This window comes from Medicago truncatula, chromosome 2, assembly GCF_003473485.1.
Source record: "Medicago truncatula cultivar Jemalong A17 chromosome 2, MtrunA17r5.0-ANR, whole genome shotgun sequence".
Taxonomy (NCBI): domain Eukaryota; kingdom Viridiplantae; phylum Streptophyta; class Magnoliopsida; order Fabales; family Fabaceae; genus Medicago; species Medicago truncatula.
Window position 1 is genome coordinate 20,364,190 of NC_053043.1, and position 71,428 is coordinate 20,435,617.

The following is a 71,428-nucleotide window of genomic DNA, read 5'->3' on the forward strand; positions in this document are numbered from 1 at the left end:
AGACCCACCATGCTAATTTGATTCCTTATCGTGATTATGCGAGACGTTTGCTGACATATTTTACAAAGGTTGAGCTGCACCATATTCCTCGTGATGAGAACCAAATGGCTGATGCTCTTGCTACTCTATCCTCCATGTTTCGAGTAAACCATTGGAATGATGTGCCAATAATTAAAGTGCAACGCCTTGAAAGACCTTCGCATGTGTTTGCTATTGGGGATGTGATCGATCAGGCTGGTGAAAATGTGGTTGGCTATAGACCCTGGTACTACGACATCAAACAGTTCTTGCTAAGCCGTGAGTATCCGCCGGGTGCTTCCAAACAAGACAAGAAGACCTTGAGAAGATTGGCCGGCAGATTCCTGTTAGATGGAGATATTCTGTACAAGAGAAACTATGACATGGTATTGTTAAGATGTGTTGATGAACACGAAGCAGAGCAGTTAATGCATGATGTACATGACGGTACCTTCGGGACCCATGCTACAGGGCATACTATGTCAAGGAAGTTGTTACGAGCAGGTTACTACTGGATGGCCATGGAGCATGATTGCTACCAGTACGCCAGAAAATGCCACAAATGTCAAATCTATGCTGATAAGATTCATGTGCCTCCGCACGCTCTCAATGTTATGTCATCCCCATGGCCGTTCTCAATGTGGGGCATCGACATGATTGGAAGAATTGAACCGAAGGCTTCAAATGGTCATCGTTTCATCTTAGTGGCAATTGACTACTTCACCAAGTGGGTTGAAGCAGCATCTTATACCAATGTGACCAAGCAAGTGGTAGCTAAGTTCATCAAGAACAACATCATCTGTCGATATGGTGTTCCCAGCAAGATTATTACCGACAATGGTACCAACCTGAACAACAATGTGGTGCAAGCTCTTTGTGAAGAATTCAAAATTGAGCATCATAACTCTTCTCCCTACAGACCTCAGATGAATGGTGTAGTTGAGGCCGCCAACAAGAATATCAAGAGAATTGTCCAGAAGATGGTAACCACTTACAAGGACTGGCATGAGATGTTACCCTATGCTCTGCATGGTTACCGTACTACAGTGCGCAGTTCAACCGGGGCAACCCCTTTCTCTCTTGTATATGGTATGGAAGCAGTTCTTCCTTTGGAAGTGGAGATCCCATCCCTCCGTGTGATCATGGAAGCAAAGTTATCTGAGGCTGAATGGTGCCAAAGCCGGTATGATCAGTTGAATTTGATTGAGGAAAAACGTATGGATGCCATGGCTCGCGGACAGTCATATCAAGCAAGAATGAAGACTGCTTTTGACAAGAAAGTCCATCCTCGAGAATTCAAGGTAGGGGAACTTGTATTGAAAAGGAGGATAAGCCAGCAACCCGACCCAAGGGGCAAGTGGACGCCTAACTATGAAGGTCCTTATGTTGTCAAGAAGGCCTTCTCCGGTGGTGCTTTAATCCTTACACGCATGGATGGTGTAGAACTTCCAAATCCAGTGAATGCCGATATAGTCAAGAAATACTTTGCCTAGAAATGTGAAAAGAACAGCGTGGTAGGTCGAAAACCCGAAAGGGCGGCCTAGGCAAAAATGCGCTTCCCGGTGGATCGAAAACCCGAAAGGGCGGTCCAGGCAAAAATAAGGGACAAAAAAAAACAAATATGAAAAGCTCGCTGAGATTGTACGCAACTCAAGCAAGAATGAGCGTCTCGATGAGCCAAAAACCCGGAAGGGCGGTTCATGCAAAAATGAGATTGAAACAAAAGGCAAGTAACTATATCTGGCCAACCACCGTTCCCCTTGAGGCATCTGCAGCTGTTAATGACCATCTTCATCTGAAGCTTCTGTACTTGTGAATTCAAAGTTTTTGGGAAATGTAATGATTGCTGTGTTCAATGTACCACCAACCAATAAAATTACCATTTTCCAAGCTTTGTGAATCCGTGGAGTCACGCCTTTGGCTGACCACCACTCTTATACATCAATTTGAGCTTGCGCTTTTGTTTAAAACTCTACTTTTCTTCTACTTTCAAAGCTATATACAAATCATTTTCCTTCTATTTTGATAATGACAATGCCTGAAACAAACATTTTTGAAAATCGAAAACTTTTTGTCTATTTTGAAAAGCAAACCTGAGCAACAGGGTACATTCAAATGAACATGCATGAGCGAGAGTATGTCGATGTCTATTTCAATATATGTTAAAAGCAGGTTCTCCTCCAAGATAATCTGTGGTCAATGGCAAGAATGAAAAAACAGAATGAAAATGCATGAAATTGAATGAGCTCGCTAAGTTGAAAACCCGGAAGGGCGGCTTAGGCAAAAATGAGCACCCCGCTGGATTGACAACCCGAAAGGGCAGTTCAGGCAAAAATGGGGCATTGAAAAGAATCTATTTCCCCGGTGGATCGAAAACTCGAAAGGGCGATCCAGGCAAAAATGGGATGCAAAAAATGATGAATGAGAATTGAGAAAATAACATGCAAAAAGCATTGACCACAGATGCGATGTTTACAACTTACCCAGTACTGAAATGCCCAGCACAACGGCGTTTTCCCCAGTGGAGCCTCTCAAGATTCTATCCCCAGCAAGTTGTTTAGCTACCTGCCCTCAGCCGTGGTTCCGATACGTCTCCCAACGACGTCATCTCCAAAGAGGATTTCCAAGAATGTGTAATATAGCACGAGCCACTACGTGCCCAATACTCTGATGTCTTGTCTTCCCTGTGAAGTCGTGCCTACAAAATGCCAACAGTCATGCATTACAAGCATTCATACATGCATAATCATGCATATTACGTACCCATGCATATTAATGAATCTGTTATATCATCCATGCATATTGCATTTCCAATGTCAACGTCAGTCTCAATTCAATACTCATGTCAGGTTCTCTGTCAAAACCTTGTGAGCCAGTAATATTAGTCAATTTCTACCTTTCAATTCAAGTCGACGTCAAGTCAACCTCAATCTATATTTTGTCAAACAAACTAATCCCCAGTGAATATGTTTCTGTTCAGTCGAGTGGCTAGTTCAAGTCCAAGAATAGCTTGTACCTATCAATTTGCTTATGTTATCGGTCGAGTGCCCAGCTCAATCCAAGAGCAGCTCGTACCTGTCAATATGTTTCCGTTTGGTCAAGTGACTAGCTCAATCCAAGAGCAGCTTGTACCTGTCTATCTCTTTCTGTCCGGTGGAGTAACCAGTTCGCATCCAAGAACAAGCTCGCACCTGTCTATTTGCCTTGCTTTCAGTCGAGTAACCAGTTCGAATCCGTAAGAACAACTCGTACCTGCCAATTTTACATGTTTTCAGTCGAGTCACCAGTTCGAATCCGTAAGAACAACTCGTACTTGCCAATTTTCTTTTTTTCCCAGTCGGGTCACCAGTTCGAATCCGTAAGAACAACTCGTACCTGCCAATTTTACATGTTTTCAGTCGAGTCACCAGTTCGAATCCGTAAGAACAACTCGTACTTGCCAATTTTCTTTTTTTCCCAGTCGGGTCACCAGTTCGAATCCATAAGAACAACTCATGTTTGTCCAGTAACCTCTATCCCCTGTGAAGTGACCAGTTCGAATCCATAAGAACAACTCGCAGTTGTCTGTTTGTTTCATTCCCGGTCAAGTGGCTAGTTCGAATCCAAGAACAGCTTGTACCTGTCCAACTTGTTTCTAGTTTCCCGTTACTCTGCTATTCACTATCTTTGTCAATGTCTACCAATCCCGCAATGGATACGACATATTTTGTTAATTCCAATCTCCATGAGGTCTTGCATTCATAATCCAAATGATGCATAGCATGCATATTATTTGAAAATGGGTAGGCGTATTTTTACGTCCAAACACAGTGCAAATGCTAATATTTAAGTATCTTCGTCCTGTCAAGCCAAAGACTCCGTCTCTTGACTCTCCAGACAAAGAAACTTAAATAGGGGCAGCTGTTATACCCTGTTTTTGGACCTAAAAATACTGGGCCCAATTTCATCTCAAACTTTGTCAATTATCAAGTTTCAACTGTACAATTCATTTTGTCTCTACCTCGCAGTATTTTCAATCACAATTTTACCTATGTTTTTCTTGCATAAAACCTTTCAAAATGTCTTTACTTGTCTTGTAAGTCATTCAAAAGTGTCTCTGAATCATTACATTGCTTTTCTACAGTTTATTTCAAAATTTGCAAAAAGTCATGCAGAAGGGTATTTTGGTCATTTCCTGCAGTGGGACCCATTTTCATCCTTGTGACTGTCTCTGAGTCTTTTCAAATTCATTTTTAACATTTCATCAGTAAACCCTGTTTAAATTCATTTCAAACTTGCGTCCGAGTCAGTGTCAAGTCTGTTTGAGTCAGTTTAGGTCATTTTTAGCCCTAGGGGCATTTTGGTCATTTCACACAAAAATTTGGCATAGAGAGGTTACTTTGAAGTACCTCATTTAAGCCATTGGTTCGTTTTAGTCCGTTTTGTCAATTTTATTTTTGTTTCGCTTTACGTTTGGTCAGATTACCAATTTTATCCCAATTTTATTTTTTTTTATTATTATTTTATTTTTTGCATTTTGGTCCCCAAAGAAGTCCAAATTTGCTTTTTAATCCAGAACTTTTTTTATTTCGCATTTCAGTCCTTTTGGTCATTTGCAGTTTAGTCCTTGAGTTTTTGTTTTTGCAGAAAAGTCCAATGCCACATGGCAGCTCCTCATTGGTCCAAAACTACACATGGCAGTCTATAAATAGCTTTATTCTGCACAGATCCAGGGGGGTGACACATCACAAACAGATTTTTTCTTCTCTCTCTATTCAGTTACAAATCAAAACAGAAAATCATCAAGAACACACACATAAACCCTAACCGAAAATCATCACAGATTCATCAAATTCATCCCTTTTTTTGGTGATTCTCAGAGATTCTTTGCGAATCTTCATCATCGAATCGCCTCTGCTCCACAATTCAAGTGCGAATCCGCCACCGGAAGCGGCGAATTCAAGCACGATCACAGAGAGAGGGGAAGAAGAAAAATCAACAAAGCAACAAATTCGTACCAAAATCCAGCAACAAATTCGTACCAAAAAGCAACAAATCCGTACCAAAAAGCCACAAAACCGAATCCGAACCAAATCCGTACCAAGAATCACAAAAATCCACAAATCCGCGCCAAGAACATCACCAAACAACAAGCACAAATTCGGTCAAAGAGCCACGTGAAAGAGAAGAGAAGGAAGGAAGGAATATTCCGGATTCGGAAGAAAGCAAAGCTCTCTCCCTTGCTCTACAACACACCACAAATAGGTAACAATTCCTCTTCCTCTTTCTTCCTCTTTAAAATTCAAATTTCCGAATCTTTGAAGTTAGATCTACTCCGATTGGGACTTTTTCTCAAAAAACTAAGTTTGGATTCATGAATAGCACGAAAAAGGATATCTAAAAATGTAAAAATTTTCAAAATCGGAGGAGTTTGCTCAACTCCGGCGGCGGCGCCGCCACCCTTGGGTGGCCGGCCACCACGCCGGAGGAACAAACTCCGCCGGAGAAGATGAAGATCATCTCCTGTTTTTCCAGAATCCGGCGCGGTGAGGAAGAGAGAAGTGAGAGCTTCTCTCACTAGAATGAGAGAAGAGAGAGAAGGAGAAGAAGAATTATAAAAAAAACCGGTTTCCCCCCCTTATAAAGCCAGTGAACCGGACCGGTTCAGGACCGGTCCAACCCCCCTTGGTTCCTGGCCGTTTGATCTAGGGTTTCAGGACCCTGGATCAATCGTGTGGTTCCTGTGCAATCTGAGTTTTGGTGTTGGGCTTTGGGTTTGGGCTTAATGTTCTGCACATTTCTTGCTTTTTTCTTGCTGTTCACACCCCTATTTTTTGCTACCTGCACCTATGTCTTGATTAAAATTGTGGTAAAATTCCTAGAAAAATTCATACATGTTTCTTGATATTTTCTTAGTGTTTTTATGACATTTTTGCACATTAAGGATCTATGAAATTTTGGTATAATTAATTCATAGCATTTTAATTCTCTTTGAATTATTTGTTATGGATTCTTCTTCACACATTTGTCCTTGATGTGAGAATATGTAATAAAAGCTACTTGATGTGTTAATATGAGAGATTTGTGCCTATAATTTCATGTTGATTTGCTGTTTTGATTTGGTTCATAAGTTCTTAATTTTATGAACAGTATATGCATATTTTGAAAGATATAAAATGCCAAGTTTATTTTAGAAAATATGGCATGAAACCATGCTTGCATGCTTCCAATAATTCCATGCTATAACTTGAGATAAAGAAAACGCTTTCAAAATTTGTTAAAGCATGAGAATTAGAGGCCAAGAATGCTTTAGGTTTCATACCTAAGTTTTTAGGGTTTAATGTCATTTTGTTAACTTTTTGTGCCATCTTGCATGCTTTTATTTCTTAGTACTTGTTATGTTTTTTCTTTTCACTAACTATTTCATCTCATGTGACATACATTTCGTAGCATTCCACCACCTCCTTCACTTTCTTTAGCTTAGCATTTATTTTTTGCAAGTTTTAATTCATTTGGCAATGTAATTTGTTATCATTGGTTTGTAGCTTGGCAAAGGGGCCATAGAATGTATTTAGGTAATTTTTGTAATATGGACTATGGACACTATGACGCACCGACACGCACACACTCACCTTAGATGTATGCATAGGATTGTATGGTTAAATAAGCGTTTAGGTTTTAAACACTTAGAGAAAATCCTTTTTTTAAAAGAAAAAACAATTGAACTTCACTTCAAAAATTTTCATAATAAATATGAAGTCAACACTTCATTTTTTCCTTTCTTTTTTCTTAAGAAAAATTCAATTCATCTTAATCATTTAGACTTTCTTTTCAATCACTAATCAAACCTCACCTTTTGCTAAATCTAATGCCCTTGAGGCCTCTCATCTCTATTCTTCAAAATCTCTTTTCAAACTTAAAATCAACCAATAAAAACAAAAACCATCTTTGAGCAAGAACTACGCCGGTTTTGATCCCGTAAAACGGTACGTAGGCAATGAGTCAAAACTCATCCAAGCCGAAATAAAAATCAAATTCTACTTCTTCTCGCCCCCATTCTTAACTAATCACATTTTCCTTTTTTACAAATAAGCAATAAAACTAAAGCGTAGAAATAAACTTAGGAGAGCGGTTCTTATGGAATACCATAATCGCTCCGGGTGCCTAACACCTTCCCGTAGCGAAAACGACCCCCGAATTCGGAAACTCAAGGGTTTTTCTCCTTTTACCCTTCCCAAGAAAAAAGAGAGATATCAACGGTCGAAAGGTACAAGTCCAATTAATGGCTTGGCACCCAAAAACCATGATAACAATTATAGATGTTATTTTATATGGATACGGGAAGAAAAAATAAAAAATAAATTTTTTTTTTCTGATGGGTTGGCACGGCCGTGCCACCACAGGCACGGGCCGTGCCAACTTTCTGGAAAAAGAGGGAAGATTTTTTTTTTTTTTTTTGGGTGTGTTTCTGGTCAATGGCTTCAAATCTTTTTCACTTTTTCGCATCATATTTGGACGAATACCTACAAAACAAATTAAAACAACAAAACAAACAAAATAAAAGCAATAAAACTCATGGGTTGCCTCCCACGAAGCTCTCTTTTAGAGTCATTAGCTTGACGATTAGAAGGTTTCTCTACCCAATACCCAATCTTTCCCAAAGGGATAGTGGCATCAACCTGAGATTCTCTCCCAAATCACACATAGCTTTTTCAATGGTTTCACTCTCAATCACACAAGGGGTGGAAAAACTCTCAATCACTATGAAGTTAGGCTTAGCAAGCCTTTGTGGGACATGGATTTTGAGTTTATAAGGTGGTGAAACTATTGGCTTATCACTCTCTCCTATGACTTTCTCACCTTGTTGCTTTTCACTCTCTATCTCACCCTCAATTGTCTTAGTTTTCATAATGGTGTCCTCTAACTGCTTACCGTCCCTAAGTTGAATAGCATTTATAAGGCCTTTGGGGTTGGCTTTAGTTTGACTTGGAAAGACTTCGGGGGTTTGAGAGGAAGTAGCTACTTTTTGGGCTACTTGAGAGATTTAAGTTTCTAGCATTCTAGTGTGAGTAGCAATGGAGTCCACTTTAGATGTAAGCTTGACAAGAGAGTCATTCAAAAATCCAGTTTGATTTTTAAGTTCTTGAAATTGCTTGGATTGCTCCATAGCATGTTTTTCTAGTAAAATTTCCAAGCTGGATTTCTGAGGGACTCTTTGGTTGTTTGCATAAACGGGTGGTGTTGTTTGTTGTCCAAAGGTATAAGAATTTTGCTCGGGACTTTTAGCAACACTACCTAGTTGGCATTCAACACCAGTATGGTAAAGTATTCCACAAAATTTGCAAGGTGGTGAAACAAGAGCAGGTGTGACGACACTTACAGTTAATTTATCAAATTTTTGAAGAAGTGTGTCCACAGATAGATGATCAAGGGTAGAAACCTGGTACATACCTGCCTCTTTTTTAGAGGGTGGAGGAGTACCTTCAGTGATAACTCTCTCACTTGTCCACTGATAGTGGTTTTGTGCCATGTTCTCGATCAAATCATATGCTCCTGTGTAAGTTTTATTCATCAAAGCTCCACCTGCAGCTGCATCAACATAAATTTTTGTGGTACACAAGAGACCATTATAAAAAGTGTGTATAATAAGCCAATTCTCAAAACCATGATGGGGGCAAAGCCTAAGCATTTCTTTGAAACGCTCCCACGCATCGTAAAGAGATTCACCATCTTTTTGAGTGAATTGTGTGATTTGACTCCTCAATTGAGCAGTTTTACTATGGGGAAAGAATTGGGAAAGAAATGCCTTCCTCATTTGGTTCCATGAAGTGATAGAACCAATTTGCAATGAATGAAACCAAGCACTAGCTCTATCCCTCAAAGAGAAAGGAAAGAGGTGCAGCCTTACGGCCTCTTGGTTTGCCTTCAAAGTTCCACTGAGTCTTAGAAAAATTGAAACATGAAAATTCGGATCCTCAGTGGGTGATCCGAAAAATTGATTTTGCTGCACCAGGTAAATAAGTGCAGACTTTATTTCAAATTTAATATCCTCAACCGTTGGGTACACAATAGCATCGTACGGCTTATCTGAAGATGTGATTGCATATTCTTTGATAGCACGTTTCTCAGCCATATCGTTATTACTGTGTGTTTCTTTGAGCCATCCCTGAAATCAAAGCGGTTAAAGATAGAAAATAAAAAATAATAAAAAATAAAAAAAAAATAAAATAAGGAGAAAGGGAGAGAGAGATTTTATATATATATATATATATATATATATATATATATATATATTTATTTATTTATTTATTTTTTATATTTTTCTTTATAGAGAGAGAGATAAATATATAAAAAATAAAAAAGATAAGAAAAAGAAATAAAATATATATTATATATATATATATATTTTATTTAAATAATTTTTTTTTTTAGACTAAACACTATTGAAAAGTTAATCAAATTACAATAACTCCCCGGCAGCGGCGCCAAAAACTTGATGGGATAAAACCGCAAGTGCACGGTCTTACCGAAGTAGTAAAAAGATGAGTATCGTTCTGACAGGGAGTTATGAATTCAATTAACTTTAGATAATGATTAGACTAAAGATTTAGAAGGTACAAAGGTTTGTATTTTTAATTAAAATAAAATAATAAAAGAAAAGATAAAAGCCTTGGAATTATTGGTTCATCCTAATGACAAGTCCTTCACAAACCAAACTATTAAACTTATAACCTTATGTTAGACCTAATTTCTCAAGACAGTTTCTCTTTTGTTCCTCTAGCAACCAAGCCTATTTCGCTGACTTGATTCCTATTAGATTTTGGTTCCTCTAACAACGAAGCCTATTTCGCTGACTTGATCATTATTAGTTCCCTTGAAGATCGAAACTATATGTCTCAAAGATTGTAAAGACTATTTCGCTGCCTTTACAATCTTTGTCTAAATTCACTTGTTCGAATATCAAAGCTCCACTTTCGTTTTATGAATTGATATTTGAGATGATGGATAAACAATTATCAAACCCTCCACTTTCGTTTCCACAGTTTGATAATGGTTGATCCATGTTAAATCGGTGAATTTAGATAAGGAATTAGGGTTACAGAAGATTAAGGTTTAAACCTTGGTTTGATTAGGATTATGTCATTGGACTTATCCAACAATCCCAAGACAAGAGAAGTCTACTCACTGACGTTCATTGTAGACAAGGAGAAGAAGAGAGAAAACATAAAAGTAAATAACAAGAAAGTAAAATGAACTTTTATTAGAAAGACAATTGTCACATATTGCATTCCAAGAAAAGATGAATATTTGTGATGGATAGCTACTCTATTTATAGCATTTGTTTGACTTAAAATCTAAGCTATTACATTCGGGCTAAAAATAGAGTAGCTTAAAATCTAAGCAAAAGTGACTCTGGAGGGTGGCACGGCCGTGCCAAGGCTAGCACGGGCCGTGCCAGGCTTCTGACTTGGGGGAGATATATTTTTGTCTCTCAATCTTAATATTTTTGCATCCAATCGGCTCCAAGTCCCTTTCTTTTGCTCCAAGACTCAATCCATCCAATATTCATTCCTGAAATATAAAATATGCAATTGTAGTAATATAATTCAAAAAGGAAATATTATAAATATAAATATAACTAAAATCTAAATAAAACAATACTAAATATTATGGATAAAGTAGATATAATAATGACTCATCAAATAAAACAATACTAAGTGATGAATTTGAGGAGGATGATATAGATGATGAATTTCAAGAGGATGGCCTAGATGATGAAATTCAAGAGGATGACATTGGTGATGAATTTGAAGTGGACGATTTGACTGATGAATTACAAGATAAACTTGAATGATCTAGTTGGATGGCGTTTTATTTTGGATTGTAGTTAAGCCACTAAACTTGTCCGAACTATAGTTTTGTTATTTTGCTAGGCTTATACTTCGAAGCATTAAACTTATCAAGTAATGTTTCACATTTTGATTACTATTATGTCTTGAATTAATGTTTGAACTATTTTATTATAGGCTTAATTACACTTTTCCCCTCTATCTTTTGTTAATTGTGCGATTTTGCACCCCTCTTTTTTTTTGAGCGATTTTGCACCCTATCTTTTGCCAACTGTGTTTTGTTCAAAATCATCGTTAAAAGAGGGGAAATGGGGCAAAAGATGGGGTGCAAAATCGCGCAAAAAATATAAGTGAGGGTGCAAAATCGCACAATTAGCAAAAAGATAAGGGACAAAAGTGCAATTGAACACAAAGATGGGGTGCAAAATCAGAAAGGGGACAAAAAGATGGGGTGCAAAATCCCTCAAAAAAAAAGAGGGGGTGCAAAATCGCACAATTGGCAAAAGATAGGGGGGAAAAGTGCAATTAAGCCTTTATTATATTACATCTTTTGTGGTTGTATTGCTAAATTCGATCTTGTTTGAGTTATAATTGACAATTTTAATATTGCCTTTAAGCTATAGTTACATTTCTAAAATAATTGGAAAATTCTAAAATTTTATAAGGACACTCTAAAAATGTTGCCTGTAAGCTGTGGGGAAGTTTTTTTGTTTTCTTAAAGATTCAAATTTAAGGCAATGATTATTAATTGAAGCAACCTATGGGAACATTTAAAAACGTCCCCTCAGAATTCCCAAAAAATCGTCTCCTATTCCTAAGACTTAGGCGACGTTTTCAAAAACTGTGCCCAAAGAACATGAAAAAACGTCCCCATAGACTATAAGCGACGCTCGTATAGGAGACGCCTAGAAAACATCCCTTATACCTTTAGGGGACGTTTTTCATAATTCTGACAACATTTTTTTTATTTTTGTTAAAAAGGATAAATTGTGTAGTGTGAATATGAAATGGTGAAAGGTGAACCAATATTTATAGAGAAAAATTGAGCAATACAATTGTTGATGCAGATCTTAATTTAGAACTTTTTTTCACACGTATTTATAAGACATTTATAGACATTAAAGGGTGATTGTTTAATTTGTGGAAATACACATACAAAATGAAATAAGTATTAGGTTCAATAGAGAGTATAGGATGCCACTTTTGTATTGGCGTTCATTCGGTATCAATTGTAATAAATTTCAAGGTCAAATATGTGTTAATGTGCGACAATGATTTACCAATAACCAATAATCAAACTACAATTAGATGATGAGGTGTACATTTGTATTAGTGATGCTTAAGTGTGTAATACATTAAATAAAGTTTTACATAAAAGAGTGCCAAGTGTACTCTTCAAAAAAATTAAGGCAAATGTTTATAATAGAGAAGAGATGTGTCGAAGTCAATACTCAGGATTCTATTACAGTCAACCTTTATCAATGGATTTAATTGTTTTAAATGTATTAAACTATTTTTTTGTCTTTTTCATTTGTCATTCAAAACCTAGACTTTTTCTCTCTTATTAATTATCATGACTCTGAAAACATAGTCAACATCTATCACTTAATTTAATTGTCTTAAATGCATTAAATTGTTTTTTGTATGTTTCATTTATCATTCAAAAATGAATTTAATTGTCCATATTTATAATACTCCATCTGTTTCAAAATGAATGTCAATGCATCATTAGAAGAAATGAAATAACTATTTTACTAAATTAAGTTAAAGCAATGTTTTAGAAATAGTGCCCCTAATATTAATTGGAGAGTACAATTAGTAAGAAATAATTAGCAGTACATTGAAAACTAAATGACTGTCATTTCGAAACAATATCTTTTTATAAAAGCGACATTCATTTCGAAAGAGAGGGAGTAATATTTTTTTCCTTTCCAAGTTCTTTTACAAAATTGAATGTAGACTTTTGTCTCTTTTAAATTTTATGATTTATATAACACTCAACCTCTGTCAATGTATTAATTGTCTTAAATGCAATAACCACGTGTACAACAAAAGTTAAGAAGTGGGTCATATCCTTGAAAGTAACATCTTTCACTTTGTAGTATATATACATGTTCAAGTATTGAATTTCCTTCAAAAAGTATTACATGTCCTTGAAAGTAACATTTAAAATTTCATGGATTTAATTATCTTACTCGTTCTCAGTTTGTGCATAACATGTTGCAAAGTTGAGGCAAGAAGCAAAATTTTACTAGATGAAACAAATAATTTTACTCTATCATATAGCATCGAGGTATTTTTTATTATTCATCGTCCGTTTTTAGTTTGATTTATACATGATGTAGTTGATTGTAATTTTGGTTAACGAATTCAGGATTTTGTGGCCGATAAATTTGATTGTGTTGATATCTACAAGCAACCTGCTCTACAACATCCTTTACTGAAAAAGCACAAAATTCAGGTATAATAGTTGAACAATTTATAATATTAATTATCTTACTTTATTGCGTTGTAAAGACTAGTTGTTATTTCACGAAAATGAAGGGAATGATATATAATGATAACTAACATATAATTCAAGATTTGTAACCTTAAATTTTCATTCAAAATATATTGCCTTATTTGTTTGTAAAGAATTTCAACTTCAAGTATAATTCATTTTAGTTAATTTTTATTTTATTCCCTCTTCATTGCAACATATGTAGCTTTTCCCAACTTTTGCAAAGAACATTGTGCGAAATAGACCATCATATGGTAAAACAGCGGATGATTGTCCATTGGGAAAAGTGCCTATCTACAACAGCAGAGGAGGACATCAGATTATTACTAATTCATCTTCAAAATTACAAATTGATGATTTTCAAAGGCATTCTAAAAGTAACCCTGGCTATCATGTAAGTGGATATTTTTAATCAATATATTTTACATGAAATATTATAACAGTTTGTATTTATCAATATTAGGAAAAAATGACCAACTAAAATTATGCCGCACCAAGACAGAACATAAAACAAGGTCGCATTCTGATGAAGGAATCACAAAAACAAAAATATATTTAAAAACCATTTATTGAAAACCAACTAGCGATATATGATTTAAAACCTCATCCTTGCCCCATTTTATGGTGAGCCAGAGGGTTAGTGTCTTTTTCCATAAAATATTAATTAAAAAATTCACAAAAAACTAGGGTTACAGGAAGAAAGAACTAGGAAGAAAGAACTAGGGTTACAGGAGAGAAAGGTGGTTAGGTGTATGTTCAAGATAGATAGAAAAATATGAAATTTTAGATTTAAGACATAGTGTGTGTGACAAATCACTTTAACATTTTAAAATTGTATAAAATATGAAATATTGTATGTTTTTGTCTTTTCTAGACTGTTACCCTTGATACAATCCAGAATACAATATTTCATGGAGCATACGCCGGCATAACTGGGTATGATCTATCCGTTCAAGCAAAGCAATACAGCATGTCTTACATTTGGGTTGAAAGTGGATCAGGAACACAACTAAATAGCATAAAAGTTGGAGTTGGGGTTAGTTAGTTTTTATTATGTTTTCTCGATATTTTCCTCTCATGACATTGCATTCATTTAGAGAGATAATGATAGAAAAAACATAGTCATTCTTTTATAATATACTACTCACATACTCTCTTTTTTATGTAAAAGGTTTTCCCAAGCTTATATCATGACAACCAACTACTACTAACTAGTCGATGGACGGTAAGAATATAAATTTAACGCATTTAATAATATATAAGACCATCTAGAGTGGTGAGTGCTTCACCTATTTAGAATCATATTAAATAGGAACTCTATTATAGACCAAATAAATATGGTGCTTGTACATAAGAGTGGTTACGGGAGCACCCCCTCTATCTTCCTTTCTTTATGCTCCCTAAATAAATTGTATTAAAATAAATATTTTTTGTTGAAATTTCATGATTTAACGTTATTGGTAGGACTAGTTTTATCATTTTTTCTAAGATGTTAGGTTGGAGGGATTGGACATTCGTTCAATATTAATATTAGTAAATGCTAAAATTGATGATGTGTATGTATAGGACCAACATAAACATCAATGTGGATGGTCTAATGTGATAGAAAAAAAAAATACATATTTTTATTGTGCTCAAGCTCAATTTGGTATAAACATGCAGGCAGATGGTTTTAAACAAACTGGCTGTTACAATGATAATTGTCCGGGTTTTGTGCAAGTCAATAGTAACAAAGATTATTCTCTTGGAATTGTCATATCGCCCACCAATTCAATTGGACCAACTGAAAAGGTTGCTCTTTTTCTCAAAATCAAACAGATAAATTTGTAATTATTGTAAATACATACAAATATATTATATATTATTATATATTTTTCCAAACTATTACATCAAATTTAAAGTGTTTATAAAATTATTTTTTTTGACAATATTATCTTTAAATCTTGTATAATGTAAGTAATTGAAAAGAATGATAATTAAATATAGGATCTTAATCATTTATAACTCTTTCTAAAGAACTTATTATGAGTGAATGTTTTTGTTTTTTTTAATTAGTCTTAATATGATTGGTTAATATCTTCTCCTAGTATTTCTCTTACCTTTTTAAATATATGTAGGATCGATCTACAGGTCATTGGTGGTTACTTATGGATCCTAAATCAATACAAGTTGGATATTGGCCAAGAGAGTTATTCAATCACTTAGGTATGGGAGCATCAAAGATTCGATTTGGAGGTCAAACTTATGCTCCACCTAATACGAATAGTCCCCCAATGGGTAGTGGAAGATTGCCTAAAGAAAAATTTGAAAACTCGGGTTTTATGGGACAACTTAGGATTATTGATTCACAATATAATGAAGCTGACGTAAAACCTGAAAACATGAAGCCATATAGAGATACTAATTCAAATTGTTATGACGTGATATACAATGGTTTTGAAGGACGTCTTCATAGGCAAGCTTTTCTTTATGGTGGGCCAGGTGGACGAAATTGTGGTATATGATTGTATTGACAACTATATTTAATAAAACTATGATTCGTCCTTGATATATATTGTTATACCCTTGGCCAAAAACAACATAATTAACATAAAATTTGTGGAAAAGAAAAACTTTATGCTTATAATTAATAAAACCACATTTCGCAAAGGTTTACAAAATCATAAAATTTGACAAATTATCTTTTCTTGAAAACTAATTTATTTAAATTAGTTTTTTAATCGAGTATTGATTGTTAAATTTAGCAACTATATTAAATCTTCGTCAAGTAATAAAATTTATAAGTTCATCTCCACGGAGATTATGAAATTGCAAACTAACTACTACACTTTTTTTTGTTGATAAAGCTATAAATGGATTAAAAGAAACCATAAGCTGACTAAAACTCTTACAACAATTACTCCATAGAAACCCTAGTAAAAGGTAAACCTAAAGAATCCCTAACGAGAGAAAGGTTGAAATAAAATATGGAGGGTACTCCCACCATTGAAAGGATCAAGGGGCAAGACCTTGACCATTCCTGGCCAAAGTATCAACGACCATGTTCCCCTCTCTAAGTAAATGAGTGAAAATACATCTAATTTGCCTACAAAAGTGCATACAGTTGTGCCATCTTGTATTCATCCTCAAAGGAACACCTTCTTGCTTGCTGAAAGCTTTCACAACATTAAGTGAATCAGTTTCAATCCAAATATCTCTAAGGTCCAGATCATCAACTTTTCCCATGGCAAACAAGCACCAAATTCAGTTTCTAAAGAAGATTCAATGCCAATATTTTGAGCCAAAGCTCCTATAAAGAAAGATGGAGAAGCTCTAAAGATAACACCATTGGAACCACAAAGAGGATTGCCAAAGAGACATCCTAGATGGAGAGATCTTTCTAGCCTTTATAGGTATGCCAAAGAGTCTAGCAACCTTGAAGTCTTGCATGCCATTAGATCCCTTAACAATATCAAGAACAAAGATGCTATGAAAAATAGTGATCATGGAAGAATGCTTGTTGGAGAAGTATCTTTTATTTATTTCAATCTAGATGCTCCAGATGACATCAACAATAGAAGAATTCATCACATATCTGTCCAGTTTACTAGTAGTAGATGCCACATTGTGTTTTTTGCGTATTTGTTCGCAAACGTTATTTTCGTTGGACTTTTGGGTAGAATAAATAATTATGATTATTATGTTATTTTTACCAGAGCTGTTGATTTGAATATGATTGATTGTTGATTGTTGTTTTATGTATAATTGAATTTAAATAAAATATACAAAAGTTGTTGTGTCACAAGTTGACCATGTTGAGGTGTAAGTCATATTTAAGTATGCACTGTTGTGTAGTAGATGTTGTTGTCCATGTTGTAGTTTTTGTAGATGAGTTGTATGTTGATATACACAAAGTTGAGTCAGTTGCATACTCATAAATTGTTGAGGGCTTATGCCCTGTGAATGCCTTGTCGTTCAAACTGTTGAGTGCTTATGCCCTATGAATGCTTAATCATTCAAACTGTTGAGGGCTCATGTCCTGTGAATGCTCGTTCATTCAAACGCGTTAAAATGGTACCACTTGCATGTGCATTGTCACATTTGTCGTTGAGTCGTTGCATAGTCGTTGTTGTTGGTTGAGTTGTTGTCGTTGTTGTTGGTTGAATTTGTAGATGTTGTTAAAGTTAATAAAGTAAGAAACATGACTGTAGAAATATCTGTTGTTTATTAGATTGTTAAATACAGTTGATGAATTATATACCTATTATTATTGTTTGTGAATCTCACCCCTTCTGCTTGGAAATGTTGCCATTCGTATAGGTAACTTGCAGGTGATCCAGAATAGTAGCTGTTATTTGCTGTTGTGAGTAGACTTTCCTCACATGTGTCTTAGGTGCTCTGATACGTAACGGGATGGGAAATATTGTCGTTATATTCATCATTCCTTATGTATCATTATGAACCTGTTGGTGTTAGATTAAACCTTTAAAGATAATTATGTTGAGGCCATGTGCCAGACTTATTGGAACTTGTTTAATGTTGAGAATAATTCCGCTGCGATGATTTGATATGTTTTACCAAAGCTATTATGTAGTAAATAGTATTTTATTCTATTTATGGATTTTTGAAAAGCAGTGTGACATTCCGTTTGTTGATTAACTCTGATTCTATTTAATATTTACGTTGTTGGGTTAACCGGGTGTTACAAAGAGGAGGTAGGTGCAAACTTGCACTATGAACAAGAAGCCGGTGGAAACTATAATGATGAACGGCGGACATGGATGCAAAACTCTTTTAAATTGTGAGCTTTCTTCTTCCTCTACTCTTCCTCTTCCTCTTCCTCTTCTTCTTCGTCGTCTTCTTCTTCTTCTTCAACCACAAGTGCACTTTTCCACAAGTATTGTCCTTTTTTTTGTTGCAACAATAACAAATATGTATCCCATATATTTTTTATGTATCGATTATGAGTATGCGATATATACACTAATTTTTTTATATTTAATAGTAAAAATATTTGTCTCACTTTTTTATATATCATGAGGTGAATTCTAGGGTAAGGGTTCAATTAAGTCCCTTATCGGGGGGCCACTTTAAAGATTAATTAAGATCAAGTAGATCAATGTATCTCACACATCTTACTATGCACTTCATGCATCACATCACTACATTCCTTTCCATTTTTATTTTCCCTCTCTCCTCTTCCGTCTTCCCCATCTTTGCCTCAAACATCGTATAGCCATTACCCATAATAGATCAAAGTAAGACGTCAAAATAATAAAACAAAGACATGGCATATATAGTGTAACCAAAACTCCAAGAGTGACCTTCGAAAGAACATCATATGTTGAGGATAGACTTTCTCTCTAAATCAACATAGAGAACATAAATCTAGGTGAAGATTTAGGGTGTGTTTGGTTACGAAGAGAAATTGTGAAAAGAGAAGTAGGTAAGAGAGAGTTTGAAAAGAGAGAAAAAGGTGAGAGATTGAGTAGATTTGATGTAATGTTTGGTAGAAGAGAAAGATACGAGAGATAGAAGAGAGAGAATAATGTAATTGCTTTTAAAGGATAAAAATACCCTTAAACACAATAAACAGAAACTAAATAATTGTTTGGAGTAGAAAAACATAATTTATGTTCCCTTTTGTGAAAAAACATAATTTATATTACCTGTAATACATTTTTTTATCAACGTTAACTAAAATCTTCATTTGAATTAATTAAAAAAGGAATAATTTTTTTATTAAGTTATACACGGAAGTGTGATTAATTTTTTTATAGCATGTAAGAAAATAAGTTAATTTTTTAATACGGAAGTGTGGTTCATATTATTCTCTCGCCTATTTCTTCTCATGCATGAGAAGACTAAAAAATCAGTGGGTCCCATAGATTTTAACTCTCTCTTCTCTCTTTCTCACCACAACCAAACAGGAGAAGAGTGGGACTTCTCTCCTATTTCTCTCTCTTCAACTTCTCTCTCTCCTTTTTCTCCTCTACCAAACACAATGTTAGAGACTACTCAATCTTCTTTTTTTAATGATAGCCAATGTGTTCCATTTTTTCCCAATAAATCTAACCCCCTTTGATGTCTCCAACCCGTGGGGTGAATGTTAAATTTTTTGAAAAGAATAATAGTTATGGAAAATAATAATAATTGCAATTTCTTCTATATGTGGGTTTGTGAAATATTGAAATAACACTGTTAACATTTTTACGGTTAAGGTCTCAGAAGCTTGATTTTAGGAAAGCTATTGATTTGAACTCTGGCACGGTGGTGCACCACCGGCCTCCGTGCCGGAATTTGAAATCTCACCGGAGAAGAAGGTTGAGGGCGGCACATTTGTTGTTGTTCAAAGAGAAATGTTTTGTAGAATGTTTTTTTTTTTTAACACAACCAGGCTTTTATACTGCTGCTCCAGGATCCAAAACCGATGGATATTTTTAACTGAACCGACCTAGTTCGTTTTTTACTAAATCCAACTCTCCCGAGCCCAAACTTTATCTTTCCCTACTGTTTTACTGTTTAAACACCCCATACTGCTTGCTGCACCCCCTCCCTGTGCATTTCTTAATAACTCTTTAAATTATGCATCTTTATTTTTTAACTTATATAATGCTTTAATTTTATTCCATGCATTTTAATTAGTGTTTTAATTTTCATATCATTCATTTTTTTTTACCTAGTTTATTCAATAATTTAGTCCATATCTCATGCATCTTAGGCCTTTCAAAAATCGTTACATGCATATTTGTTTCTTTTAATCTTGCTTGATTTAGCATATGTGCTTATTTTATGTGTTTGCATTTTTATTTTCGTTATTGCTTTATTATTTTAACTTGTTTAAATTTCATAATATTAGTGTGTATAATAGGAATTGATGTAATTTAGTTTATGCACTTTATTTTTTCTTGTCATTTATATTTTGTTGAAGGCTTTAATATGTATCTAGGTCCCTTGTAAATATCCATAAATGAGAAGTAGCACGGACACTATCACACTTTATTTATCGCTTTATGTCATGACTGTAATCGAAGATCGAAATGAAATAGAGACAAATTAAGTTAATTATTGGACTTTGAAATTTTCTTAAAAACAAACTATTAGTAATTTTAGGTTCATTACAAAAACTTGAGAATTTGCTTGGGATCCAATGTCCTTAGTAGATTTCTAGCTTTATTTTATTATGTTACGTCGTTGCACTTAGTTTTCTTTAGCTTACGTTTAACTTAGAAAAATCATTTTCCAAAAAACATTCAAATAAACCAAAACACCAAAAATATTTTCTTAAGTATACCTTGGGTTTTAACCCAAAGGTTTCCCTCTTTCTTTTATTTCTTAATCAAATTTTAAAATGCCTTAATTTGTACTTAGACTTAGGCTATGCCCGGTACTTTTATGCCCTTCTTCAGGAATTTGCTCTGGCGAAATGTTTATTGTTCATCGTTAACTTCGATAGCAACCTTACTCCAACCACCGCTTTTCCAAACTCAACTCCGATGGCCTCCAAAACATTTCAACATCCTTGGAAATTCCTTCTGGATGATGATGAACCTAAGATCGTCCAAAAACAACCTCCAAAGGTTGTACCTAGCTCTCCATGACATGGGTGTTGTCCCAACCGTAGGACCAGACCCACATGAGTCCTTTGTTTCCCCCTGTTGCTGATCCTGCTGATGTTGCTGATCAGGGAGTAGGAGGTGGCCATGCACCTGAGGAGGAGGATCCGGAGGAGGACCCAGAGGAGTACCTTGAGGAGGGAGAGTTCATTGGGGGAAACCCTAATGGAAATGTTTAATTAGATATGACTTCCTGTGTGCGAGAAAGAGTTTAAGAGTGCTAACTAATTTGTTGTGTACTTAATGTCTCTTAAAACTCTATATTATGGATGGTAGCTAGTCTTGGTGACATAGTAGAATGACGTAGTATGACTGATACATTATGACTCTAGCTAGATGGCATTTATATTTCGTTAATATTAAGTCTCATGAAGAATTATTGATCATTGTAAAATATTCACTATGATGACTTTAGCATTATGAGCCGCAGGCTTAGACCGAATGATATATATATATATATATATATTATGACTTAAATGTGTATTATTTATGTTTCAAAATTTTTGTTGTGTAGAAGTTCCTTTAAAAGAAACATACGATAAAAAAAAAAAAGAACGTTGAGAAAGGGAAAAATAATAATAATTGAGACCAGGATAGAAATAATATTATGATTTTGACGCGCCCTACTTTGACGCAGCCGAATTATATTTATTTACATTTTTGCGCTTATCATTATATGTGACGCGCCCTATAAAGTGAGATAAAAATAGGGGTGTTACATTAGTGGTATCAGAGCAGGTCGATTCATTTGAGATAGTTAGAGAATGTCTGAATTATTGCGTTTGTGTGTACTAACTTTGTGTAGATTATTCTATTATTTAATAATTGGGTTCTAACCAATTATAAATTTTAGGAACCCAATGACTCGTAGAAATAATCATATAGAAGCGGAAAATGGAGAAGCAAGCAATACCGAAGGAGGTATGGAAAGGGCTATTCAAGCTATGGCAGAAATGGCAGCAAGTATTGCAGAACAAACTGCTGCTAAAGCTGAAAGGGATATTCGTAAACAACAAAGGGAAGAACGAAATGCTGAAAATAAAGGACTGGTAGACTTCAGACCGCATGATCCTCCACAATTTCTTGGAGAAACAGAACCAGAGAAAGCTGACTTATGGCTCCAAGAGATAGAAAAGATATTCGCTGTGTTGAGGTGTCTTGACGAAGTAAAGGTAACATATGCATCTTACTTACTATTGGGAGATGCCGAATACCGGTGGAAAGCAACGCCGGCTTCACTTGATTTTCTAACCAAGGTGTGCATTTCCTCTAGTGCCTTTTATGTGATTTGATTTACTTAGTTGCTTCGTGTGTAAACTCTTTTGATGCAAAGCAGGATCTATTATAATAATTTGATTTAATTATCGGAAGAAAAAAAAACGAGCAATACCATTATTCTAAGCAAACCCTAAAATATTTTGGCTATATGATAATATACCAATACTAATTCTAAAGACCAAGTATAGCTTAAAAAGATAGGTTCATAGTTATAATGTTTTGCATTTATTTGAATTGAAAGTTGTATTGTATATTTAAAGGTATGAATTGGTTTATATTCTGATAGTGTAGCTTCATGACTTCGGTGAATACAAATTCTAAAACAATCAAAGAAATTCCAAGTATGTAACGAGCCTTTTTTATTCAGATCATGTCTCTTCAAATTTTATTGAGCATCAATAAACTTCTATGAAAATAATTGACGAATACAACTTTCCTCTTCTAACAGTTTTCGAGCATCCGACTAATTTAGCAACATATTTGCATAGCTGATTATTGTATTTGATGCGGTTTTGAAGGTTGTTGAAGTGACAAAAAAAGTGAATTTATGGTCTGAAAAAGAGACAATTGGCCTTATTAAAGAACTTCTTCCTCGAGGACCAGTTGATAGATCAGCCAGCGTCATCTTTGCTAATGCATTGTACTTTATAGGAGCATGGAATGAGAAGTTCGACCTTTCCAAAACAGAACTGTGATTTTCATCTTTTGAATGGAAACTCAGTCAAGGTTCCTTTCATGGTAAGCAAGAAGATGCAGTTTATTGAAGCTTATGACGGTTCTAAAGTTCTTCGTCTTCCTTATAAAAAAGGTCAAGATACGCGTCAATTCTCTATGTATATTTTTTTGCCAAACGCAAAAGATGGACTGCCAGCTTTAGTTGAGAAGATGACTTCTAAATATGAATTACTACACGAAAAGCTTAGTCTTTATGATCAATTGAAACAAGTGAAAGTAGGTGAATTTAAAATTCCAAGATTCAATGTTTCATTTGGGCTTGAAACTAGTGATACCCTAAAGGAGTTAGGAGTGACTTTACCATTCTTTCCTGGAGGTTTGAAAAAAATGGTGGATTCTATCGCGGGTCAAAGCCTTTTTGTTTCTCGCATATTTCACAAGTCTTTCATCAGAGGAAACGAAGAAGGTACCGAAGTTGCTACAGCTAGTGCTGAAAGGTTGAGCAAGGGTTGTTCATTTTCGCCGCCACTAAACTTTGAAGTTAACCACCCCTTCTTATTTCTAATTAGGGAAGATTTGACGGGAACAATCCTCTTTGTCGGGCAAGTGCTCAATCCTCTTGATGAGTGATCTAAGCGATCACCAATAGTAAAATAAGAAACTCTAATTTGCGCATCTTTATTGTAATTTTATAGCTTTTTCTATTCTATCAATTTTTTCCTTTCAATTTTTAATTATTTTACGAGATCAAAGTGATTGTCACTTCTCCTGTCTAAGTTCGACAGAGAGTTAGATTTGTCTCGATTGTTTCTCTTTTTCTGAGTTAGACATCATTTTTACTTTTACAAAACCATTTCTGAAATCCAACAAATATGGCAATGGTAAGATAAACGTAAATGAAAAAATGCAAGAAAAAACCTAATAACGCTTTAATGATATGGTAGAAAAAACTCTTTTTATTTAACTAATGCATTAAGTTTGAATCCACCCGTATTAATGTGGTAGTGTTAAAAATCTTAAGATAGAGATTTATCATCCATTACACATATCTTACTTAAAGGATAAGTTTATACAACTGCAAGTAGATAATATTTAGTTTGAGTAAAATAAAAATATAAGTGAACCGGTCTTAGATTCGAATTCAACTTTAGAAATACGACAATGCTAAATTTACCAGACAAAAGGTTTTATCATCCATCGTGGTTTTACCCGACTCAAATAAATCCATTGTGATAATATTTGATTAAAAATAAAATGGGTAACAGTCATTTTGGTCTCTAAATGTCTAACGAGTAGTCACAATAGTCACTCAATGCATCAAAATTGCAAAAATAGTTCCTGGTTGTACACTTTGTTAGTCAAAATAGTCTTTAACGCTAAAGTAATCCATAATACTCGCAATAAATCTTTTCATAAGGTCTCAAATGACAATACTGGGTACTGATAAAGACTAATATGCCAATAAGTAAACATATTGAAAGGTTCTTGACTAGATACATACATTATTCAATGTATCTAAAAAGTCAACTTTCTCTTATAAATAGAACCGGAGGGAGTACCAAATTATCATTTATTGTATGTTTATTAAATTTGACTTTTTATATTTCAAAACAAGTTTGCAGTATTAATTAAGGGTATGTTTAAAAAAAAAAATTATCTACTAATTTGAAAAGAGATCTATATTTAGAAATAAATTTTTAGTCATAAGAGTTAATACTCTAGAATAGTCAAACTCTTTCAATGCAATAAATTACATTTTTGATTTTTGATTTTTGATTTAAATGAACTTTGACTTTTTCCCTAATTTAGGAATCTAATATAGTCAACATATAACATTAAATTTAATTGTCTTAAATGCTTAAATTATATTTTTCCTTTTTTATTTATCATTCAAAATGAACATGTTCAAGATGTACTCCACTTTAAAAGTATAGTTAGTGGGAAAAAAACTTGAATTCGTAATATCTGATAAATATAAAAAAGCAAAAGACAATATAAATATTCGTTACTACCACTTTAAAGGTATCTCTGATAAATATAAAAAACAAACACAAGATAAATATTCATCATTGATAAATACTATAAAAAAAAAAAAAAAATTGTTCCTTACGTATAAAAAATGGAACAAATACTTGTGGTTTTTGACAAGGTTTTTGGCATTGATAAATATATATAAAAAAATAGGACAAACATTTGATAATAATCAACACATGATTTATATTTTTCATGATAAATATAAAAGAAGTATAAATATTTATCATTGACACATAAAAAAATTATGGGTCGTCAATTCGTCAAAAAAAAATTATGGTTCAAATATTTGTGACTGATAATTATGAGAAAAAAAAATTCGATGAAAATATTAGTTATTGGTACATAAAAAACATGGAAGGAAAATTTGGCATTGGTAATTTAAATCTTCAAAAATAGGGACAAATATTTGTATTTATATATAAAAAAATTAGAAAAAAAATTCGTTGATAAATATAAAAGTAATGGAAATATATTTTTCACTTATACATAAAAACACAAGACATATATTTATAACTAATAAACATAAAATAAAATGTGAGACACATTTGTTATCGTGTCATAAAAAAAACAGACAACAATGAAAAAACATGAAACAAATAATTTTTGTTGATAAATAAAAAATTAAAATAAAATAAAGTTTTTATTTAGAGATTAACAAACAGTATCATGTCACCCGTGTGCATGACACGGGTTAACACACTGGTTTTATATTATACCAGGTTTTTAAACACTTTTGTGGTCGAATGTGTCGAAGTCAATACACAAGATTCAATAACAGTCAATCTTTATCAATGGATTTAATTGTTTTAAATGTATTAAAATATTTTTTTTGTCTTTTTCATTTGTCATTCAAAACCTATACTTTTTCTCTCTTATTACTCCCTCCGTCCCTATATATAACCCTCTGCTTTTTTCACATTTCTTAAGAAAAATTGTTAGTGTAGTTAATGTGTCTATTTTATGTGTTAATATTACTAAATTGTCCTTTGTTTGTATGTGTATAAATTTGACTTTTTGTATTTCAAGACAAATTAGTAGGATTAATTAGGGGTATGTTTAGGAAAATAATAATAAATGCATCTAGTAATTTGAAAAGGAGTTTACATTTAGGGACAAAAATAAAATCAAATGGGTGCTTACATATAGGGACGGAGGGAGTAATTATTAAGACTCTGAAACAACAGTCAATAACTATCATTGAATTTAATTCTCTTAAATGCATTAAATTGTTTTTTGTATGTTTCATTTATCATTCAAAAATGAATTTAATTGTCATTGTTTTCTTCATCTGTTTCAAAATGAACGTCATTAGAAGAAATGAAATAACTATTTTACCAAATTAAGTTAAAGCAATGTTTTGGAAATAGTGGACATAATATTAATTGGCGGGTACAATTAGAAAGAAATAGTTAGTAGCTCATTGAAAATTAAGTGACATTCATTTCGAAACAATATTTTTTACAAAAGCGACATTCATTTTGAAACGAGGAAGTAATATTTTTTCCTTCCCAAGTTCATTTAGAAAACTGAACGTAGACTTTTGTCTCCTTTTAATTTTATGAGTTATATAGCGGTCAAACTCTGCCAATGTATTAATTGTCTTAAATGCAATAATCATGTGTACAATAGAAGTTAAGAAGTGGGTCATATCCTTAAAAGTAACATCTTTCATTATGTAGTATAAATACATGTACAAGTATTGAGATGCCTTGAAAAAAGTATTACATGTCCTTGAAAGTAACATTTAAAATTGTATGGATCTAATTCTCTTTCTAGTTCTTAGTTTGTGCATAACATGTTGCAAAGTTGAGGCAAGAAGAGAATTTTTACAAGATGAGCAAAATAATTTTACTCTATCATATAGCCTCAAGGTATTTTTTATTTATTATTATTTGTTGTCCAACATTAGTTTGATTTATACATGATGTAGTTGATCGTAATTTTGGTTAACGAATTCAGGATTTTATGGCCGATAAATTTGAATGTGTTAATATCTACAAGCAACCTGCTCTACAACACCCTTTACTAAAAAAGCACAAAATTCAGGTATAATAATTGAAAAGTTTATAATATTAATTATCTTACTTATTGTCAAAAAAATAAAAAAATTATCTTACTTTATTGCTTTGTGAAAACTAGTTGTTATTTGATGAAAATGAAGAGAATGATATATAATCGTAACTAACATATATATATTTCAAGATTTGTAACTTTAAATTTTCATTAAAAATTACTTTATTTTTTGTAAAGAATTTCAACATCAACTATAATTCATTTTAAATAATTTTTATTTTATTCCCTCTTCATTGCAACATATGTAGCTTCTCCCAACTTTTGCAAAGAACATAGTGCGAAGTAGACCATCATATGGTAAAACAATCAATGATTGTCCATTGGAAAAAGTGCCTATTTACAACAGGAGAAGAAGACATCAGATTATTACCAATTCATCTTCAAAATTACAAATTGATGATTTTCAAAGGCATTCTAAAAGTTCCCCTGGCTATCATGTAAGTGGATAATTTTAATCAATACATTAATTTTACATGAAATTTAAAACATTATGTATTTACCAATATTAGGAAAAAAGGACCAACAAAATTAATTCCGCACCAAGACAGAGCACAAAACAAAGTCGTACTCTGATGACGGAATCAAAAAAGAAAATATATATTTAAAAACCTCTTATTGAAATAAAAGAAGAGAAAAAGTGATGCAAAATGGGTTATTATGGGGCCAACCAGGTATATGGTTTAAAACCTCATCCCCGCCCCTTTTCATGGTGAGCCAGAGGGTTATTGTTTTTTTTTTCTTCGTTAAATCTTTGTTAAACGTATTAATTAAGGGAAATGCTAACTAGTGCCCCCGTGACACTGGTTAAGGAAAAAGGAAATTATATGGCAAAATTACACAATTAGTCCCTTAATTTTATTTTAGGTAACATTTTCGTCCTTTATCTTTTTTTTGTCACGATTTAGTCCTTTATGTTATAAAATAACAACATAGTTATCCTTTTTTATGAAAAAAATAATCAAAAACTCCAAAAAAAAAATCATCAAACTCATAGGCAAACGTAAATCTTCATCATACAAGCCTAGAAAATCAAATTTCTTTGAAAAAAATCTCATAAAAAATGATAAGATATTGTCATTTTATAACATAAAGGACTAAATCGTGACAAAAAAAAAATAAAGGACGAAAGTGTTACCTAAAATAAAGTTAAAGGACTAATTGTGTAATTTTGCCAAATTATATTGTAGTTATTGCATTGAAAACTGTGTAATTAATACTAAAAAAAAAGTCAAAAGTGTTATCTTTTATGATAATAATTTCCTTTTTTGGCAAACTTAATCAGTGCCCCGGAGGCACCGATTTGCATGACCCATTAAAAAATTAACACAAACTATGTGAAAAGTGTAAAAATAAATACAATTAATGAAGCTAATATATATATATATTGTGCTCGTGATTTTCGGATATCAAACCATTAATTGATCTGAATCGTCAATCTTTGAACTCTCAATTTTTATTCGTGGGAAGGGAAAAAATGAGTAAAAACCCTTATCGAGACTTTGGATTCGGGGGTTGGTTACGCGAAGGAAATGTGCTAGCACCCTAAGCGTCTACGGTATTCCATAGGAACCTCTTACCTAATTTATCTTGTGCTAAATTCATTGGTTATTTGAAAATTATTACCTAAAAAATCTAAGTGAAAGAATGGGAGGAGAAGAAGTATGTTTTTGGTCATTTTTATTTGATTTGGAAGGATAAAAATCCTATGCCTACATACCCTTAAAGAAAAGGGATCAAAACCAATGTAGTTCACCTAAAAAGTTTCTTTTTGGTGGGTTAGGTTGATTTTAAGATTTTTTAAAAATGGGTTTTTAGAAGAGAAAGAGGCCTCAAGGCATGAGATAAAATAAGGTGAGGTTGGTCAAATTTTAATTACAAGAAAATCAAGTCTATTATGAATATTAATTCAATTAAGCATTTGATTAAGAAAATAAAAGGAAAAAGGGACACTTGGGTTACCAGCCAAGGTTTATTAAGAAAATATTTTTGGAGTTTTGCATATTTGATTTTTTTGGTAAAATGATTTTTTTCTAAACTAAACGGGATACTAGCGTAATGGCGTAAAACAATAAAAATAAGCGTAAAGCGGTAAATAAAGTGGGATAGTGTCGGTGCATGTGTCGGTGCTTGTGTTACCTACATTATTACATCAACTCCTAGATACATTCTATGGTCTCAAGAGAAATATAATAGCAAGAAATAAAAAGTGCACAAATTAAATTACATCAATTCCTAAATACACACTAAAAATAATACCCAAGAAATAAAATGACAAAAAAAAAAAATAGGCATGAGATGATTCAAATATACTACAATAATAATGACAAAACAGTAAATAAACAATTAACACAAAGCAAAACATATTTTTTTGTAATTTTTAGAGAGATTTTCAAAAGTGAAAGAGGTGCAGAAAGTAAAACAGGGGTATAATTAACGAAGTTGGGCTTAAGCAGACACACCGGACCGGTTCGGATTACTGGACCGTGGGCGGGTCGGTTAGACCCGCCCGGTTCGGATTGATATATATAGGGTGTAAGACCCATTTCTTTCATTTTCTCCAATCATTTCTCTCGCTTCACTTCTCTAACACTCTGTTTGGTTGGAGAGAAATAAGAAGGAGAGAGTTAAAGAAGAGAGAAATAGAAGAGAGACTCTCTATTTCTCTTGTTTGGTTAGCAGAGAAAAAGAGAAGAGAGAAGACTGCAGCGTGGGTCCCACTCAAAATCTCTTTCTTCTCTCAACAGCGAAGAAAATGGAAAGAAACACACTGACCTTTTTTTTTATCCCCTTTTTGCCCTTTTCTTTTCAGTTTTAGCGGCAACTCTCCCGCGCTTCTCTTCCCAGCTTTTTATTCCTAGCTTTTCATTATCTTCCTCACTCATCCTTCAAGTTTGGTGATGGACCTGCAACTTCTCTTGATCTATACTTCTTAGATCTCTAGAGTACCACATCAAGACTAGATCTGAAAACTACAAATCATAGGTATGGATGTATTAAAAAAATTTAATGTGTTTTTCTTTGTTCAATATAGATGAATCTACCAATAAGTGTTGTTGATCTTATATAATCTGGGGTGTTGGTGAAATAAAATATATTGGGTTTAGGTTTTTTATTATTATTGTTTTAGAAGAAATTAGGAAAAATAATATGCCCTGTTTAGATTATTTGTTTGATGTTGTTTAGAGTTAAGATTAATTTTTGGATAGTGAACAAATTGAATTTGACAGCTTAGAAAATGAAAGTAGTGAGAGAAAGGTATAATGGAATTAATTGGGTTGATTGAGAAAGATATAATCTGGAAGCATGAATTTGGAATATCATCCACTTCAATTTTATTTTCTTTCCTAATTCCTTTTTTTTTTTTTTTGTTAATTGAAGTGGCAGAATTAGGAATTATATAAGTAAATATTAGTACTAAATTGTGTCTAATGGATGGCTTTCTAATGATGGTGAAAGAATATTCTCAAAACAAGATATAATGCTTGGTTAACTTCTAGTCCTTGTGTTAGAATCAACTTTGCAAATTGCTACAGGAAAGTTGTTTTTCTTAACTAACTTTTGATGATAAGAAATTTTGGTGGGAATCAACCAAGTACCTATGGTGGTGAGGACCCTTCATAACTAGTATCATATGTTGAATGTTCAAATTTATGAATCAATTGGTGTTCTTGGTGAAATTGCATATAATATCTACATGTGAGAAGCCTTTGTGGGAAATTGCATATAATATATACATAAATTTAAAAGTAAATCTATGTCATTTCCTTTTTATTTACTATGTATTGGAACATTTATTCAATTGCTCATTTGTGCTACATGTGGGAAGCCTTTGAGAGTGTTATATTGTTGTGGAGGTAATGTCAAATCTAGATGGTGTTGAAGAAGTAAGCAACGATGAACAAATTGAAATAATAGATGAAGTGGACTTGGATGAAGATGAAATGATTGATGTTGGAATGCCTACTCAAATGCTAGTTTTAAATCATGCTAAAAAAGATATGGAAAGGAGGCAACATATTGGTACTGTTGTCTTATTGTGTCATGCTGTCCATGCATTGTATTTGAATCAAATCTTATCAACATGTATGCATAGTAGAGTCACCTATTCTCCACAAAGTGAGCGTAGACGTTGTGAGTTAATGAGTTATCTAGTGCATACAGATAAGTGTCGGGACATCATACGAATGGGGCCTGAAGCATTCATGCAGCTGTGTCTAAAACTAAGAGGTACGGGTATAGTAAAGGATACTATAAAGTCTACTGTAGAAGAGAAAGTGGCAAAGTTCTTGCATATTGTAGGACATAATGTTAAAAATCGTACCGTTTCTTTCTTCTTTTATCGTTCGGGAGAGACTGTTAGTCGTCACTTTCACACTGTGTTGCATGCCATACTTGCATTAGGGGAAGAATTTATAGTCCAACCATCAGTTGCCGATGTCCCACCACAAATACTAAACAATAGCAGATTTTATCCATTTTTTAAGGTACTATTATATTTTTTTTTAAGGCATCTTCATTTTTTATTTAGTCATAATTATTTTCAACCATTAAGTATATCCCTTATACAACTAACTAAATCATCTATGAAATAAGGATTGCATTGGAGCTATAGATGGCACACACATTCGAGTGAAGGTCCCAAGGGCACAAGCCCCTCGTTTTCGTGGAAGAAAAGAGCATCCCACTCAAAATGTATTAGCTGCATGTAATTTCAACATGAAATTCACTTACGTGTTAGCCGGGTGGGAAGGAACAGCATCTGACTCTAGAATATTAAAAGATGCTTTAAGTAAAGAAGACCCTTTAATAATTCCCTAAGGTTAGTGGAAAGGTTAATATAATATACTTTTATTAAAAAAAAAATGCGCATTTAACTTATTTCGACTAAACATTGAGTTATAATATATATTTTCTAAAATTTTATAGGAAAGTTTTATCTCGGGGATGCGGGATTTATGCTTAAACAAGGGTTACTAACTCCATATAGAGGAGTTCGTTATCACTTGAAAGAGTATTCCTATCGTGGGCCACAAAATCCCCGAGAGTTATTCAACCTTCGACACTCTTCACTTCGGAACGTCATTGAAAGAACTTTTGGTGTGTTAAAAAAGAGATTTCCAATTATAGCTAGTGGCACCGAACCGCACTATTCATTTGAAGTAATGATAGACATAGTACTTGCTTGTTGTATACTTCATAACTTTTTAATGGGAGTGGACATTGATGAAGCACTAATTGCTGAAGTTGATCATGAACTAGTTCAAAATGACATAGATAGATCCCAAACACAACAGCGTGATGAAGACTACCGACTGGGATCGCTTCTTAGGGAAGCTATTACAACTGAAATGTTGAACCTGTATGGAGCTTAATGTAGTTTTGTCATGAGATAATGTAGTTTATTTGTTAATGTTAAAGTAGATTATAATTATGTTTTTCTGTTAATTTAGTTCAAATGTTTTATTTGTTGTCATGTACTTGTTTCAATTGATAAATATTTGGAGAATAATCTTGTTTCATCTATCATGTACTTGTTTTGTTAATTAATGTGATATGCATTGTGGTATCTTGTTTCTGTTGAAACTAAATGCATTTATAGGTTGAAAAATGGCAAAGGATAAAGGTCAAAGTGTAGAACCTAGACAAGATACTAAGGAAGTCTTAAGGTGGACTGATGATATGGATCAAATATTATTGAATGCTTTGATAGAAGAGGTCCATAAAGGGAATAGGCATGATGGTTCATTTTCACCTGAAGCATACTCCAATGTCGTAGCTGTTTTACGGTCTAACATTGATCCAACCATGACAAAACAACACATAAAAAATAGAATGAAAACTTTGAAAGATCGTTTTGGTGAAGCGTATGATCTATTTGGTAGCTTAAGCGGGTTTGGATGGAATTCAACAACTAGGAGGTTTACGGCTGAGGAAGTAGTTTGGCAAGAACTTATAAGAGTGAGTTTTTTTTTTCATTTATTAATTGTAGTGTCCTTCGTTTTATTTCCTAGAAATACAATGTATATTATGCTTGATTTGCTAACTTGTTTAATGATAGGTAAAACCACATGCTGCTAAATGGAAAACCATGCAAGTTAAGCATTATGATGTTCTGAAGGTTCTTTTTGGGGAAGACCGAGCAGCGGGAAAAACATCTAAGACTAATAAAATGAGACACAAACAGTTGGAGAAGGAAAGGGAAAAGGAAAAAGAAAAAGAAAAGGAAAACGTTGATCTGAATGACACAGCTGATGATACTTACATGACTGACCAACGTGCTGATATTTGATGAAGGGCAAGAAGAACCCATTGTTGACTCATACAGTCCAACATATGGGAAATCACATCAGTCCACAGGAACATCTGGTTCTCGCGGAACAAAGCGTAAGGCTCCAATGAATGATTTTGTGGAAGCTCAATTGGATAGAATGACGAGTGGCATTGGACTCATGGCTGATGCTTTGAACAAAGGTAATTCAATTTCTGATCAATTGCATGATGTGGCTAAACAACAAATAGAAATATCCGCACGACAAGTTGCAGCTATTGAGAAACGCAACGAAATCTTGCAAAATTGTAGACCTCGAGTGTATACAGGAGCAGATGTATGGAATATGCTTGATGAGTTGGATATGCTGCCACAATTTCGTTTTAAGTGCTACGAAGTTCTTTGCAATGTTAACAAAAAGAAGGAGCTGGTTTTTGGTCTACCCACTGACATGCGCTTACAGGTTCTCTTACAAATGATGAATGCTAATTTCTACCATTGAAGTTATTTGATATCTTTTTGTGTCATGTATATGACTCTTTTGTGTATATGTAATGAGGACACATTTGGTGCCTATAATTATGCTTGTAAAATGACAAGTATTTTAACATGAAACATGCAGTAGGGAAAAAAAGCAATATGTAGTTGCCACTTTAGGCAATTGACAGTAGATGATATATATATGGTATAATGATTTTGTGTTAAGCCAACTATGACATTTCTTATGGTTTAACTGGCTTATGGAAATTCAATTATCATTTTGAGAAGGTAGTTTTCTTACTATACACCTTTTTTTTAGTGTTATGTGTATGAAGTTTATGACAGGTTAAACAATCCAAGATGCCATAAGTGTTTTGGTTGTTGAGTATCTGTATTTTCCGTTATAGTTTAGCAGTTTTGTACAGGTTCTATTATGTGTTCTAAAGATTGATTTTTACATCTGTTTGAAGATTGATTGTTTAGGGAAGAATGATTTTTGAAGATTATGTGCTTGAACAGATGTTCCATTTATTCAGTTAGCTATTAATGGTTCAGCAGTGATTTGAGAGGTTGTTCAAGCACATAATCAAACTTCCCTGATGATTGTGCTTGTTATGGAACCACGAGAGGTTGAAAGCGTAAGGCTAAATTTTCTTGTGTCCCGTAACTCTGTTCAAGCACATAATCAGATGTTCCATTTATTCATTGTGCAAAATTTTGTGCTTGATTATGTGTTTCAGCCCTTAAATACTCTCGTGCTTGAAAGCGTAAGGCTCAATTTATTCATTTTGGTACCTCATATAAAATAAAATGGTTCTCTAACATCAGTTGTGCCTATTATATGTTGTTGCAATTCACTTTTTATTATGTTTGTGTACTTCTTCTACATGATACAATGATTAAAAAGAAGTTTTGGTTATTAAAAAAAAATCACTAAATTTTGATTGTTTAAAAAATATTATCAAGAGCACCAACAGGATCTCACCCAAAATTAAAATAATAAGCTTTTATAGTATTTTGTAGCAATTCAAGTTTTGGTAATATAAGGTTTAGATTGTTAAATTGTTTCATTATAACAAGGCTATTTTTGTCAATGTCTAAAATATTGTCATTTCTCTCTTCTCATTTTCTACTCAACCAAACAAGAGAGAGAGGAGGTTTACACTTCTCTCTCTTCTATTTCTCTCATCTTTCTTTTATACCAAACAACCTCTTAAATCTACTCTATTTCTTACATATTTCTCTCTTCTCATTCTCTCTCTCACCTCTTTCTCTCTTCTTAATTTCTTCTCTTTGCCAAACATAGTGTAAACTCACGGTCTCTCTTTCTTCTCTGTTCTTCTTTTTCATGAGCTTTCCGGCGAGCATGAATTTTCCGGCGCGGTGGCCGGTGGTGGCACCACCGCGCCGGAGTGTGAAACTCCGCCGATTCAAAAACAAACTATCTTTTTAAAAATCCTTTTTTCTCCTCTTTTCAAATATCCATTTAGTTTTTACAAACAAAAAACCAAAACTTCTAGATCTAAGTTCAAACTTCTGAAAATCTTTTTGAAACAAAACCTACAAAAAGTCCGGATCTAAACTACTAAGCAAAGAAGAACACGAAATAAATGAAAGGAAACCTTTACCTCTTTGGATCGGAGACAAATAAAAACGCGACGGAAAACTTCAATCTATCGAGTTTCCAGATTCGGAATACTTCAAACTTCTTCTACTCCTTTTCCTTTGTTACGGTTCCGATCTGTGTTGCTTAGATCCGGTCTGGCTTGAACTCGTGGTTGATTCACGACCGGTTGGGATTTGTTGTTGTTTCCGTCGATTTTGAATCGGAAGAAAAAGGTTGCGTGATTATTGTGTAAAAGAAAGAAGCGAAAATAGTGTATGTTTTACTGGATTTTTTTGTTCATCACGTTCTTGAGATTCATGTGAATGTCCATGAGTTTTTTTTTTTTGATTGGGAAAGTAAAGGGGAAATTAGGGTTGTTGATTTGCGGCTGCCGATTTGTCTGGTTTTTCTTTGTTTGCGGCTGCTCCCCCCTTCTGTATTTTGCAGGTTTGCTTTTATAGCATTAGGGTTGGATAGAATAAGGAAATATCTTGCAGAAATTACTACTGATTTGCTGGATTTGGCAACAAAACTTTGACCCTATGAACTTCCCTAAACATGTGGCGTACGGAGAAGAAAAGAAAAAAAGAAAAATGGACCCTTGCTGAAATTTTCGGACTTATTGACTTCATTGGACAAAAAACGGAAAATAAACATTTATTAAATATTAAAAAGTAACTAACTTTAAAATTAAAATTAAAAGACGGAAGTTAGATAATGAAATAAAAAAGAAAATAATGGGAAAGAGAAGGGTCCGACTCGGAATAAAAAAATGAGGTACTTCAAAGTAACCTTTTGTCGAAATTTCGTCTGAAACGACGAAAATTTCCGACTTTAAAAATACGAATAAAATGGGCAAGGATAGAGAAAAGTGGTCAAAATTTGGGGTATGACATATATATATATATATATATATATATATATATATTAAACAAATAAATAAATGATCAAACATTTATCATAAAAAATCTAGAATAAGTCCAGAAGACATCTAAAATAGCTCTCAGAAAAAAGTTGAAATAAAAATGTAACGGGTCACTAAAGTGATTAAATTAAATGAATTTTCTCTCTCCATTTGTATTTCAAACATACAAGAAACTAGAACTGTTACTTATAAGAAAAATGAGTGAAAAGAGGATATTTTTACTATTATTTAAACCGGACGAGCCGACCCGCCCTATCACCACCATATTAATTTTGTGGGGGGTTTAGTGAGGCAAGTTAACTACTAGGTGAGATGCAAAAATATAACGCCTAAACGTCATGTCAAACGGGTCAACATATTGGGCCTAACCCGTTTTCCAATCCCTGCTTTTTTTTATGGATGAGGAAGAAAGAACTACGATTACAAGAGAGAAAGGTGGATAGGAGTATATGCAAGATAGGTAGTTAAATATCAAATTTTAGATTTAAGACATAGTGTTCGTGACAAATCATTTTAACATTTTAAAATTGTATAAAATATGAAATATTGTATGTTTTTATCTTCTCTAGACTGTTACCCTTGATACAACCCAAAATATGATATATCATGGTGCATACGCGGGAATAGTTGGGTATGATCTATCAGTTCAAGCAAAGCAATACAGCATGTCATACATTTGGATTGAAAGTGGATCAGGAACACAACTAAATAGCATAAAAGTTGGAGTTGGGGTTAGTTACTTTTCATTTCATTATGTTAATATTTTCCTCTCATGACATTACATTCTTTTAGAGAGATAATGTTAGAAGAAACATAATCATTCTTTTATAATATACTACTCACATCCTCTCTTTTTTATGTAAAAGGTTTATCCAACCTTATATGAAGACAGCCAACTACGACTAACTGCTCGATGGACAGTAAGAATACAAATTTAATGCATTTAATAATATATAAGACCATCTACAATGGTTAGTGCTTCACGGATTTAGAATCATATTAAATAGGAACCCCTGTTGTGGAACAAACAAACATGATGCTTGTCCAGAAGAGTGGTTATGGAAGCACCCCTTTTTAGCCCCCTAAATAAATTGTATTAAAATAAATTATTTTGTTGAAATTTCATGATTTAACGTTATTGGTGGGACTAGTATTATCATTTTTTTCTGTTGTGTTAGGTTGGAGAGATTGGATACTCATTAAGTATTAATATTAGTAAATGCTAAAATTGATGAAGTGTATATATAGGACCATCTTAAACATCACTGTGGATGGTCTAATGTGATGGAAACAAAAAATAAATACATGTTGTTAATGTGCTCAAGCTCAATTTGATATAAACATGTAGGCAGATGGTTTTAAACGAACTGGATGTTACAATGCTAATTGTCCGGGTTTTGTGCAAGTCAATAATAACAAAGAATATACTCTTGGAACTGTCATGAGGCCCACTAATTCAATTGGATCAACTGAAAAAGTTGCTTCTTTTATCAAAATCAAACAGGTAAATTTGCAATTATTATCAATACATTGAAATATATTATACATTATGATATATATATTTACAAACTATTACATCAAATTTAAAGGGTTTATAAAATTATTTTTGTTTGACAATATTATATTTAAAACATTTATTAAGTAATTACTTTAATATATTTAAAAAAAAGGATAAATTAAGTTTTTTTTTGCTAAGCCGGGAGATTGGACAGACATCAAGGGGAAGCAACGACATCCCAACTAGGTTGCCACCCCGCAGAACCCCCATCCTATGCTGCCAAACTCAGATAAAATTTTATTAAAAAAAATGGAAAAAGGTTACAAGAGGGGGACTAGGCCAAAACCCTCATGAAAAGAAACCAGAAACAAAAATAAAACAGAAAGAAAAAGCAACAAATGACTACGGGAGCCTAGAACGAGGGAACCCACTCCGGTGCAAGAAGAAGTCAGTCTGAATAGTTTGAGGCAACACCGATAACCAAACGTTTCCTTGAGTCGTGTGTCCCATATTAGCCAGAAAATCCGCACAACAGTTCCCTTCCCTAAAGCTGTGAGATGAGATAATTTGAATTCTTTGGTTGGAAACATTATGCCAGCGATTACGAAGTAAAACCGGAACAAGCGACCGGTTTTTAAAGACCAAAAGAGCACTCACAAGCGCCTAAAAGGGAACCTCGGTGGTCACGGAACAGGCCCTCACAAGCTACATGAGAACCAATTGGAGAGTCATCTGTGTTCACTTTTATCCAAGGGGCCGAGGGGGCCTTCCAATACACCATCAAAATATCGCTAACACGACGATTGTGAGGAGAGACCGATAAAGCATCTAGAATATTGGCATCAGAAACAATACATGAAGAGAGTGCAAAGAGACCGTTTGGTCGGTGAAACGCAAGAATTCCGCTCTAACCAAATACCATGAAGAGAGTGAATTACCGCAACCAAATGGATGTCATGAATTTGGGATGAAAAAAATTTAAGTAATTGAAAAGAATGATAATTAAATATACAATCTTAAATATTTATAACTCATTATGAGTCCCTTCTAAAGAAAAAAAAAACTCATTATGAGTGAATGTTATTGTTTTTTTTAATTAGTCTTAATATAATTGGTATCTTCTCCTTGTATTTCTCTTACCTTTTTAAATATATGTAGGATCGATCTACAGGTCATTGGTGGTTACTTATACAACATGAATCAATACATGTTGGATATTGGCCAAAAGAGTTATTCAACCACTTAACTTTAGGAGCATCAAAGATTCGATTTGGAGGTCAAACTCATGCTTCACCCAATACGGATAGTCCCCCAATGGGTAGTGGAAGATTGCCTAAAGAAAAATTTGAAAACTCGTCTTTTATGGGAACACTTCAGATTATAGATTCACAATATAATGAAGTTGATGTAAAACCTGAAGACATGAAGCCATATAGAGATACTAATTCAGATTGTTATGACTTGATATACAATGGTTTTGAAGGACGTCTTTATAGGCAAGCTTTTCTTTATGGTGGGCCAAGTGGACGAAATTGTGGTATATGATTGTATTGACAACTATATTTAATAAAACTATGATTCGTCCTTGATATATATTGTTATACCCTTGGACCAAAACAACATAATTAACATAAAATTTGTGGAAAATTAAAATTTTATGCTTATAATTAACAAAACGTCCCCGTGAGCTTAGCTCACTTGGTAAGGGATATTGCCTATTTTATGCAGGGTCCGGGGTTCGAACCTCAGACACGCCACTTATTCATCTTTAAGGTGAATTTCTCTATTGCTAGGCTACTTGACAAAAAAAGAAACCACATTTCACAAAGGTATACATAAATCATAGAATTTAACAAATTTTTTTTTATTGAAAACTAATTGATTTAAATTAGTTTTTTTAATCGATTATTGATTGTTAAATTTAGAAACTGTACTAAATCGTAGTCAAGTAATAAAATTCATAAGTTCATCTCCACGGAGATTATGAAATTGCAAACTAACTACTACATTTTTATTTTTTTTTATTTTTTGATAAAGCTAGAAATGTATTAAAAGAAACCATGAGCTTCCTGAACCTCTTACAACAATTAATCCATAGAAACCCTAGTAAAAGGTAACCCTAAAGAATCCCTAACAAGAAAGGTTGAAATAAAAAATGAAGGGTACTCCCACCATTGAGAGGAGCAAGGCGCAACGTCTTGACCATTCATGGCTAAAGCATCAGCCACCATGTTCCCCTCCCTAAGTACATGAGTTCAAATACATCTAATTTTCCTACAAAAGTGCATACAGTTGTGCTATCTAGTATTCATCCTCAAAGGAACACATTCTTGCTTGTTGAAAGCTTTCACAACACTAACTAAATTAGTTTCAATCCAAATATCTATAAGGTCCATATCAGCAGTGTTGGGTTTGTAGGCATATTTTGCCTACATTTTGTTAAAACAATTGTTCTAGTAAGATGTTAGACAAGATGTCTTAAACATGTTGGTACGACATCATAGCATGCCTTAATTCCGCCTTCTTGATTATTTATTTTAAACGTGAAGATTTCCTGAATATTCTCTGAAGATTTAATTCACAAAGAGTTTACCAAGAAGCGTGTTTCGAGAAGCAAGGAAAGACTGATGGGATAAAACCGCAAGTGCACGGTCTTACCGAAGTAGTAAAAAGATGAGTATCGTTCCGACAGGGAGTTATGAATTCAATTATCTTTTAACAATGATTAGAATTAAAGTATAGAAAGTAGAAAGTTGTATTTTTGTATATTTAAAAGAAAATAATAATAAAAGATAAAAGCCTTGGGATTATTGGTTCATCCTAACGACAAGTCCTTCTCAAACCAAACTATTAAACTTATAACCTTATGTTAGACCTAACTTCTAAAGACAGTTTCTCTTTTGTTCCTCTAGCAACCAAGCCTATTTCGCTGACTTGATTACTATAAGATTTTGGTCCTAAGTTGCAACCACGCCTATTTCGCTGACTTGATCAGAATTTAGAATCCTTGAAGTTCGAAACTATATGTCTCAAAGATTGTAAAGACTATTTCGCTGCCTTTACATTCTTTGTCTAAATTCACTTGTTCGAATATCAAAGCTCCACTTTCGTTTTATGAATTGATATTTGAGACGATGGATAAACAATTATCAAACCCTGCACATTCGTTTCCACAGTTTGATAATGGTTGATCCTTGTAAAAGCGGTGAATTTAGATAAGAAATTAGGGTTACATAAGATTAAGGTTTAAATCTTGGTTTGATTAGGATTATGTCATCTAGACTTATCCAACAATCCCAAGACATGAAGAAGTCTACTCGCTAATGTTCATCGTAGACAAGGAGAAGAAGAGAGAAATCATAAAAGTAAATAACAAGAAAGTAAAAGAACTTTTATTAGAAAGACAATTGTCACATATTGCATTCCAAGAAAAGATGAATATTTGTGATGGATAGCTACTCTATTTATAGCATACATTCGACTTAAAATCTAAGCAATTACATTACTGGAATGTTCCACAAGAAACTGCGGGCTAAAATAGAGTAGCTTAAAATCTAAGCAAAAGTAGCAAAAGTGACTCTGGAGGGTGGCACGGCCGTGCCAATGCTAGCACGGGCCGTGCCAAGCTTCTGACTTTGGGGAGACATATTTTTGTCTCTGAATCTTCGTATTTTCGTACTAAATCAGCTCCAAGTCCCTTTCTTTTGCTCCAAGACTCAATCCATCCAATATTCGTTCCTGAAATTTAATAAAGTGCAATTTGTAGTAAACTAACTCAAAAAGGAAATAATACTAATATAAAATAAAATAAAATCTATTTAAAACTAAACTAAATAACATGTAAAAATAGATATTAAATGACTCATCAAAGATGAATTATACTTAGCTTAGTCCTTAAGAATATTGTTGCAACATTTAAGGAAACATCATATTTGCTTCAGAAAATCCTATGCTAAAATCTTGTGTTTCAGCTGATGATTAGCCAGATTTGTGCATCAAGTTCATTTCGCATCAGGCTATATAAAGAAAGACTCAAGACCTAATTATTCACTGAAGCCGTCATTTGCAAAAGAGACATTTAGTGTTTTAGTTTGTTCTTTGTTATTTGTGAGTCACTCTTGCATCATGTTGATGCATTGAGCTGGACTTTGTAGTTGAGTTGTAATTCTTAGAAATCACTAAAAGTTTGTAAGCACGAGTTGTTTCTTAGGATTAAGAAAGTGTCTCCATCTTACTATTCTTAAAATGACGACCACTGGATTTGTGATTAAGAGGAAGTGGGCGGAGGTTCTCATATCTAGGACTAGAGAGAGTCTTAGGTAGAAATTGCACGGGTAGTGATTAAGTGAGAAGCTGTAAATCGAGGGTTTGTATGTACGCTTTGAATTGATACTACTTAGTGCATTTTCTTCCTGGCTTGGTAGCTCCCAGATGTAGGTGAAGTTGCACCGAACCGGGTCAAGAAACATTTTGTGTCCCTTCTTTTACTTTCTTATCTAGTATTAGTTATATGTGTTAATTCAATGTCTTGACATTCTTCTTGACATCGCACGTGTCTTGACATTGAGTTTAACATCTCTACTGCATGCTAGAATTTCAATTGGCATCAGAATAGACACCATGTTCTGCATCTGGGTGAGTTTCAAGGAAGATGTTTTTCTGGTACTATGGAAAGGGAAGGTTGACAAGTTAATAGACCACCTGTTCTGGATGGGTCTAACTATGACTAATGGAAAGTTCGTATGATAGCTTTTCTAAAGTCTATTGATAACAAGACTTGGAGAGCTGTTCTCAAAGGATGGGATCATCCTCTTGACAAAGACAAAGATGGGAATAAAACAACTGAGTTGAAACCTGAAGAGGATTGGTGTTTACCGGTGTTTTTGGTAAACAAATACCGATTGGTTTTGATTATAACAGGAAGGACCAAACAAGAGATCCTAGGACATGTTGTGGATTCTTTTGGTGTGCGTTCATCGAGTTCGTAGGTTGCTTAACAAACGAGAGGAGACCGTGTGGCCTATTTCGATAATTTTTCATGCCCTAGGCGCACTTCAAATACCCTAGGCGCATTTTGTCTTCCTTCTGGGCCCAATCTCCGATTTTCTATCGTTTTTAGGTCTTCGTCTTCAAATAACATGCCTCGGTACTTTGGGAACAAAATTCCTCGCACTTGTAAGTTTTCTGAGGCCTTTTGAATCTTTCTTCTTGTCTCTTGAATCTTCACAATTCTTTGGTTGTCCTTAATTTGCATGATTTCTTCGTGAATTACTTCAAAAAGCCCCTCAAATTGCTATGTTTTGGGAAAACTAGAATTACATACTTAGATATAGAAAACATTACAAAAGTCCCGAAATCATAGACAATCGTTCTAATACTCCTCCTTTTTGCTCCTATTTCCTACTAAAATAAACTGAAAAACATCCTAAGAATAACATTAGATGACCTGTCATCACAACCCCAAACTTAGACTGTTGCTTGTCCTCAAGTAACCAAAGAAAAACATAATATTTTCTTCGCATTTTTTTTGCAGGAAAAACCTACCTTTCCGGAAGTTGTGCTTAAGAATCATTCATCACATTTATAGCAGAGCAGTAACTAACTTACCACTATACATTCAAGCGGGTCTGACTTGATGAAAGTAATCTACATTCAAGAGAGCCTTTGTGTTCCATCACCAATTTTGACCCAAAAAATAAGCCCTCCAAATTGTTTTTCCTTCTTTATTAGTTAAATAAGTTATTTTCACATATTTTCAATCATCTTTTGTTTATTTTTGTGATTTCGTTGTCTTTGCAAGAATATGTTTGTTTTGATTTCTCGTATTTGTGCGCTGTTTTTTATTTTTTGTCTTAGACCATCCACAATGGTGGATGTTTCACCTATTTAGCACTGAGTTAAATAAGCATCTCCATTATGGACTGATATTTATTGGTTCTTATAGAGAAGAGTGTCTATAGAAGGACCTTCTCTCTCTCTCTCTCTCTCTCTCTGTCTCTCTCTCTCTTCATTTTTTGTGTGAATTTCATTTAATACTTTGTAATGAAATAAATGAGTATTTTAGAAATGTAATAATATACTCCCTCCATCCTAAATTATAATATAAAAAAACCATTTTGTTTGACCCAAATTATAAGCAAAAAAGACCAACTTTTATCTTATTTAATTATGTTTTTTCAAAATATTATCTTTTCCAAAGGAAAATTAAATGCAAAGTGCATTCAATTTGCTCTCGTTTTCATTTTCTCTATAATCAACTACCAATGAATTTTTTTTTTACATTTTCCTATAAAACTTATTTCAAAGATAACACAAAAAACTATGTTACGGTTGAGGAACTTTCTCCATCGAATTTGTTCCCTTCATCTTCTAATCTGCTGGATTCTATTACGGTGACCTGACTGTTTCACAAGGGCTCTGCCATGTCGTTCGATTGGCAGGCAGAATTGGCAGCTGCACCTATCAGCACTGTGCAGTCTTCCGCGTTATTGAATGCTGCAACATTGTCTCGAACACACACACTCTCTGCGGCTACATCATCTCAGGCTAGGGCACAGTTGACAACTTTGAATCCTCATGTTTCATCATCGCCGGAAGAGTTAACAACACAACATTTTTCCTTTGCTGTTGCTCTTACAGGGACAAAAGTTATTGATGACAGACCATTCCCTTCTCCGTGCATCAAAGGTGATGCTTTAAGCATAAAAATTTGTCAGGAGGAGTACCGGAAGGGAGTCGAAGATTGTAGGAAGGTTTTACGTGCGCGTTTGACTCTTAGCAAGGGAGACAAACCACTATCTACGCGTGACCTCAGGGAAAAAGTTGGGAAGATTTGGAAGACGACGGCAGGATGGAAAATGGTGCCTCTCAGTAAGGGTTTTTATGATTTTCACTTTGAATCGGTGGATGATTTAAAAAACATTTGGGCAGCCGGCACGGTAAATATCAAACCTGGATTGTTAAGATTCTCTCAATGGACAAAAGACTTTAAGCTATTGGTGCAAAAACAAACTCATGTTTCGCTTTGGATTCGTTTGGTGGAGTTACCGCAAGAGTATTGGCGGGAGCGAACATTGAAGGAAATAGCAAGTGCATTTGGCACCCCTATAGATATCGACGAGCCAACTCGAAACCACACTTTTGGTCACTATGCTCGCATTCTAGTGTACATTGATCTTTCGAAGAAGGCATACGATGAGGTTCTTCTCGAACGTGATGGTTTTGCATTCATGGTGGAAATACAATTTGAACGAAGGCCATTATTTTGTCATCACTGTTACTCTATTGGGCATAACATCACCACTTATCGATGGCTAAATCCGCAAGTAGCCAAGGAGAAAGTGGATCGTGGGAAGGAACCGGTCAAGGATGTTGTTAGTGCGCCCCATCAACAACACAAGGGTGGGGGTGCCTCTTCTTCGGCCTTGGGAGGTGCAGCATCGTGGATTCCTATTCCTTCCACAGTTACCACCACTACCAGGACATCTGTCCCAGCTGCTCCGACAATACAGGCTACTTCAGTAAGAAATTTCACACAATCAATTCTGGTCTCTTTAGCTGCAGTGCCGATTTCTGACATCTCTTTGAACTCTTTTAGTCTACCGCTGCACAATGTTTTTGATCGTATTGATAGACCTACGACTGAAGAGTTTACTTTAGCAGCACCTGTGTTGGAGAAGGTTGTTTCCCCTGTAGCGCACAATGACGTGCAACCTGTGGAAGTGGGAGAGTTTCATCAGACATCGCGGTAGGAGTTGGAGCGCCCCGCGTTGACTAATGTTACTAACTGACTTTTGGAGAGTGCGGAACATAATCATGGGAACTCACGGGAGCTGGGGGAGAGTCCCAAGGGTCCTACTGAGAGTGTATCGCACTCATCCCCTCTTGGGTGTGAGGACATACGACCTGACGGAAAAGTTCAGTTAACTCAGGCATCGCAGGAGGAGTTGGAAAACCCCACGATCGATGATTTTTCTGAACCGCTTCAGGATGGTGTGGAGCATGATCATGTGAGACCAAGGGAGCTGGAGGAGAGTCCCAAGGGTGCTCGTGAGAGTGTTCCAAGACCATTCAATGATGAGCAGAAGGACATGCATGAGGTTTCCGATCAATGTCATGAATTTTAGGAGATTGCAGACCGTCCCAGTGCAAATCTTGACTTTTACGATGGGAATTTGGTTAGTATCAATGATGGCAAGACTGCTGACACATCACGTGTTGTTGATGGAGAAATGAACAAGGGCCAAACACATGAGTCGGTACCTTTGCAAAGACAAGAGGTTCATCCAAGCAAGAATATACTGCATGGGTTGGAATTGTGGGAAAGAATCCGTGAATATGATGCTAGATCAGCCGCTGAAGCAGCTGCAACAACAGATGATTTTGTACTTGTCCTCACACGAAATCAAAAAAAGAAAATTAAGCTCCAAACCGTTTTATCCAAGCAGCCATCAAAGTCTCGTGCACAGGGTGACAATCAAACTCATGCTCAATGAATTTTCTCTTCTGGAATGCTTGAGGTATCGATAACTCTGATACTCGACTCGCACTTAAAAATTTATATTTGTCTCACAAACCGATGTTAATTTTTATTGCGGAGCCAATGATAAATTTTGCCCAAGTCCCTTCTTGGTTTTGGCCTTCTATAGGGGTTTCGAAATATTGTATTAATAACAGGGGACCGCTCTTACCTAACATTTGGGCTCTTTGGGGAAGTGATTTACTTGCTACTATTGTTTATGTGTCGGACCAATGCATTGCGTTAGAACTTGCTGGATATCAGTCACCTATATATATTGATGTTGTTTATGCTAATAATTATTATGTGAAACGTCACCAACTTTGGGCTGATCTTACACATATGCAAGGTTGTTTTCAAGGGCCGTGGATTTTTATCGGTGATTTTAATGCAGTTTTGGGAGCTCATGAGAAGAGGGGCACGCGTCCACCACCTATTTTATCTTGTACATATTTTTTAAATTGGACTAATGCTAATATTCTTCATCACTTGCCTACTTTGGGTGTTTTTTTCACTTGGACTAATGGCAGATTTGGTGAGGAGAATGTCACGCTTAGACTTGATAGGGAAGTTTGTAATGAAGAATGGGTTAATTTTTGGTGTAATTCTGCTTGTACAGCTTTGGTGCGTCACCAATCCGACCACAACCCGCTTTTGTTATCTGTTCTTGTTTCTTCAGTAATACACGCAATTCCTCTCAAGTTTTATAAGATGTGGACTTCTCATATTGATTGTCATAAATTGGTGTTAGAGAACTGGTCTAAAGGTGTTAGGGGGCACGATATGGCCAAGGTCCAAGCTAAGCTCCGTAACGTGAAAAATGATTTCAAAGTTTGGAACCGATCGGTTTTTGGTGATGTCGACAGGCAAGTGAAACTAGCGAAGGACGAAGTAAATCGAATTCATCACTTAATTGACTCCGAAGGTTTCTCTGATCAATTATACATGCAAGATCTTGAGGCGCACTTAGTTTTAACTAAAGCTTTAAACTACCAAGAACAATTGTGGAAAGAAAAGGTCCGTGACCAAAATTTTGTTCATGGTGATCGTAACACTACTTATTTCCACCGAGTATCTAAAATTCAGGCAGTGACAAAAACTATTTCTTTTTTACAGGATGGGGATAATGTTATTACTGATCCCACTGCAATAGAATTGCATATTCTTTCTTATTTTCAGGCAATTTTTAGCATGGACAACAACTGTGCTCAGAATTCTCTAATTGATGAGATCATCCCTTCCTTAGTGTCCGATGATGACAATCAAATGTTGTTGCGCCTTCCCTTGAGTGGGGAGATTAAGGATGTCGTGTTTTCTCTCAATGGTGATGGGGTTCCTGGTCCGGAAGGGTTTGGCGGTCATTTTACCAAACTTTTTGGGACATTGTTGGGGTTGATTTGGTTAACTCGGTTCAGGAATTTTTCAGGGAAGGTAGGCTGCCCGCTAATTTTCATTCTAATTTTGAAGGTTCAAGGTGCTAAATCTATGGGCTACTACAGGCCTATAGCACTTGCAAATTTCCAGTTCAAAATTGTGACCAAGATTGTGGCGGATAGGCTGGCAATTATAACCTCGCGAATCATTTCTATTGAACAACGGGGCTTCATTAGGGACCGCAACATTGCTGATTGCGTGATTCTTGCTTCAGAGGCGATAAATTCCCTTGACAAGAAACAATATGGTGGAAATCTTGCAATAAAGGTTGACATTTCCAAGGCCTTTGACACATTAGATTGGAATTTTTTGGTTATGGTGTTGAATAACTTTGGGTTTTTAAATGTGTTAATTAATTGGATCCTGGTAATTTTAAATTATGTGCGTCTGTCAATTTTGGTTAATGGTAAAGCAATTGTTTTTTTTAGCTGTTCCCATGGGGTTCGACAAGGAGACCCCCTTTCACCTCTTTTACTTTGTATAGCAGAGGAGGTTCTCAGCAGGGCTCTGTTTGATTCTTCAGCAAGAGGGCGGCTCATTCCTATCTTATTGTCGGGGGACTACTTTTCCGACACATATTTTGTATGCTGATGATATCATGATTTTTTGTACGGGTTTGAAGAGTAATGTCCGTGAACTTCTTAGTATTTTTCACAAATATTCAGACGTGTCTGGTCAGAGGGTAAATAATGCAAAAAGTCGCTTCTTCACAGGCAATATGTCAGTAACTCGGAAAAATATGATTGCTGCTTTGTTGGGTTTCAGTGTTGGGATTGTTCCTTTTTTATATCTTGGCTGTCCTATTTTTCAAGGAAAGCCAAAAGTCATACATTTCAGAATGGTTACAGACAAGATAAAAAATAAATTAGCAACTTGGAAAGGAAGCACTCTCTCAATCATGGGTAGGGTGCAGTTGGTTAAATCAATCATCCATGGGATGTTAGTTTACTCCTTCCATGTATATTTTTGGCCCCGTCGTCTATTGCGTTTACTTGACACTTGGATTAAGAATTTTATATGGAGCGGGGACGTCCTTACTAAGAAAGTTTGTACGGTCTCGTGGAGTGTTAGGTGTCGTCCGTGGGAAGAGGGAGGGCTGAATATTAAGCCTACTCGCTTGATTAATGAAGCGCTAATTCTAAAATTGTCGTGGGATTTATTGGCCAAAGACTCACAATGGTCGACTCTCTTCAAGAGGAGGTTTTTCTCTAATGGTCTTCCACTCTCCTATCATGTCAAATCTTCGATTTGGTCGGGCATCAAAATGCATATTGGTACTGTTATGGCAAACTCTAATTGGATTGTAGGCACAGGAGAGCGTATTCATTTGTGGACGGACAATTGGCTTGGTGAGCCCTTGGTTGATTTACTTCAAATTGATGTTGCTTTTCGTGGGAATTTGATAGGTATGGTCTCAGAAGCAATTGTAAATGGGGCGCCGGTGCTGCCTTCATCTATCACCGATTATGGAGACATCAAGGATCGTCTAGAAGCCATTGTGTTGCCTAGAGGGCAGCTTGCTGATGCGCTAGTTTGGCCTCATAGTTTTGACGGAACCTTAACCGCGAAACAAACTTTTTCCTTTCTCCGTCCAAGGGCACCCCTGCTGCCTTGGGAAAACTTAATTTGAAGCTCCTCTATTCCGCCTTCTCACTCATTTATTTATTGGAGATTCCACCATGGTAAGATGCCCACGGACGAGAACCTTAGGCGTCGTGGCTGCAATGTTGTATCGATTTGTAATTTATGCTTGAAATCTGATGAAACATTCGAGCACCTGTTTCTTTGATGCCAATTTTCTAAGAAGCTTTAGGAAAGGATTGGTGGTAACTCAATCGGCTAATTGATTGCTCAACAGCTGCTTCGCTTCTCTCTTGTATTCCGGCGAGTTGCTCTTCCCATGTGTCCGATGTTTTTGTGGCAGCAATCGTGCACACTCTGCACACTATTTGGTGGGCTAGAAATTCTTTGCGTTTTACAACATTTTCGCCATCTTTACATTCATCCAAAGTTCGTATTCACTCTTTGGTTGCATCGTCCGGTAATCCCTCTAAATGTAAGTGTTTGCAATCTGATTTCGCTTTCCATGATGCTTTGGCGGTTTCCATTCATTGCCGCACTGTCAGAGATATTATTATAGTAATGTGGAAGCCCCCATCTGCTCCGTGGCTGAAGGTTGACACAAATGGGTCGGTGGTGGGTGGTTTCGCGGCTTGTGGTGGTCTGTTTCGTGACCACTTAGGTACGTTCCTTGGTGCCTTTTCTTGTAACATTAGTATACAGTCTGTTTATTATGCGGAGGTTCTTGCTATTATTTTAGCTATAGAGTTTGCGGACCAGCAAGGGTGGAGGAATATTTGGATTGAGGGTGATTCAACAAGTGCTCTTATGATTTTTTCGAACTATAGCTTGGTGCCTATGCTGTTGCGTAATAGATGGCATAATGCTATCACCCTTGGAATACAAGTTATTTCTTCTCACATTTTCCGTGATGGCAACTGTTGTGCAGATAAATTAGCTAATTTGGGGCACTCCATGACTGGTGAGATTTGGCTTGTCACACTACCGAATGATCTGAAGGCTGATTTTTTTCGCGATAGATGCGGTCTCCCTAATTACAGATTTCCATAATCTGTTTTTTGTTATTTTTCTGCTTTCTGTTTATTTTTCTGTTTCGTTTTATCTGGCTTCTTGGAGGGTATTGGTCTAGTCCCCCCTCCTTTTGTAAATATTTTCCTCCTTTTTTAATAAATTTTGTTGAGTGTGGCGGCATACGACGGAGGTATCTCAGGGTGCCAACCTAGTTGGGATGTCGACGACGTCTCCTGATGCCTGTCTTCACTCCTTGCTTATATAAAAAAAATATACTATGTTACGAACTACTATGTTTTGGTTTTCTTAATAAGTGTGATTTTTTTTTTTTGCTTATAATATTGGACAGAGGGAGTAGAGTTATTATTGGGACTTATTAGAAAATTTTGTTTTGGTGTTGTGTGTTGGAGAAATTGAGTGCTTATTAAGTATTTCCATTAAAAAATTATAAAATGAATCATGTGTACATGTATGACCCATTTAAGCACCCAGATAGGGAAGCTCCATTGTAGATTGTCTTAGTTTAATGTTTATTTGATTTATGACTTTGACGTTGTAATTGTTACACATCAAGACACATGAGTATTTTGGAGACTTAAATATAGTCATATTTATAGGCCCAGATACTCTTCCGTTTTATGTTATTAACATGAATGTTATAAGTTTGCTCAGAAATTCATTCCTTTTGGTTTTAGGGACTATGAATTTGTTTTGTATTGAGATACTCTATTAATTTGGTTGAATGAATATCATTTATATTTGTAAAAAATATAAAAATATTCCCTCCATTTCAAAATACATGTCGCAGTCAATCAGTGCACACATGCCAATACACAACTTTGACCATTAATATATTTGATTATATATAATAAAAAATTGATATTTTGAAAATATTCATCGAAACAAATCAAACAACATCTTACATGCTAACATTTATACATAAATATTAGTTAAAAAAAATATGGTTAGAGTAAGCTATGTGACTAGTACACATTATAAAATTTAGTTTTCTCTCTACCATTTAGATGGAATGTCTCTGCTAGGGTTTATGGTGCAAGCAATCTTCTTCAACTTCCTTGCAACTCTTCGATTCTGAACTGTTTCTTTCCATTGAATTAGTGCAATCGCGTTAATACAATCGTGTTACAAAGATTGAATCACACTAAATTCATCATTAGGAACTTTCTCCATCGATTTTTCTTCCCATAATCATCAAATTTGCTTAATTCTATTTCGGTGACCTGATTGTTTCACAAGAGTTCTGCCATGTCCTTCGACAGGAAGGCAGAATTGGCATTGCCAGCAGCTGCACCACTTAAAGCTGTGCAGTCTCCCGTGTTATTGACTTCTGCAGCAATGGCTCGAACACACACACCATCGCGCCTCTCTGAGGCTGCATCAGCTTCGTCTAGGGCACAATTGACAACTTTGGCTCAACATGTTTCATCATCGCCGACAGAGATAACAACACAAGCTTTGTCGTTTGCTGCTGCTCTTACAGGGACACAAGTAATTGACGAAAGACCATTCCCTTCTCCGTGCATCAAAGTTGATGCTTCAAGCATACAAATTTGTCAGGAGGAGTACCGGAAGGGAGTAGAAGATTGTAGGAAGGTGTTACTGGCACGTTTGACTCTTAGCAAGGGCGAAAAACCTCTTTCTGCGCGTGAACTCGTGAGAATGTTTCAAGATCATCCCCTTTTGAGCCTGTTGAAACGCAAGAGGTATCTATTGAAGAGCATGCCCGCCCTCTTGATATTCAAGTTGCGCATGTTCAGCATGATACTTTTGAAATTGATGAGGTGTTTCATGGACCTGTGGTTGTAGCAACTTCTAGTGTTGTGGATGATGGGATACCCATGGATAAGGAACAAGAAGCTGACACTTTGCAACGACAAGAGGTTCACCCTAGCAAAAATATTCAACATCGCCTTGAGTTACGGGAAAGAGTCCGTGAGTACGATGCTAGAGCTGCAGCAGAAGCTAGTGAAACAAATGCGAATCTATTGCCAGTTCTTACAAGAAGCAAGAAACAAAAGCTTAAGGTTCAACAGGTTCTTGCAACGCAGCCTCCAAAACCCCGTTCTCGGGGTAACAACCAGCCATCTTCCCAATGAATGTTCTCTATTGGAATGTACGAGGTATTGGTAATTATGACACTCGGCTTGCTTTAAAAAATTTATTTTTATCCCATAAACCAACTATTATTTTTGTGGCAGAACATGTTTAGCTTTGCAAAAATTCCTTCTTGGTATTGGTCTTCTATAGGCGTGACGAAATATTGCATAAATAACCGAGGTCCCTCACTTCCTAATCTGTGGGCGCTATGGGGTAATGATTTAATTGCAACTGTAATTTTCGTTTATGACCAATGTATAGCTTTGGAGATTTCTTGTTTCAATTCAACTGTTTATATTGCTGCAATTTATGCAAATATACTTATTATGTGAAACGTCGAGAACTTTGGGATGATCTCACTAACCTTAAAGGATGTTTCCAAGGTCCATGGTTATATATGGGAGATTTTAATTCTATTTTAGGTGCTCGTGAAAAAAGGGGCAGGCAGCCTCCACCTCCTTTGTCTTGTGAAGATTTCTTAAATTGGACGAATGCAAATGTTTTAAATCATCTTCCTACTTTGGGGTCTTTTTTCACTTGGTCTAATGGTAGATTCGGCTTGGAGAATGTTGCTCTTCTCCTTGATCGGGCAGTTTGTAATGAGGAATGGGTAAATTTTTGGCGTCAATCTACTTGCTCCGCTTTAGTTCGACATCAATCTGACCATCATCCGATTCTACTTTCTCTTGTTTTCTCAACTGTACAACACGCCAGCCCTTTCAAATTCTTTAAGGTTTGGACATCACATGTGGACTGTAGAAAATTGGTGACTGAAGTTTGGTCTAAGGATGTTAGAGGTCAGGGCATGACGCGGTTACAGGATAAGTTACGTAATATTAAAAATTCTTTCAAGGCTTGGAACCGCAATATTTTTGATGTGGATAGGCAAGTGTGACTCGCGGTGGATGAAGTGAACCGTATCCAACTTTTAAAATTCAATAACAAAATCTTTAATATTTCACAGCGGAATTTATTCAATAACTAAAACAGTCTTTGGCACGAAGGCCTCTTCATAAATATCTCATAAAAATCCAATCTAAAAACATAGTCGTAAATCTTCAAAAATAATACGTAAGAAATAGAAAAGCAATAACAAGTTCCCATCCCGTTACGTATCAGAGCACCTAAAGACACACGCGAGAGAAACCTCACACGATAGCAACAACAACAGCTTAAGCTTGATCACCTGCTAGTTACCCCCATGGTGGGCAAACAGAAGGGGTGAGATTTCACAAAACAATAATATCAAGCATATAATTCAATAATTATATTTAACAACATAAATAACATCATTTAGTAATAATAATTCTTCATGTAATAATTCTTAATAGTTCAACCAACTTCTAATTATCATTTATTTCATACTCATCACATTATAAACATCATCATATAACACATATTAACCAAATCATAACAACATAGATCATCACATCATAATCATAGTTCATATACAACATAACAACATCTTAATCATAATTTCATATACAACATCTAAATCATAATTCATATACAACATAACAACATCATTAATTCATAATAATAATTATTCATCAAACATCTCATTATCAATTCATGAATAAAAGACAACTTATCAACTTTAACATAACCATCATCAAGTACACTCAACAACTCATAGATATCATCATGTAATCATCATCACTAATAACTTTAAAACAACACAATGTAATCAACATCTCACTACAATAATAATCATATACGACACAACATAAATCATCATCTTATAATGATATGAACAACACATAACATAATATTCACTTAATAATAATTAATCATATATAGTACAACATATAGCATCATAATAACATCATATAATCAACATCGTAAACAACATCATAACATTATAATCAGTATCATATACAACATCATAACAACATGACAATATCATAATCAATATCTTAAACAACATAGCAACATCTTAGTCAACATCATATAATTCACATCATAAACATCGTATAATCTTCATAGGTACTTCTTTAACAACACATGGGTAGAAAACAACTCGACAACTCATAGATGATAATTCATCGACAACTTAACAACTCATGGATGATAATTCATCAACAACGACCTTGACTCGACAAATGCGACAATGCAACTTAGACACTTATATGCATGTGGTACCAATCGTCATCATAAGTATTAATATACTTTAATCGTGCGGAGGACAAAACTCCTAAACGTGCGGAGGACAAAGCTCCTAATCGTGGTGAGGACAAAGCTCAATGAATGCTAATGCATGGACTGTATCAACAAGACACCTTAATCAACTTATCACTTATACATCCAATAATTTGGAGTTCATCATCAACTTATTCATACTAATAATCGTGCGGAGGACAAAGCTCCTAATATAATTCAATAATATTTCGAGTAATGCATTTAATCATTAAATCACATTACAAACAACTTAACAATTCATAACAGCAACAGAAACAGCACAAGCAATTCACAACATAACAATATTAATATGAAGTATCAATAACTTAAACATCATACATCTTCCACATAAGTCATATAAATGTTTCACATAACCAACAACAGCAACATAGGCGACACGTAAACATCTCAAGATATAACAATATCAAATGATAATCAACAACAACTCATGCAACTTAGTTTAACAACAATTGCAGCATAATCAATTCATATCAAGCTTAATAACAATTCATTTCAACATCTTGATCATTCAATAATATTTCAAGTAATGCATTTAATCATTAATTCACAGTATATAATATTCTCTCATTAATCATATCATCAAAGTAAATCATATTCATCACAACAACAAAATAGCTTCAATCAATAATGATAATCATCATATATAACAATTACAAATGCACGTCATCAACATCTCAATCATCAAACATAATTCATGCAATATATATCTAATTATATAACATTATAAATATCATCAAATCATATTAATCATTATCTAAGGTCTAAGGACAGTTTCTACATCTTTTTAACAAGTTTCCACCGTTTATTCATTAATTCTACAATTTTAACCTACTTTTCAATTCTTCAAAAACTCATCCTACATCATGTTAAACCTAACCATTGATTCACATACTTAATAGAATTGCAAAGTTAGTCTCACCCTTACCTTTGGATTGATCGACGAAGGACTCTACCGCTTTCTCTTCTCTAAAAGGATATTAAACCGAAGAGGGATTATGGTCTTAAGAACACTTTTAATTCCGAAGGGACAGAAAGGAGTAGAAAAAGAAGAAAGACTCGTCAACACAAGTCAAAAGAGGGAGAAGAGAAGAAAAGCACAGGAAGTATCAACTGTGAATTTCGGTGTGTAGATTGCACTGTGTGAGTTGTCTATTTATAGAGATAATTTACAACTAATAAGTGAGAAACTTTGGAAACAAGTAATGCACCTATTAGATCTAGTAATTAAATATATCAATTGAGTACCAAAATATATTATATTAAGTACAAAAATATATTATTCAGTACAAAAATATATTAGATTGCCTACCAAAATCTCAATATTCTATTCTAATATATATATATATATATATATATATATATATATATAATATTTATACAACAAATAACAATTATATCTCTATAACAAATATATTTCTATAACATATATATATTTCTACACCAAATAAGAAATATATTTCTACACCAGATAACACATATTTCTACACAAAATAACATATATCTCTACACAAATTAACATATATTTCTATAACAAATCACATTTATTTCTGCAACAAATCATATGTATTTCTATAACAAATAACATTTATATTTCTAAACCAAATAACATATATATATATATATATATATATATTTCTAAATCAAATAACATATATATATTTCTAAATCAAATAACATTTATATTTCTAAACCAAATAACATATATATATTTCTAAATCAAATAACATTTATATTTCTAAACCAAATAACATATATATTATACTAATAAATACCAACATATATCATAACAAAATATCACTCATCAAAATAAATCATATAAATCATACAAATCATATAAGTGTATTCTAAACTCATTAAAAATAATCAAATAATTAGAGAGGGCGTTACACAGAACTTGAAGCTTCTGGTTCTAAGGCTAAGATTACATCAAAGCCAGAAAACCTCAAGTCTAATGTTATGACAAAATCTGATCCTAAGACTCCAAAGATTAAAATTCTGAAAAGATCGGAACCTATTCTTCAGAGTCTGATTAAACCAGAATCTAAAATCCTAACGCCAAAGGATCAGAAGAACAAAGCAATTACTGCTTCTGAGAAAACAATACCCAAAGGTGTTAAACCTAAAGTATTGAATGATCAGAAGCTACTCAGCACTCACCCCAAGGTACAAGGGAGGAAAAGTAAAACCTCCAGAACTAACCCAAAAGGCCCCATGAAGATATGGGTACCTAAATCTAAATTGGTTAAAACTGCAAGTGTGCCTAAGGGCAAGAGAGCAACAAAGGTCATGGTACCTAGACAGCGGGTGTTCAAGGCATATGACTGGAGAGAAAGCTTTGTTCCTTACCCTTACCATGAAAGATGGAGGAGAAGTGAAGTTTGGTGGCAACCAAACTGGAAAAATCATTGGTACAGGTACTATTGGTACTTCCTGTAACGCCCTCTCTAATTATTTGATTATTTTAAATGAGTTTAGAATATACTTATATGATTTGTGTGATTTATATGATTTATATTGATGAGTGATATTTTGTTATGATATATGTTATATATTTATTAATATAATATATATGTTATTTGATTTAGAAATATATATATATGCTATTTGATTTAAAAATATAATATATGTTATTTGATTTAGGAATGTATATATGTCATTTGTTATAGAAATATATACACGATTTGTTGCAGAAATAAATGTGATTTGTTATAGAAATAAATGTTATTTATTGTAGAAATATGTATGATTTGTTGTAGAAATATATATATATATATATATATATATGTTATAGAGATATAATTGTTATTTATTATTGTTATAGAAATATTTTATATATATATATGTATATATTAGAATAGAATATTAATATTTGGATTTAAGAGAAAAATAAGTAGGTTAAAGATTTATATAAATAGGAGAGACCTAGTTTAGAAAAACATAACGTACGTACGACTGCTTTTGGAGAAAAGGGAGAAAAAGTCAAGAGAAGAGGGAGAGACCTAGAGGGGCTGCGATTTCTGCAAATTAAGGTAAGGGTGAGACTAACTTTGCAATTCTATTAAGTATGTGAATCAATGGTTAGGTTTAACATGATGTAGGATGAGTTTTTGAGGAATTGAAAAGTAGGTTAAAATTGTAGAATTAATGAATAAACGGTGGAAACTTGTTAAAAAGATGTAGAAACTGTCCTTAGACCTTAGATAATGATTAAGATGAATTAAGGAATCGAAATTAGGCTTAAAACCTTGAGGAAGGATTGAATTGGAGAAAACGAAAACTAGGTCAAAACCTTAGAATTGATGATCAAACGGTGAGAATTGGTTTAATTGATGTAGAAAGTGTTCCTAGACCTTAGATAATGTTTAGGACGAACTTTGGAATCAAGAACAAGCTTAGAACCATGTGAATCGTCGAGTTTTTGTGAAAATAGGAAGCCTGGCCGTAGCAACCTTCATCGCTCGCCACGGCGAGCTATGAACCTCGCCTCGCGAGTGATGATCTTCATCGCTCGCCTCGCGAGCCCTTTCCTTTCGCCTCGCGAGCGTTTCTGGCATCGCTCGCCACGGCGAACAACCCTTCCTCGCCTCGCGAGCTTAGGCAGAGTGCATGTCATATTTTGTGTTTCGACCTTTTTAGTTGGACCTTGGATGCATTAGAGCGCCTGAACATACCTAGTATTGATTAGGATTGAATGTAGGATCAGATTGAACCCAGAACAACACTAGTTTGGGAGATGAGTGGTACTCGCCATGGCGAGTAAGAACTCTCGCCTCGCGAGCACATCCAGAATTGAGTGCTTTTGAGGAATTTGAGACCTGAGTCGTTTGAATGGATTAGGAATGGAACTTTAGGTACTAATTAGACCTATCTAAGATGTTAACTGTTATTTGTGAAGCTATATTGAAATGCTAAGTGTTTATAATGTGATTTATTGATTGATTGCATTACTTGAATTATTATTGAATGATCAGGAAGTTGTTGAAAATGAATTGGTATTAAGCTGTTGATATAATCTGATTATGCTGCTATTGTTATTTAACTAAGTTACATGAGTTGTTGTTGATTATCATTTGATATTGTTATATCCTGAGATGTTTATGTGTCGCCTATGTTGCTGTTGTTGGTTATGTGAAATATTTATATGCCTTATGTGGAAGATGTTTGATGTTTAAGTTGTTGATGCTTCACATTAATATTGTTATGTTGTGAATTGCAATTGATATATTGATATCTCTCTATTGTTGTGTGATTTGACTGTGCTACTGCTGTTATTTAACTAAGTGCATGATGTCTATATATATATTATGAAATGATGACGTTTAGCTCCAAATTATTGGATGCATGATGATATGTTGATTACGATGATTACGGTGTTTTGTTGTTAAGAGTCCATGCATAGCATTTCATTGAGCTTTGTCCTCACCACGATTAGGAGCTTTGTCCTCCGCACGTTTTAGGAGCTTTGTCCTCCGCACGATAAAAGTATATTAATACTTATGATGACGATTGGTACCACATGCATATAAGTGTCTAAGTTGCATTGTCGCATATGTCGAGTCAAGGTCGTTGTTGATGAATTATCATCCATGAGTTGTTAAGTTGTCGATGAATTATCATCCATGAGTTTGTCGAGTTGTGTTCTACCCATGTGTTGTTAAAGAAGTACCTACGAAGATTATACGATGTGAATTATATGATGTTGACTAAAATATTGCTATGTTGTTTAACATGTTGATTTGATATTGTTATGTTGCTACGTTGTTTAAGATATTGATTATGATATTGTTACGTTGTTACGTTGTTTAAGATATTGATTATGATATTGTTATGTTGCTATGTTGTTTAACATGTTGATTATGATACTGTTATGTTGCTACGTTGTTTAAGATATTGATTATGATATTGTTACGTTGCTATGTTGTTTAAGATAATGATTATGATATTGTTAAGTTGTTATGATGTTGTGTATAATTGTTACTATTAAGTGATGAATATGTTGTTCTATATATGATTAATATTATTAAGTGAATATTATGTTATGTTATTGATGATGATCGAATGTTGTGATTACTTGGTAATTGTTTATCAAAGATGCTATGATGTTTAAGATGATATTGTTTAAGATGTTTATGTTGAAGATTTATGATGTTGATTTTGGTGTTAGTATGTGTTGATTATATTTTCATAAGATGATGAATACGTTGTTGTTATATTATTATAAGAAGATGTTTATGTTATGATGTAGATAATTATTACTATTAATAAGAGATGATTATATTGTGTTGTTTTAAAGTTATTAGTGATGATGATTACATGATGATATCTATGAGTTGTTAAGTGTACTTGATGATGTTTATGTTAAATTGATAAGTTGTCTTTTATTAATGAATTGATAATGAGACGTTTGATGAATAATTATTATTATGAATTAATGATGTTGTTACGTTGTATATGAATTAGGATTAAGATGTTGTTATGCTATATATGAACTATGACTATGATGTGATGATCTATGATTGTTACGATTTGGTTAATATGTGTTAAATGATAACTAGAAGTTGGTTGAGTTATTAAGAATTATTACATGAAGAATTATTATTACTAATAGATGAAGTTATTTGTGTTGTTAAATATAATTATTGAATTATATGCTTGATATTATTGTTTTGTGAAATCTCACCCCTTCTGCTTGAAAATGTTGCTCTTCGTATGAGTAACTTGCAGGTATTAATGATTAGTAGGAGTGGTGGCTCAAGTGTCTTTAGGTGCTCTGATACGTAACGGGATGGGAATTTGTTATTGCTTTCTATTCCTTACTTATTGTTTCTGAAGAGTTATGACTATGTTTTTAGAATGGATTTTTATGACATAATTGTAAAGAGGCTTTAGTGTCAAAGACTGTTTTGATTATTGAATAATTTCCGCTGCGAAGTATTAAAGACTTTTTAGTTATTGAATTTTAAAGGATAAATAGTTATTTATACAGTTTATGATTTTAAGAAAAGAATGTGACATTCCGTTTAGGTGAATTACTCTGATTAAATAAATGAAATTTTCACGTTGGGAAAACGGGGTGTTACACTTCCTCCATTTCAATTAATAATGTGTGGCTTGTAGATGGTCTGAAGCATAACCTATTGAGCATTAGTCAATTTTGTGACAATGGGTATGATGTCATGTTCAGTAAGACCAACTGTACACTAGTCAACAAGGATGACAAATCCATCACATTTAAGGGAAAGAGATTTGAGAATGTCTATTAGATTAATTTCTCTGATCTGGCTGATCAGAAGGTAGTTTGCCTTCTATCAATGAATGATAAAAAGTGGGTATGGCATAGAAGGTTGGGAAATGCTAATTGGAGATGAATTTCTAAAATTAGCAAGTTACAACTTGTCAAAGGATTGCCTAACATTGATTATCATTCAGATGTACTATGTGGTGCATGTCAGAAAGGGAAAATTGTGAAAAGTACTTTCAAATCCAAAGACATTGTATCAACCTCCAGACCCTTAGAATTACTCCATATTGATCTTTTTGGACCAATTAACACTGCATGCTTATATGGAAGTAAATATGGATTAGTCATTGTTGATGATTACAGCAGATGAACTTGGGTAAAATTCATTAAAAGTAAAGATTATGCATGTGAAGTGTTTAGCAGCTTCTACACTCAAATACAATCAGAAAAAGAATTGAAAATTTTGAAAGTCGGAAGTGATCATGGTGGAGAATTTGAAAATGAGCCATTTGAATCTTTTTGTGAAAAACATGGGATTCTCCATGAATTTTCTTCTCCTAGAACTCCACAACAAAATGGGGTTGTAGAGAGAAAGAACATAACCTTACAAGAAATGGCCAGAACCATGATCCATGAAAACAACTTAGCTAAACATTTCTGGGCAGAAGCAGTTAATACTTCATGTTATATTCAAAATAGGATCTATATCAGACCTATGTTGGAGAAAACTACATATGAACTCTTTAAAGGAAGAAGACTCAATATCTCTTACTTTCATCAGTTTGGATGTACTTGTTACATTCTAAACACTAAAGACTATCTGAAGAAATTTGATGACAAGGCTCAAAGAGGAATCTTTTTAGGTTACTCTGAAAGGTCAAAGGCGTACAGAGTGTATAATTCAGAAACACATTGTGTTGAAGAATCTATGCACGTTAAATTTGATGATAGAGAGCCTGGAAGTAAAACTCCAGAGCAAAGTGAAAGTAATGCAGGTACAACTGATTCTGAAGATGCATCAGAATCTGATCAACCTTCTGATACTGAAAAGAATTCAGAAGCTGAATCAAGTCCAGAAGCTGAACATATTCCAGAAGCTGAGTCTAATTCAGAAGCTGAAACTAGTCCAGTAGTACAGAATGAAAATGCTTCTAAGGACATTCAAGATAACACTCAGCAGGTTATTCAACCAAAATTCAAGCACAAATCTTCACATCCTGAGGAGCTAATCATTGGAAGCAAAGACAGTCCTAGAAGAACAAGATCACACTTCAGACAAGAAGAATATTTGATAGGATTGCTTTCAATAATTGAGCCTAAAACTGTTGAAGAAGCTCTCTCAGATGATGGTTGAATATTAGCTATGCAAGAAGAGCTAAATCAGTTTCAAAGGAATGATGTGTGGGATCTGGTACCCAAACCTTATCAGAAGAACATTATTGGAACAAAATGGGTATTCAGAAACAAGTTGAATGAACAAGGAGAGGTAACCAGAAACAAAGCTAGACTTGTTGCATAAGGTTACAGTCAACAAGAAGGCATTGATTACACTGAAACATTTGCTCCAGTTGTAAGATTGGAAGCAATCAGGTTACTTCTATCCTATGCAGTTAATCATGGCATAATATTATATCAAATGGATGTCAAGAGTGCTTTTCTTAATGGTGTCATTGAAGAAGAAGTGTATGTCAAACAACCTCCTGGGTTTGAGGATCTTAAGCATCCTGACCATGTTTATAAACTTAAGAAATCACTATATGGCTTGAAACAAGCTCCTAGAGCTTGGTATGATAGACTGAGTAATTTCTTAATTAAAAATGATTTTGAAAGAGGACAAGTTGACACAACACTCTTCAGAAGGACTCTTAAGAAAGACATTTTGATTGTGCAAATATATGTTGATGATATAATATTTGGTTCTACTAATGCATCTCTTTGCAAGGAATTTTCTAAGTTAATGCAGGATGAATTTGAAATGAGCATGATGGGAGAATTGAAGTTCTTTCTTGGAATTCAAATCAACCAAAGCAAAGAAGGAGTATATGTTCATCAAACAAAATATACAAAGGAGCTTCTGAAGAAATTCAAGCTAGAAGATTGTAAAGTGATGAACACTCCAATGCATCCAACCCGCACCTTAAGCAAAGAAGATACTGGAACTGTAGTAGACCAGAAGCTATACAGAGGTATGATTGGTTCTCTGTTATACCTCACTGCATCTAGACCTGATATTTTATTCAGTGTATGCTTGTGTGCAAGATTTCAATCAGATCTTAGAGAATCTCATTTAACTGCTGTTAAGAGAATCTTCAGGTATCTGAAAGGAACAACTAATCTTGGACTCCTGTATAGGAAATCCCTAGATTACAAGTTGGTTGGATTCTATGATGCTGATTATGCTGGTGACAGAATTGAAAGAAAATTAACCAGTGGAAATTGTCAATTCCTGAGAGAGAATCTGATATCCTGGGCAAGCAAAAGACAAGCAACTATTGTTATGTCTACAGCAGAAGCAGAATACATTTCAGCTGCAAGTTGTTGTACACAACTACTTTGGATGAAACATCAGTTGGAAGATTATCAGATTAATGCTAACAGTATTCCCATCTTTTGTGATAATACTGCTGCTATTTGTTTGTCAAAGAATCCAATTCTACATTCTAGAGCCAAGCATATTGAGATCAAACACCACTTTATCAGAGACTATGTTCAAAAAGGAATTTAGATATACAATTCATTGATACTGAGCATCAATGGGCTGATATATTTACAAAGCCTTTATCTGTTGAAAGATTTGATTTTATAAAGAAAAATTTGAACATGCACTTTGTGTTTGATTAAAAATTTGCTTGTCTCTGAATAAGAAGTTTGGTTCTGAAGTCTATTCAGAAGCATCTGGTCCATCAGAAGCTCTTAACTGAGGTTCTGAGGAAAATGTGCTTCTGAAGATGACGTCAGCACTAAAACTTCAGAAGTTGTATTCTTTGCTTCTGAATAGCAAGGCTAGTGGGATCGTTGGCAGTTACTTTTAGTAACAGCTGTCCCATTACCCAAAGGTTTGTTTTCTGAAAAGTCTCTGACGTGGTCTATTTGTATTGGAGTATAACAAAAAGGGCAATGATGTTTTATTTGCTTTTAAACGTACTAACACGCGCCCCCAATTTGTCATTAATGCTATGTTTGTTTGTCTCTTTTGAATTGCAAACGTTTCAATAAAAACACTTAAACAAACACACACTACTCACTTCACAACTCACACTTTCATTTCATCTCAAACCTTCTCTGCTAAGAAACTCTCAAACCCTAGAAACCCTTTTCGTCTTCAATCAATCAAAATGGCTTCATCTAGTTCTGCACCTGGATCATCTTCGAACATGCAACAACAAGAGGTTCCTGCCTACGAGATTAAAGGAAGAACCATGTCCTTGGAGGAATGGGAATTGAATATACAGTCAGAATGTCCGGTAGATTTCAACTCATTGGCTGCTCACAACTGTGACGTTGGAAAGTTCTATGAAACTCAAGGCCTGGGAAGCTACTTCAACCTTTTGAAAGGTCCAACCTATCAAGCGTTGGTGCGTCACTTCTGGGTAAGAGCCAGCATTCATGATAGAGAAGCTGCAAAAATTGAAGAATCTGAGAAAGTGCTTCTCAATCCATATCTTAAAGGAAAATCCAGAAAGGAAATGAGTTTGGAACCATTTTCTCAAACTGAAATAAGGTCAAGCATCATGGAGATTCCTATATGCATTACAGAGGATGTTATAGCTTTTGTTCTCAGGAGGCCAGTAGAGGGAGAATACAAAGTTGGTATTACTAAGCCCAAGGATAGCCCCTGGAATGATATTGTGAATCAAACCCTCTACAACAAACTCAAAAACTATTCTTATTCTGATATGACACCTCACACCAAAGTGATGTTGAAGATTCAAAACAAGAATCCGCTACCAAAAGGTGGTGGTAGTGATCAGTGATGAGATAAAACCGCAAGTGCACGGTCTTACCGAAGTAGTATAAAAGAGTATCGTTCCGACAGGGAGTAGTTCAATTTAATTAACCTTTAGAGATGATTAGAAGAGAGAAGAGATTGTAGATTGGGGGTTTTTAAACGGTTAATAACAATATAATAAAAGAGCCTTGGGATCGTTGGTTTCATCTAAATAACAAGTCCTTCTCAAACCGAAACCATAAGCTTATAATGTTATGTTAGACCTAATTTCTCAAAACAGTTTCTCTTAAGTTCCTCTAGCAGCCAAGCCTATTTCGCTGACTTGATTACTATTGGATTTTGGTTCCTCTAACAACCAAGCCTATTTCGCTGACTTGATTGTTATTAGTTCCCTTGAAGATCGAAACTATATGTCTCAAAGATTGCAAAGCCTATTTCGCTGACTTTGCAATCCTTGTCTGAATTCACTTGTTCGAATATCAAAGCTCCACTTTCGTTTTATGAATTGATATTTGGAATAATGGACGAACAATTATCAAACCCTCCGCTTTCGTTTCCACAGTTTGATAATGGTTAATCCATGTTAAGACGGTGAATTCAGATAAGAAACTAGGGTTACATAAGATTAAGGCTTAGGGCTTGGTTTGATTAGGATTATGTCATTTAGACTTATCCAACAATCCCAAGACAAGAAGAAGTCTACTCACTCATGTTCATCGTAGACATGGGGGAGAAGAGAGAAAGCATGAAAGTAAAAGACAGGAAAATAAAGGAAAGGAAAAGAACTTTATTGAAAAGCAATTGTCACTTATTGTATTCCAAGTAAAGATGAATATTTAGTGATGGCTAGCTACTCTATTTATAGTACACAATTGACTTAAAATCTAAGCAAGTATATTCCTAGAATATTCCTCGGTAGATTGTGCGCCAAAATAGAATAGCTTGGAGTCAAAGCAAAAGCAGCAAAAGGCATCTGGAGGGTGGCACGGCCGTGCCAAGGCTAGCACGGGCCGTGCCAAGCTTCTGAATTGTGGGAGATATATTTTGTTTCCCAATCTTCATATTTTTGTGTCCAATCTGCTCCAAATCCCTTTCTTTTGCTCCAAGACTCTCTCCATCCAATATTCTTCCCTGAAATATAATAAATTGCATTTTAAAGTAAACTATTCTAAAAAGGAAATAATACTAATATAAAACTAAATAAAATCTAAATAAAACTAAACTAAAAAGCATATTAAAATAACATATAATTGACTCATCAAACTCCCCCATACTTGAATCTTTGCTTGTCCTCAAGCAAAAGGCATAAACATAGTAGCATCAACAGTTAAATCAAATGACAATTAATTAAAGCACATGTCTCCTCAAGGGCTTAAATCCCAAAATGTACACTAATCACAAACTCAAGTATTTCTTGAAATCTTTATTCTACCCAACAATCAAGTTTCAAGTGAGTGTGTGTGTGAAGTCCAACCCTTTTCTTGCTCCTGTATAAGATAGGTATAATGAGGAAACATGGTCTAATCCTAGCACTAAACTAACCAAGAAAAATTCCTTCTACAATTCATATAAGAGAGATGGGAGTTTTTGAGAATCTTTGTTCTTTTGCCAAATGCACATTTTAAGTTCTTTATTCACGGAACAACATTTTCACGTAGGAGGTCGGAGGGCCTACCTCCTTCCCCAATCTAGACTCAATGGTATTCCTTAAAACATCGTCTTTACGTAGGAGGTCGGAGGGCCTACCTCCTTCCCCAATCTAGTTTCAACAATGCTTTTTAAAGTTTTTCTCAAGATAACAATCACCTTCAGGTAGGAAGTCGGAGGGCCTACCTCCTTCCCCAATCTAGATTCAGTGATGAGATCTTGGAATTATTTGGCTTTTTGGCTTTTTATGGTCTCCCTTATACTCACTTATACTACTGGCGCTTTGAGAATTTTTAAAGGTTAATGCACCACTAAGATTAAAACGTGTTTCCTTAAATTACCTATTCATACACTTACTCAAGGGAAGCAACTTTGTGTTTTTCTCATTGAAGAACTTTATTCAATTTAAAACAAGATGTGGGTATATCAAGACGGCTTAAAACACAAGAGTTTGCTTTCATGTACAAGAATCAACAAAATAAGAGGAGACAATGAAAATTTTTGTGTCATGATGTTTTCAATAAAAATTAGCTTCTTAATCATGCCTTTTACAATAAAACAAAACAAAAGAATAAAATTCAAGGGAGTTTGGAAACACTACGACTAAAGACACTTTATTAGGCTCCCCCCACACTTAGGAGAAGCATTGTCCTCAATGATTCAAGATAAAAGAAAAATAAAAGAAAAGGAGAGGTAGAAGAGTGAGATAGAGTTTGAAGAGATAAGGTGAAAAAGAGGAAGAGGAAAGCTCACATTTTTATTGAGGTCCATAGGGAGGGCCCTGAAGGTGTAAGTGTTGCATCATGTTCCGAAGCATTTGGTTATTTTCTTCGGATATGCGGTTGCCCCGAAGGACATCATTTCTTAGCCCAGATAATTCAACACCTTGCCTTTGTTGCTCGGTGCTTATCCTTTGTACCTCGGTTTGCATCCATGCCCATCTTTCATTGTTGTCGTTATGGTCATGGGGCTCTTCTTCATGGTGCATGTGGGCACCTTCTTCGTCACCTTGATTATGCTCTTCATGTACCTGTAATCCATCACCAACATACAACAAATTTTCCTCCACCTCGGGGTTAGTCCGAGATGGGTTAGGAAGTAGAAATAATAGTGGTATTCGAAGTTGAAGTGCATAAGTCATGGGTGGGTGAATCTTAATGAAGTTCATAGCAACAAGGGTGTCAATATTAAGTCTATTGTTGCCCTCAATTGGGTTTATCCCATCTTCCTCACCCACTCCAAACTTTCTAGCGATGAAGGTAATGATACCACCGACTACTATCTCAGCTCTATTGTCAGGTCTAGCTCCTATGGAGGAAAGGTAGTCAAGTAGGTAGAAACAAGTATTAACGGGATTGTTACTAAGCATTGCCCAAAGCATAAAAAGTTCATCCGTCCTAGTCGTTCCTACTTCTTTTCTACCCCAAATGGTACAAGCCATGACTCTCTGGAGGTATCTAAGCACGGGGTTGTGAATGTTACTAGCCTTGTTGTTGCGAGGATTGTATTGCCTTAACCCGGTAATGCGTTTCCAAAAGAGAGCGGGGTCATAGTGTTCTGACTTCAAATTTGGATTCCAAGAGTCGTGGATGAACCCCGCATTTGCAAAGTCCATCTCTAAGCAGAAATTTTCAAGAGACATCTCGTAATCCATATTCAAAAGTCGGAAAGAGACTCTATGATCGGGGTTGTCAAAATTCACCTTATCCTTCGTAAATTCAATAGAACTTAAGAATTCATAAGTGAAATTTTCGAAGCCCTTCATAGGTCTAAGCATATCAACCCATCCTAAATTTCCTAGTAAGCCGAACACACTATCCCTTAGTCCTAGCACACTCAAAGTATAAGGATCTGGATATCGACAAGGATGTAAAGGTTTAGAGATAAGATTTTTATACCTGTCCCTTTGCTTGGTGTCCTTGAAGATTATGCCATGATTCTTGGCTTGAGTCTTCTTCTTTTGTTGTTGTCCACCGGAAGAGCTTGCTCCACCTTTCCTAGATGCCATTTATCCGGAACCTTGGTTGACCGTTTGTGTTTTGGGTGAGGGTTGGTTTTTGGGAAATGTTTTGAGTAGAAAAGGTTGGTTGGGTGATGGGGTTGGGGTTTGAGTAAGTGTTAGGAGTTGGATTGGGTGAATTGGTGAAGAATGTGTGGGGTTTTAGGTAGGTTTATGGGGGCTACGAATTTGGTAATATTTGGGAGGGATGATTGATGGGTTATGATTGAAATGGGTTTGTGATTGATTGGGTGAAGAAATTATGTGAAATGGTGAAGTTTTGGGGTGGATATGGAAGCTTTGAATTTCTATGGTTATGGAGGTTTTTTGAGAGAAGTGTAAATGGAGAGAGAGTTTGTGGTGGAGAATGAGGGAAGGAGAAGATGAAAAGGTGGGTTTATCCTTACCTGTAGTCAGGCACGGCCGTGCCAACCTTAGCACGGGCCGTGCCAACTTTCTGGAGTTTTGGCTGGTTTTGGATGGGTATGGTCTGGCACGGCCGTGCCAGTGTGAGCACGGGCCGTGCCAAGGTTCTGGACAGTGGCCTCAAAATTTTTTTCTCGTTTTCTTGAATCACCTTCGGACAATTACCTACAAAATAACTTAAAAACAAAAACGAAAGCAGTTAAATACGTGGGTTGCCTCCCACGAAGCGCTTCTTTATAGTCATTAGCTTGACGTTATAAGAAAGTGTCTTTAGAATGGATCAAAGAGGTCATGTTGTGTAGATGGCGCTAATAAGCGTTCTTTCACATTATGATCTTTAATCATATTACAAGAATAAAGGGCGGGACCTTTCATATAATTCTCCAACTCAAATCCTATCAACTCATTACTCACTTGGAAAACAATCCTACCGTTTTGAACATCTACTATAGCACCCGCAGTGGCGAGAAAGGGTCGTCCTAAGATTATAGGGCACGCATTGTCCTCATCTATGTCAAGCACCATGAAATCAGTTGGGATGTCTATCCCTTCTATCTTAACGGGGATGTCCTCGACATATCCGACAGGTTGGATATCAGAACGATCGGCTAACTTCAATGTTGTTTCGGTAGGCTTTAGCTTGCCCAACCTCAGCCTTGTAAAGAGGGGTAAGGGCAACAGACTAACACTAGCTCCTAAGTCACACAAGGCTCGGTTGAAGGTTTCATTCCCTATCATACAAGGGATGGCAAAACTTCCTGGATCTCTAAGCTTAGTAGGTGGCTTCTTGATGATTGCACTATTGTCCTTTGTCAAAGCTATTGTTTCATTATGATCTATAGCCTTTTTCTTTGAAAAAATTTCTTTTAAAAACTTGGCGTATAGAGGCATACGAGACAAAGCTTCAGCATAGGGGATTTTAACGCAAATCTTTCGAATTATGTTAAAGAGTTTAGTGAATTGAGCCTCCAAGTTGAGCTTAGTAAGCCTTAAAGGTGTTAGGGCTTTGTTTTTATCAAGCGGTTTCTCACTTTTTATCACACCATTCTTACCTAGATACCTGACACTCTCCTTCTTGACATTTTTGGCCTTAGTAACAGTCTCTTCTATCTTACTACCCCCTAGAAAAATAGCGTTGACATGGGCTTTGGGGTTTGTTTCAGGCTGACCAGGAAAGACTCCTGGTGTTTGAGAAGAGATGGCCACTTGTTGGGCCACTTGGGAGATTTGGGTCTCAAGCATTTTGGTGTGTGTGGCGATGGAATCTACCTTGGTATTGAGCTTGGAGAGAGAGTCGTTCAGAGATCCTGTTTGGTTTTTTAACTCCAGAAGTTGTTTATTTTGATTCATCATGCAATTTTCCAACAGTATTTCCAAACTAGATTTCTGAGCTACTCTCTGGTTGTTTGTATAGCCAGGTGGTGCTGTTTGCCCATAGGAACCTTGAGGATTTTTGTAAAAATTTTGATTTGGCCTCATTCCTTGGTTGTATTGAGCGTAATTCAGTTGCTCAATGTTGGCAGCACTACCTAACTGACAATCAACACCTATATGACTAGTTATACCACAGATTTCACAAGGAGGGGATGCAGAAGAAGGTGGGACAGCATTAACATTAAGTTTTTCAATTTTTTGTGTTAATGCTTCAACCTTAGCAGCAAGGTGGTTATATTCAGAGACTTCGTGTATACCTGCCTCTTTCTTAGAGGGAGTAGGAGTGGTGACGGCTCTTTCGTTGGTCCATTGGTAATGATTCTGAGCCATGTCCTCAATCAAAGCATAAGCCTCCGTGTAGTTTTTGTTCATTAGAGCTCCACCTGCAGCTGCATCAACAGACATCTTAGTGGTATATGACAAGCCATTATAAAACGTGTGGACTATAAGCCACTTCTCTAGGCCATGGTGGGGACAAAGTCTAAGCATTTCCTTGAAACGCTCCCACGCCTCATAGAGAGACTCCCCATCTTTTTGATTGAAACGCGTAATTTGGTCTCTAAGCTTAGCTGTTTTGGATGGGGGGAAAAATCGGGCGAGGAATGCTCGCCTCATATCGTCCCATGAAGTAATGGAACCGACTTCTAGGGAATGGAACCAAGCGCTAGCTCTATCCCTTAAGGAAAAGGGAAAGAGATGAAGTCTTACGGCTTCTTGGTTCTCTTTTATGGTGCCACTGAGTCTAAGGAAGGAAGAAATATGGAGATTTGGATCCTCAGTGGGTGATCCAGAAAACTGGTTTTGCTGCACTAAATTGAGTAGTGCAGGCTTGATCTCGAAGTTATTACCCGCAACCGTTGGGTACACGATAATAGCTTGTGGCTCTTCCGTTGAAGGAGTAGCATACTCTTTGAGAGTACGTTCAGCCATAGCGGTATTATTTTGTGCCTCTCTCTTTTTCTTATGCAAAAATCTTTCGATCTCAGGAATAAATTCTCCGAGACTTTTACTTCTTCGCATAAGAAACCGAGAACCCAAGAAGTTAGTGGTAAAAACAAAAAGAAAGAAAAGTAGAAGAGAAAAGGAAGGGAA

At 34.9% G+C, this 71,428-nt stretch overlaps 7 protein-coding genes and 2 non-coding genes across 11 annotated transcripts; all 9 read left to right on the forward strand.

Annotated features, from left to right (window-relative positions):
- The first annotated feature begins 8,657 nt into the window (after positions 1–8,657).
- LOC120578786 (small nucleolar RNA R71) lies at positions 8,658–8,764 on the forward strand. The gene has a single exon (XR_005644597.1). It is a non-coding gene; the product is annotated as a small nucleolar RNA R71 (small nucleolar RNA).
- Positions 8,765–12,972: 4,208 nt separating this feature from the next.
- On the forward strand, positions 12,973–15,899 carry LOC25486622 (uncharacterized). 3 transcript variants are annotated; one of them, XM_039830528.1, is made up of 7 exons: positions 12,973–13,140; positions 13,222–13,308; positions 13,553–13,741; positions 14,222–14,383; positions 14,519–14,572; positions 15,010–15,138; positions 15,465–15,899. In XM_039830528.1, the coding sequence occupies exons 1-7, from the start codon at positions 13,024–13,026 to the stop codon at positions 15,849–15,851; spliced, it is 1,125 nt and encodes a 374-aa protein (XP_039686462.1). In that variant the 5' UTR covers positions 12,973–13,023; the 3' UTR covers positions 15,852–15,899. The 3 variants fall into 3 exon arrangements, with proteins under 3 accessions (XP_039686462.1, XP_039686463.1, XP_039686464.1); XM_039830529.1 differs by lacking the exon at positions 15,010–15,138; XM_039830530.1 differs by lacking the exon at positions 14,222–14,383.
- Positions 15,900–21,802: 5,903 nt separating this feature from the next.
- Positions 21,803–23,525, forward strand: LOC25486624 (serpin-ZXA). Its single transcript, XM_024777002.2, has 2 exons — positions 21,803–22,198; positions 22,872–23,525. Exons 1-2 carry the CDS (start codon positions 21,803–21,805, stop codon positions 23,523–23,525), a joined length of 1,050 nt encoding a protein of 349 aa, XP_024632770.2.
- A 3,103-nt stretch (positions 23,526–26,628) lies between these two features.
- LOC120578187 (uncharacterized) lies at positions 26,629–27,607 on the forward strand. The gene is made up of 3 exons (XM_039830533.1): positions 26,629–26,800; positions 26,889–26,975; positions 27,251–27,607. The coding sequence occupies exons 1-3, from the start codon at positions 26,684–26,686 to the stop codon at positions 27,449–27,451; spliced, it is 405 nt and encodes a 134-aa protein (XP_039686467.1). The 5' UTR covers positions 26,629–26,683; the 3' UTR covers positions 27,452–27,607.
- Positions 27,608–30,775: 3,168 nt separating this feature from the next.
- LOC120578184 (uncharacterized) lies at positions 30,776–32,412 on the forward strand. Its single transcript, XM_039830531.1, has 3 exons — positions 30,776–31,486; positions 31,596–31,821; positions 31,929–32,412. Exons 1-2 carry the CDS (start codon positions 30,860–30,862, stop codon positions 31,818–31,820), a joined length of 852 nt encoding a protein of 283 aa, XP_039686465.1. The 5' UTR covers positions 30,776–30,859; the 3' UTR covers position 31,821; positions 31,929–32,412.
- A 189-nt stretch (positions 32,413–32,601) lies between these two features.
- On the forward strand, positions 32,602–33,964 carry LOC120578185 (uncharacterized protein At2g29880). Its single transcript, XM_039830532.1, has 2 exons — positions 32,602–32,960; positions 33,061–33,964. Exons 1-2 carry the CDS (start codon positions 32,610–32,612, stop codon positions 33,289–33,291), a joined length of 582 nt encoding a protein of 193 aa, XP_039686466.1. The 5' UTR covers positions 32,602–32,609; the 3' UTR covers positions 33,292–33,964.
- A 2,913-nt stretch (positions 33,965–36,877) lies between these two features.
- Positions 36,878–39,324, forward strand: LOC120578316 (uncharacterized). The gene is made up of 3 exons (XM_039830990.1): positions 36,878–37,012; positions 37,630–37,785; positions 38,938–39,324. Exons 1-3 carry the CDS (start codon positions 36,878–36,880, stop codon positions 39,322–39,324), a joined length of 678 nt encoding a protein of 225 aa, XP_039686924.1.
- A 7,057-nt stretch (positions 39,325–46,381) lies between these two features.
- On the forward strand, positions 46,382–50,362 carry LOC112419373 (uncharacterized). The gene is made up of 3 exons (XM_024777003.1): positions 46,382–48,097; positions 48,354–49,275; positions 49,590–50,362. The coding sequence occupies exons 1-3, from the start codon at positions 46,382–46,384 to the stop codon at positions 50,360–50,362; spliced, it is 3,411 nt and encodes a 1,136-aa protein (XP_024632771.1).
- A 20,434-nt stretch (positions 50,363–70,796) lies between these two features.
- Positions 70,797–70,903, forward strand: LOC120578759 (small nucleolar RNA R71). The gene has a single exon (XR_005644570.1). It is a non-coding gene; the product is annotated as a small nucleolar RNA R71 (small nucleolar RNA).
- The last annotated feature ends 525 nt before the right edge of the window (positions 70,904–71,428 follow it).

Bases quoted from the DNA above. Each gene is read 5' to 3' on its own strand.
- LOC120578187 (XM_039830533.1), top strand. From the start codon at position 26,684: ATGGATCTAATTCTCTTTCTAGTTCTTAGTTTGTGCATAACATGTTGC. The intron at 26,801-26,888 runs GTATTTTTTATT...TAACGAATTCAG, and splicing joins CTCTATCATATAGCCTCAAG to GATTTTATGGCCGATAAATT. The intron at 26,976-27,250 runs GTATAATAATTG...CAACATATGTAG, and splicing joins TAAAAAAGCACAAAATTCAG to CTTCTCCCAACTTTTGCAAA.
- LOC120578184 (XM_039830531.1), top strand. From the start codon at position 30,860: ATGTCAAATCTAGATGGTGTTGAAGAAGTAAGCAACGATGAACAAATT. The intron at 31,487-31,595 runs GTACTATTATAT...CTATGAAATAAG, and splicing joins GATTTTATCCATTTTTTAAG to GATTGCATTGGAGCTATAGA.
- LOC25486622 (XM_039830528.1), top strand. From the start codon at position 13,024: ATGGATTTAATTATCTTACTCGTTCTCAGTTTGTGCATAACATGTTGC. The intron at 13,141-13,221 runs GTATTTTTTATT...TAACGAATTCAG, and splicing joins CTCTATCATATAGCATCGAG to GATTTTGTGGCCGATAAATT. The intron at 15,139-15,464 runs GTTGCTCTTTTT...AAATATATGTAG, and splicing joins CAATTGGACCAACTGAAAAG to GATCGATCTACAGGTCATTG.
- LOC25486624 (XM_024777002.2), top strand. From the start codon at position 21,803: ATGACTCGTAGAAATAATCATATAGAAGCGGAAAATGGAGAAGCAAGC. The intron at 22,199-22,871 runs GTGTGCATTTCC...TGTACTTTATAG, and splicing joins CACTTGATTTTCTAACCAAG to GAGCATGGAATGAGAAGTTC.
- LOC120578316 (XM_039830990.1), top strand. From the start codon at position 36,878: ATGATATATCATGGTGCATACGCGGGAATAGTTGGGTATGATCTATCA. The intron at 37,013-37,629 runs GTTAGTTACTTT...ATAAACATGTAG, and splicing joins GCATAAAAGTTGGAGTTGGG to GCAGATGGTTTTAAACGAAC. The intron at 37,786-38,937 runs GTAAATTTGCAA...AAATATATGTAG, and splicing joins CTTTTATCAAAATCAAACAG to GATCGATCTACAGGTCATTG.
- LOC120578185 (XM_039830532.1), top strand. From the start codon at position 32,610: ATGGCAAAGGATAAAGGTCAAAGTGTAGAACCTAGACAAGATACTAAG. The intron at 32,961-33,060 runs GTGAGTTTTTTT...GTTTAATGATAG, and splicing joins TTTGGCAAGAACTTATAAGA to GTAAAACCACATGCTGCTAA.
- LOC112419373 (XM_024777003.1), top strand. From the start codon at position 46,382: ATGATAAATTTTGCCCAAGTCCCTTCTTGGTTTTGGCCTTCTATAGGG. The intron at 48,098-48,353 runs GTAATTTTAAAT...ACGGGTTTGAAG, and splicing joins TGTTAATTAATTGGATCCTG to AGTAATGTCCGTGAACTTCT. The intron at 49,276-49,589 runs GTTTTGACGGAA...ATTGCTCAACAG, and splicing joins TGCGCTAGTTTGGCCTCATA to CTGCTTCGCTTCTCTCTTGT.